This window comes from Artibeus jamaicensis, unplaced genomic scaffold, assembly GCF_021234435.1.
Source record: "Artibeus jamaicensis isolate MK-2021 breed Jamaican fruit bat unplaced genomic scaffold, CSHL_Jam_final contig_687, whole genome shotgun sequence".
NCBI classification, from domain to species: domain Eukaryota; kingdom Metazoa; phylum Chordata; class Mammalia; order Chiroptera; family Phyllostomidae; genus Artibeus; species Artibeus jamaicensis.
The window spans coordinates 1,859,080-1,931,168 of NW_026521925.1; the positions used below are offsets into that span (position 1 = coordinate 1,859,080).

General features: G+C 38.2%; 1 non-coding gene across 1 annotated transcript; it reads left to right on the forward strand.

Moving 5' to 3' along the window:
- The first annotated feature begins 35,394 nt into the window (after nt 1-35,394).
- LOC119048573 (U6 spliceosomal RNA) lies at nt 35,395-35,505 on the forward strand. The gene has a single exon (XR_005082367.2). It is a non-coding gene; the product is annotated as a U6 spliceosomal RNA (small nuclear RNA).
- Nucleotides 35,506-72,089: the final 36,584 nt, after the last annotated feature.

Here is a 72,089-nt window from a genome sequence, read left to right on the forward strand (position 1 = left end):
TGACAAGGTAGAAAAAACACCCAGAAAGAGCAAGAAAAAAAAAAAGAGACTCAGAAAGAATGAAGAGGTGTTAAGGGAACTGCAAGTCAACATGGAACAGAATAATAGCTGCATAATAGGGATACCAGAAGGAGAAGAACAGCAAGGGATAGAAAACCTGTTTGGAAAAAGTAATGATAAAAAAATTCCCTAATTTGATGAGAGAAAAATTCACACAAATCCAGGAAACACAGAGAGTCCCAATCAAGAGGAATCCAAAGAAGCCCATTTCAAGACATATCATCACTAAGATGGCAAAATTCCAAGATAAAGAAAGAATCCTAAAGGCAGCAAGGAAAAATAGGAAGTAACATATAAGGGAGCCCCAATAAAACTAGAAGCTGACGTCTCAATGGAAATGCTCCAAGCCAGAAGAGAATGGCAAGAAATATTCCAAGTAGTGAAAAACAAAGGCCTGCAACCAAGAATACTTTATTCAGCAAGGCTCTCAACTAAAATGGTAGGCCAAATAAGAAGTTTTCCAAACAAAAGAAGCCTCCAAAAACACATTCCTCCAAACCAGCTCTGCAAGAGATACTAAAGGGTCTGCTTTAAAAAAAAAAGTGAAAGAGTGAAACACAGGTATGGAAAAATGGCACTGAATAAGTACCTATCAGTAATAACCTTAAATGTAAATGGATTGAATGCTCCAATCAAATGACATAGAATAGCTGAATGGATAAAAATCCACCCATACAGATCCATGTCAGAAAAAAAGCCTGACAGACTGAAATTGAAAGGCTGGAAAAAAATATTCCAAGCAAATGAACAGGAAAAGAAAGCCAGAGTAGCAATACTCATATCAGACAAAATAGACTTCAGAAAAAGAACTATAAAAAGAGACCCGATAAGGTATTTCATAATACTAAAGGCAAGAATCTATCAAGAAGACATTAACATAAAGAAAATCCTACAGGAGTTCAAGAATATATGGACAGCAACACATTTATAGTCTGGGCTCTTAACACCCCAGTGTCAATGATGAATAGATCTTCAAACCAAAATATCAAAAAAGATATTGTGGAATTGAATACCGTCCTAGATAAAATGAACTTAACTGATTATATATGTATTCATACCAAAGAAGTGAAATACACATTCTTTTCAAATGCACATGGAATATTTTCAAAGACAGACCACATAATAGGACACAAAATAAGCCTCAACAAATACAAGAAAATTAAAATTATACCAAGCATTTTCTCTGACCACAAGGAACTGAAATTAGAAACCAAGCCCAAGGGGAAAAAAATCCCAAACACTCAAAATCATGGAAGCCAGGTGGTGAAAGACAAATACCACATAATCTCATCTTTAACAGGAACCTAAACAACAAAACAAACAAGCAAGAAAATATAAGCAAAGACACTGGAATAAAGAACAGACTAACAGTGTCCAGAGGGGAGGGAATTTTAGGGGAAAGTGGAAGGGTTTACGTGAACAAGTATAAAAGACACATGGACAAAAACTGGGGAGGGGGTGGAAATGAAAGGGGAGAGAGGGCTAGTTTGGTGGACTGGGATGGGACTAAAAGACAGAAAACTGTACTTGAACAACAAGTAAATTTTTAAAAAAATGCCTGGGGTAGCATTACTTATATCTAACAAAATATAACTTAAAAGTAAGGCTAGAGTAAGAGACAAAGAAAGATACTACAAAACAATAAAGAGAAAAATCCAAGAGGATACAACTCTCGTGAAGATTATGTACCCAAGATAGGTACACCTAAATATATGAAACAAATCTTAATGGATAGAAATGGGGAGATTGACTAAAATACTGTCATTGTGGGGATTATATCACCCTATTGAATTCAATGGGTACACCTTCCAGGAAGAAAATCATTCTAAATGACACACAAGATCAAATAGATTTAATTCATATCTTCAGAAAATTTCTGCCTAAAGCAGCAGAATATACATACTTTTAAAGTACATATGGAACATTTTTCTAGCATAGACCACATGTTAGGACAGAAAAAAATCTCAGTAAATTGAAGAAGATTGGAATCATCACAAATATCTCTCTAACCACAGTGTTATAAAACTAGAAATCAATCACAGGAAGAACACTGAAAAACATGCAAAGCTATGGGAAATAAATAACATGATATTAAACAGTGAATGGGTCAACAATGAGATCAAGGAAGAAATCAAAAGACACCTTGAAATGAATGAAAATGGGAATACAATATACAAAATCTTAGCATGAGGAAAGCCATGCTAAGAGGGAAATTCATAATATTAAAGACCTATTTCAAAAAATAAGAAAAGCTCACTTCCACCAAGATGGAGGCATAGGTGGAAGCACTGTCCCTTCTTGCACAACCAAGTTTAAAAATAACAAAGTTTTATCAACAAAAACACAGCCAAACCACAGAAAATTGAACTATATGGAAGTCCGACAACAACGAACCCTTTAGCCAAACCGGTAAGAGGGGCAGAGCCAGCAGCAGAGTGGGGTCGGGCAGGAAAGATCCACCGGACCAACCCGGGCCTGTGACCCAGGCATGCCATCAGTTGTGGGCAGATCCCAGGTGTGGAGTAGTGGGTGGACCCAATGAGGGCTGACCTCAGTCACACATTCGCTCGCAGATAAACCAGTGAAGGAGCAAGCGGTGAGACAGACCGTGCAGGCCCCAGTGGCGGGAAGCAGCAGAGGAGACCACTATGGTCACTCTTTGACCCCACCCCCACATACAGCATTACAATCCAGTGACCTGGGTGGCTCCACCCTGGTGAACACCTGAGGCTCCCCTCCTCATTTGTAACAGGCACGAACAGATCAAAACATGGCTCAAGAACAACTCAGAGCCCCAGAGCTGATAAATCTAAGTGATGAAGAAATAGCCAAACTTTCAGACACACAGTTCAAAATACTGGTGATCAGGATACTCACAGAACTGGTTGATTTTAGTCACAAATTAGAGGAACATATGAAGGTTAAACTAATTGAAATGAACGGAAATGCACAGGAAACCAATAGTAATGGAAAGGAAACTGGGACTCAAAGGAGTGGACCAGAAAGAAGAAAAAAATCTTTTTCATCCAAACAGAAAACGATGAAGAAACAAGAATTTAAAAAAATGAGAGGCTTAGGAACCTTCAGGACATCTTTAAATGTTCTAATCTGAATTATAGGGGTACCAGAAGGGGAAGAGGAACAGCCAGAAGTGGAAAACGTATTTGAACAAATAATAAAGGAAAATTTCTCCAATCTGGCAAAGGAAATAGACTTCTAGGAAATCCAGGAAGCTCAGAGAGTCCCAAAGAAGTTGGACCCAAGAAGGAACACACCAAGGCACATCATAATTATATTAGCCAAGATTAAAATGAAGGAGAGAATCCTAGAAGCAGCAAGAGCTAAGGGGACAGTCACCTACAAAGAAGTTCCCATCAGACTGTCAGCAGATTTCTCCAAAGAGACCTTACAGGCAAGAAGGGGCTAGAAAGAAGTATTCCAAGTCATGGAAGACAAGGATGTTCATCCAAGATTGGTCTATCCAGCAAACCTTTCATTCAGAATGGAAGGACAGATAAAGTGCTTCTCGGATAAGATCAAATTCAAGGAGTTCATCATCACCAAGCCCTTATTATATGAAATGTTAAAGGGACTTATCTAAGAAAAAGAAGGTAAAAAAGATGAACAGTGAAAGGACAGCAAACACATAGTTATTAAGAACCACACCTAAAGCAAAAGCAAAGTAAGAGGACAGCTAGATCAGGAGCAGAACCACAGAAATAAAGATCACATGGAGAGTTAGCAACAGGGGAGTGGGAGAAGGAGAAGGGGGGAGAAGATACAGAAAATAAGTAGCATAGATGGCAGGTAGAAAATAGATAGGGGGGAAGGCAAGAATAGTATGGGAAATATAGAATCTAAAGAACTTGAGACATGTGGTCATAAACTAAAGGGGGGAATGTTGGTGGAGGGGTGTGCAGAGTGGAGGGGAATGAAGGGGGGAAATAGAACAACTGTAATGGTGTAATCAATAAAATATATTTAAAAATAAGAAAAGCTAAACAAAACCTAAACCAATTCTAACTTCACACTTTAAGAAACTTAAAAAATAAAACAAAGTACAAAGTGAGCAGAAGAAAGTGCATAATAAAGATTAGAGAAGAAATAAATGAAATAGAGTCTAAAAAGCAATACAAAAGATTAATGAATTCAAGAGCTTTTTCTTTGAAAAGATAAACAAGATAGACATTTAACCAGACTCATCAAAAAGAAGAGACAGGAGTCAAGTAAATAAAATCAGAAATGAGAAAGTAATAACAACTGACACCAAATAAATAGAAAGGGTCATAAGAAAATATTATGAACAATTATATGCCAACAAACTGCATAACCAATGAAATGGAAAAATTTCTAGAAGCATATAGTCTTACAAAACTAAATCGGGAATAATCAGAGATTCTGAATAAACAGTTTATACAGGGAAAAATGGAAGCAGTAAAAAAAAATGTCCCCCAAAACAAAAGCTTGGGACTAGATCACTTCACAGGGGAATGTTACCTAACATCCTGAGAACTAACACCTCAGCTTCTCAAACTATTTTGTAAAACGAAAGAGGGGGCTCCCAAACTCATCTTATTATGCCAGCAATATCTTACTTCCAATACTAGATATAAACACTATAAAGAAAGAAAATTATAGGCTAAAAACACCGATGAACATTAAGGCTAAAATCCTCAACAAAATATTAACAAACTGAATACAACAATGTGTCAAAAAGATCATACAAAATGAGCAAGTAGTATTTGTTCTGGAAATGCAAGGTTGGTACATTTGCAAATCAATAAATGTGATTCACCGCATAAACAAAATGAAGGACAAAAACAGTGATTTCCTCTTTCATTTCTCTTATTCAACATAGTACTGGAAATCATAACCACAGCAATCAGACAAGAAGAAGAAATAAAAAGCATCCAAACTAAAGAGGAAGCAGTAAAACGGTCTATAATTATGGACGTCATAATTCTCTAGAAAGTCCCAAATATTCCAGCAATAAATACTAGAATTGATAAATGAATTCAGTGAAGTAGCAAAGTAGGATACAAAATTAATATTTAGAAGTCAGTTGTATTATTTTTTAAATTTTAATTGTTCAATTACAACTGTCCCCATTTCCCCATACTCTCCATGCTCTACCCAGCCCCAACTCCCACATTCAATCCTCCCCAACTTTTGTCTTTATTTATGGGTCCTTTATACATGTTCCTTGATGAAGGACAAAAACCACATGGTTATATCAACAGAAGCAGAAAAGGTTCTTGATAAAATTGAACATGAATTTAAGATAAAATATCTCAGCAGAGTGGAAAAAAGGCAACATACATAAACATAATAAGGGCCATATATGACAAAATCATACCAGCATTAACTCAATGGGGAAAACTGCAAGTTTTCCCTGAAAGACTGAGAACAACAGAACGATGTCCTTTTTTCCTATTAGCACCACCTTCACTCTGGTTACTGGCAGTTTGTTCTTTATTTCCATGTCTCTGGTTATATTTTGCATACTTCTCTGTTTTGTTGATTAGGTTCCACATATGGATGAAATGGTGATTGTCTTTCACCACCTGGCTCTTTTCACTGAGCATAATATTTTCCAGTTTCATTCATGCTGCCGCAAAGGATAGGAGTTCTTTCTGCTGTGTAGTATTCCATTGTGTAAATGTACCAGTTTTTTTGTCCACTCATTTACTGATGGGCACCTAGGGTGCTTTCAGCATTTGGCTATTGTAAATGGTACTACTATCAACATTGGGGTGCATAGGTTCTTTTGATTTGGTGTTTTGGGATTCCTAGAATATATTCCCAGCAGTGATATCGCTGGGTCCAAAGGCAGTTCCATTTTTAGTTATTTAAGGAAGTTCCATAATTTATTTCACAGTGGCTGTACTAGTCTGTGTTGTACTAGAGTTCAGTTTTCTCTGGAAACTTGCCAGCACTTGTAGTTGCTTGATTTGTTTATAATTGCCATTTTTACTGGTGTAAAGTGGTATTGCATTGTGGTTTTAATCTGCATCTTTCTTATGGCTCATGATGCTGAGAGTCATTTCATATGTCTCTGGGTCCTCTGTATGTCCTCCTTGGAGAAGTGTCTGTTCATGTCCACCCATTTTTTAAATGGGATTGTTTGTCTTCCTTGTGTGAAGTCATGTGAGTTCTTTATATATTTTGGAGATCAAACCCTTGCCTGAAGTATCATTGGCAGATATTTTTTCTCATATTGTTGGTTGCCTTTTCATTTTGCTGATGTTTTCTTTAGCCATGCAGAAACTTTTTAATTTGATGAAGTCCTATTTGTTTATTCTTTCCTTTGTGTCCCTTGCATAAAAATGACATAAAAATGAAAATATTCCTGTGTGGGATATGTGAAATTTTCTTGCCTGTGATCTCTTCTAGGTTTTTTATGGTATTGAGACCTACATTTAAATCTTTTATCCATCATGAGTTTATTTTTGTGTATGGTATAAGTTGGTGGTGGAGTTTTATTTTTTAATTTTTTTATTTAGTTATTTTTCTTTTCTTAATTAATTTTATTTAGTTATTTTTCAAGTACAGTTTTTTGTCTATTTTTCCCATCCCAGCCTCCCCCGCCCCTTGCTCCACACCTCCCTCTCCTTTCCACCCCCCTTAGTTCTCATCCCTGTGTCCTTCCTATTTGTTCCTCCAAATCCCTTCCCCTTTTCCCCCTTAACTTCCCTTCCTTCTCCCCTCTGGTCTCTGTCCCCATGTTCTCTATTTCAGTGTCTTTGTTTTGTTTATTTTTTTCTGCTTGCTTGTTTGTTTTGTTGTTTAGCTTCCTGTTAAAGGTGAGATCATATGGTATTTGTCTTTCAACACCTAGCTTATTTTATTCAGCATAATGCTTTCCAGTTCCATCCATGTTGTTGCAAAGGGTAGTAGCTCCTTCTTTCTCTCTGCTGCATAGAATTCCATTGCGTATATGTACCACAATTTTTGATCCATTAATTTACTGATGGGCACCTAGGTTGCTTCCAACTCTTGGCTGTTGTAAATTGTGCTGTTATAAATATTGTGGTGCATAGGTTCTTTGAAATTGGTGTTTTAGGATTCTTGGGATATAATCCCAGCAGTGGAATTGCTGGGTCAAAAGGCAGGTCGATTTTTATTTTTCTGAGAAAATTCCATACTGTTTTCCATAATGGTTGTACCAGTCTGCAATCCCAACAACAGTGAACAAAGGATCCCTTTTCCCCACAACCTCTCCAACATTTGTTGTTTGTTACTTTGTTTATGATAGTCATCTGACCGATGTAAAGTGTTATCTAATTGAGGTTTTAATTTGCATCTCTCAGATAGCTAGCGATATTGAGCATCTCTTCATGTGTCTCTGGATGTTCTGTATATCCTCCTTGGAGAAGTGTTTGTTCAAGTCCTTTTCCCATCTTTTAATTGGGTTGGTTGTCTTCTTAGAGTGGAGTTGTGTAAGTTCTTTGTATATTTTGGAGATTAAACCTTTGTCTGAAGTATCATTGGCAAATATGTTTTCCCATAGAATTGGTTGTCTTTTTAATTTAATACTGTTTTCTTTAGCCATGCAGAATCTTCTTATTTTGATGAGATCCCATTTGTTTATTCTTTCCTTTATATTCCTTGCTCTAGGGGACATATCAGTAAAAATGTTGCTGAGTGAAATATCTGATATTTTCTTGCCAGTGTTCTCCTCTAGGACTTTAATGGTGTCACGGATTATATTTAAGTCTATTATCCCCCTTGAATTTATTTTGGTATATGGTGTAAGTGGGTGCTCAAGTTTCATTTTTTGCACGTAGCTGTCCAGTTCTCCCAAAACCATTTGTTGAAGGGGCTATCTTTACTCCATTTTATGTTACTGCCCCCTTTGTCGAATATTAATTGAGTATAGAGAATTGGGTTTTTTTCTGGGCTCTCCATTCTGATCCATTATCTATGTGCCTGTTTTTATGCCAGTACCAGGCTATTTAATTACAGTGGCCTTGTAATACAGTTTGATATCAGGTATTGTGATCCCTCCTACCTTGTTCTTCTTTCTCAAAAGTGCAGCTCCTATTCGGGATCATTTATGATTCCATATAAATTTTTGAGGTGTTTGTTCTATATCTGAAATATACCATTGGTACTTTAATAGGTATTGCATTCAATCTGTCAGTTGTTTTGGGTAGTATGGACATTTTGATGATATTAATTCTTCCAATCCATGAACAAGTTATATGTTTCCATTTGTTTGTGTCTTCTTTCATTTCTTTCTTCACGGCTGTGTAGTTTTCTGCATACAGGTTTTTTTTTTTTTTTACCTTGGTTAGGTTTATTCCCAGATACTTTATTTTTCTTCTTGCTGTATTGAATGGGGTTTTTTTTCTTGATTTCTGCTTCTGCTAATTCATTGTTGGTATACAAAAATACCTTTGATTTCTGGATATTGACCTTGAATCCCACTGTTCTGCCAAATTCATTAACTAGTTGGAGCAGTTTTTGGGTAGAGTCTATAGGATTTTTCATGTACACTATCATGTCATCTGCAAACAGTGACAGTTTTATTTCCTCTTTTCCTACTTGGATACCTTTTATTTCCTTTTCTTGCCTGATCACTGTGGCCAAAACTTTTAATACTATATTGAATAGAAGTGGTGAAAGTGGGCATTCTTGTCTTATTCCTGATCTTAGTGAAAAAGCTTTTAGTTTTTTCCCATTGAGTATGATATTGGCTGTAGGTCTCATATATGGCCTTTATTATATTGAGGAATGCTCCCTCTGTTCCCACTTTGCTGTGTTTTTATCATGAATGGGTGTTGTAACTTATCAAGAGATTTTTCCGCATCTCTTGATATGATCATGTGGTTTTTGTCTTTGCTTTTGTTTATGTGATGTATTACATTTACTGATTTGCGAATATTCAACCATCCTTGCATCCCTGGGCTGAATCCCACTTGGTCATGGTGTATGATCTTTTTGATATATTGTGGGATACGATTTGCCAATATTTTGTTGAGGATTTTAGCGTCTACATTCATCAGCGATATTGGCCTGAAGTTTTCTTTCTTTGTTGTGTCTCTTTCTGGTTTTGGAATTAAGATGATGCTGGTTTCATAAAAAGAATTTGGGAGTTTTCCATCCTTCTGGATTTTTTGGAATAGTCTGTGGAGAATAGGGGTTAGCTCTTCCTTAAATGCTTTGTAGAATTCTCCTGTGAAACCATCCTGTCCAGGGCTTTTGTGTGATGGGAGTTTTCTGATTACTGCTTTAATTTCTTTTGCTGTTATTGGTGTGTTTAGATTTGCTACTTCTTTTGCATTGAGTTTTGGAAGATGGTATTTTTCTAGAAATGTATCTATTTCCTCTAGATTTTCAAATTTCTTGGCATATTGTTCTTCATAGTAATTTCTTACAATCCCTTCTATTTCTGTGGTATCAGTTGTAATCTCTCCTCTTTCATTTCTGATTGTGTTTATTTGTGTCCTCTCTTCTTTTCTTGATGAGCCTACTTAAAGGCTTGTCTATTTTGTTAATCTTCTCAAAGAACCAACTTCTTGATTCATTGATCCTTAGGATTATACTTTTAGTGTCTATGTTTTTTAATTCTGCTCTAATGTTGGTTATTTCCTTTCTTCTGCTTGTTCTGGGATGTCTCTGTTGTTGTTCCTTGAGTTCTTGAAGGCATAGGGTTAGGATGTTTGTTTGAAATGTTTCTATCTTCTTTAGGTAGGCCTATATTGCTATAAACTTCACTCTCAGGACTCCCTTCCCTTTGTCCCATAAGTTTTGTTTTTTTCTGAGATTATTTTTATTTGTTTCCAGAAACATTGTGATTTCTTCCCTAATTTCATTCTTGCCCCATTTGTTGTTTAATAGCCTACCATTCGGTCTCTATGATTTTGGGTGCTTTGGGTTTTCTTCTTTGGCTCGGTTTCCAATTTCAGTCCCTTGTGGTCAGAGAAGATGCTTGGTATAATTTCAATTTTCTTGATTTTTTTTGAGGCTCATTTTGTGTCCTATCATGTGGTCTATCTTTGAAAATATTCCATGTGCATTTAAAAAGAATGTGTATGTAGCTCCTTTGGGATGAAGGGCTCTATATATATCAGTTAACTCCATTTCATCTAGGGTGTTGTTTAATGCCACAATATCTTTGTTGATATTTTGTTTGGAAGATCTGTCCATTTTTGATAGTGGGGTGTTAAAATCTCCTACTGTAATTGTGTTGCCATCTATATCTTTCTTGAAGTCCTCTAAGATTTTCTTGATATATTTGGTTGCCCCTATGTTTGGTGCATATATGTTTACAATGTTAATGTCTTCTTGGTGGATTTTTCCCTTGAGTATAATGAAGTGACCTTATGGGTCTCTCTTTATGGCCCTTTTTTTGAAGTCTATTTTGTCTGATATGAGAATTGGTACCCCAGCTTTGTTTTCTTGTTGGTTTGCTTGGAAACTTTTTTCCAGCCTTTCACTTTTAGTCTGTGATGGTCTTTTGTCCTGAGATGGGTTTCTTTTAGGCAGCATATGTGTGGGTCACGCTGTCTTATCCATTCACCTAGTCTGTGTCTTTTGATTGGAGCATTTAATTCATTTACATTTAAGGTTATTATTGATAGGTACTTATTCATTGCCAATTTTTTTTTACCTGTGTTCCTCTCTGTCTCTCTCTTTTCCTTCCTTTCCTTAAAGCACTCCTTTTAGTATTTCTTGTAGAGCTGGTTTGGTGGAAGCATATTCTTTTAGAGTTCTTTTGTCTTGGAAGCTCTTTATTTGGCCTTCTATTTTGAGTGAGAGCCTTGCTGGCTAATATAACCTTGGTTGTAGCCCTCTGGTTCTCATTACTTGGAATATTTCTTGCCATTCTCTTCTTGCTTGGAGTGTTTCCACTGAGAAGTTAGTAGTTAATCTTATTGGGGCTCGCTTGTATGTTACTTCTTTTTTCTCCCTTGCTGCCTTTAAGATTCTCTCTTTGTCTTGGAATTTTGCCATTTTGATGATGATGTGTCTTTAAGTGGGCCTCCTTGGGCTCCTCTTGATTGGAACTCTCTGTGATTCCTGGATTTGTGTGACTTCTTCTCTGATCAAATTAGGGATATTTTCTCTCATTACTCTTTTGAATACATTTTCTATCTCTTGTTTTTCTTCTTCTCCTTCTCGTATTCCTATTATTCGGATATTTTTATGTTTCACATTGTCTTGCATTTCTCTTAATCCCTCTTCATACTTTCTGAACCTCTTTTCATTTTCTTTCTCTTTCTGTGAGATTTTTTCTACTTTGTCCTCCAACTAGCTAATCCTATCCACCGCCTCGTCATTTCTACTTTTGAAACTCTCTACTGTGTTCTTCAATTCAGAAATTGTATTCTTCATTTCCTCTTGTCCCTTGCTGATTATTTTCTCTTTCCTTTTTCATGTTTTTGTAGTTTTCAGAGAGATCATTGTAGCTCCCCTGTAGTTTCTGGTAGTTCATTGTGAGCTCTTTGAACTTCATAATAACCAGTGCTTTGAATTCACTATCTGATAGTTGATTAGCCTCCATTTCATCTGACATTGTTTCCGAAGTTTCTGCTTTTTCTTTCATTTGGGGATTGTTTCTTTGTCTTCCCATTGTTTGAGATTCTTCTTTTAGTCTCAGCTTTTAAAATTGATCTATTCTGACTAATCTGTGTTTATGGCGTGAACTTCTGTGGTATGATACCTGTGAAGTTTAGTCGTGCATATTCCTTCAGTTGTTTTGATGTTCTCTGTCTCTTCCTACTCTCACGCTGGTTCTAGCTCTGGTCCCCACGCTGGTTGCCTTCCACTGCTCAGTGTCCCAGCTCCTGTAGCCAACTCCTCCATTGCCCAGGCCCGTTGCTATGGCAACGGCACACGGGCAAAGAGTGTCCCGGCTCCAGTACCTGATTCCTCTTGTGTTCAGGCCCATTACAGGGGCCTCCAGTGTCCTAGCTCCTATACCTGACTCCCCGGCATCCAGTCACTATGGCAGAGGCACAGGGGCTGCAAGTGTACCGTCTCCTGTAGCTGACTCTCTGGTGCCCAGTCCTGTCGCTATGGCAGCAGCACAGGGGCCAATAATATCCGCCCCCCCCAGCTGACTTCCTGGCACCCAGGCCCATCTCTATTGCGGTGGCACAGTGGCCTCCAGTGTCCCAGCTTCTGTAGCTGACTCCTCTGGCACCCAGGCTCATAGCTTTCACAGTGGCACAGGGGCTGAGAATGTCTTGACTCCCGTAGCTGACTCCTCTGGCACCCAGGACCGTCACAGGGGCTTGGAGTGTCAGGCTCCTGTACCTGACTCCCCGGCTCCCAGGCCTGTTGCTATGGTGGCAGCACAGGGGCCTTGTGTGTCCTAGTTCCCATAGCTGACTCTGCCGCAGTCTGGTGTTTTAGCATCGATCACAATCTCTGGTCTTTTAATTTCATAAGTGCTGAGTAACCGATGGTTTATTGTGCTGTTTCTCTATAGATCTGCCGGGATTTTCACCCATTAGTACAGGAGCTAGAATCAGCTTCGTCCTACTCCGTCGCCATCTTCCCAGCCTCTCTGAATATTTCTATTTGTGTCAGTTAAGTCCATTTGATCTAGGACATTTTCAGTGTGATAATATCCTTGTTGATTATTTGTTTGGAAGATCTATCCATTTTTTACAGTTGTGTGTTAAAAATCTCTTGTTTGTTGTTGTCTGTAAATTTTTTTATGTCCTTCAAGGTTTTTCTTATATATTTTTGTGCTCCTGTCTTGGGTGCCTATATATTTATTATGTTTTTGTCTTAAAAAAAACTTTAGCACAGTTTATTTAACTTAATTTTTTGAAACTTTTTCTTGAGTATTATGAATTGGCCTTCACTGTATTTTTTTTTTCTTTTGAATTGCTGCTCTGGCTTTTTTTTTGTCTGTTTGTCTTGAATATGTTTTTATAACCCTTCACTTTCAGTATGTGTAGATATTTTGTTCTGAGGTGAGTCTGTTTTAGATAGCATGTATGTGGCTCACGTTTTCTTATCCATTCAGCAACTCTGTGTGTTTTGATTGGAGTGTGTAATCTATTATAATTTAAGGTGGTCATTGATAGGTAATTATTACCTCCTTTAACCTTTGTTCTCCCCACACCCTTATTCTTCCTCTTCTTTTTATTTACTTTCGGTAGGGATGGAAGTGGAAATAGAAGGAGGAACACATTAATGTGTGGTTGTCTCTTGTGCACCTTATACTGGGGACCTGGCCCACAACCCAGGTGTGTGCCCTGACTGGAAATTAAACCAGTGACTGTTTCATTCACAGGCCATGGTCTATCCACTTAGCTACACCAGCCATGTATTCTTTCTCTACTTAAAGCAGTCCCTTTAGCATATCCTGCAGTGTTGGTTTGTTGAAGGTGTATTCTTTCAGCCCTCATTTGTCTGGAAAACTCCTTATTTTGCCTTACATTTTAGTTGATAGTCTTGATGCTTAGAGAAATTTTGGTTGCAGACATTTGCATTTCATTACTTGCAATATTTCTTTCCATTCCATTTTGGCTTGTACTCTTTGTATTGAGAAGTCAGCTGTTAGCCTTATGAGAATTCCCGTTTATGTTGCCTCCTGTTTTTCCCTTGCTGCCTTTAAGATTCTCTCTTTGTCTTTGCATCTTGTCATTTTAATTATGATATGTCTTGAAGTGGGCTCTTTTGGGTTCATCTTGATTGGGATCTTCTGTGCCTCCTGTAGTTGTGTGGTTTTTTGCTCTCCAGGTCAGTAAAGTTTTATCTCATTATTCTTTTTCAAATGCTTCTTCTATACATTGTTTCTTTTCTTCTCCTTCTGGCATTTCTATGATTTAAATGTTTTTGTGTTTAATGTTGTCCTGATGTTACCTTAAGCTATTCTCATATTTTTTAATGTTATTTCATGCTGGTGCTCTTAGTTATTTCTTTCTACCTTGTCTTCCTGCTCACTAATTCAATCTCTGCTTCATTTAGCCTGCTTGTGTTTCCTTCTAGTGTATTTTTATTTCTGATATTGTATTCTTTATTTCTTTCTGGTTCTCATTTTTAGTTTCTACTTCCTTTTAATGTTGTTATTGTTCCCACTCACTTCATTGCAATGATAACTAAGTTTCTTCATCATCCTTGTAACCATCCTTTTGAATTATGTGTCCAATAGTTTGCTTTTTTCTATTTCTTTTAGCCCTTTTACTGGAGATTCCTTTATTCCTATTGATTGTGAGTTCTTTCTTTGTGTCCCTATATTAGGTGGCTTATTTTGTTTGTTTCTGCTATTCTGGATACTCTGTTTTACCAGCTGTCTTTGTGGGATAAACTTCTGTGGTAGGGGTTGTAGTATTCGGTGGTGTGGTCTCTTTGATCTTCTTGTCTGGTTGTTCTAGGGTTTCTATTTCTTCTGTTTGTGTGGGCTCTCTTTATGTACTTGGGATATACTTGTTCATATACTCTTTGTTGGTGGGTTCTCCCCTCCTGTGAGCTCACTGATAGTCACAACTTCTGCCTTGACTTGTATGCTGTTGTATAGGTGCTGGTTAAGAAATTAGTATTATCAGACAACCAAACCTATGCCTATAAAGGAAACCCCCTACCATATCATAAATCTCAACCTCAGTTTAACTAACATTAATAAAGGTGAGGAGAGATTGCAGATATTATAAGATATGTTAAAGTCAATGTGATATGACAAAAGAGGGGGAAATACTATTGAGTGGTAAGAAAGAGGAGAATTGATAAGAGTTGGGATAAAACTGAGGATAAGAAAGGAAGAGAACAAAATTTAAAATAAATTAAACCATGAAAGGGCCCTGGGAACAAATGGGAAAAGAAAAAGGAAGAGTATACTATGAGGTTTGACATAAAATTGTAAATGTACTCAACCAATAGAAGCAAAATTGCAGAAAAACCACAGCAGGGTAAATAAGAGCAACTGAATAAAGTTTAACAAAGTTTAAACAAGAATAAGTACAGTGTAACAAAGTGAAGAGTGAATATGAGATGTCTAGTGTAAAGAAAAGTGATTTTGAGAGAGGATAGGGGAAGCACACTAAAAAGAGTAAGGAGCAAAGCCCACTTTGGGAGAGGGGGAAAGAAAAAAAAAAAGAGAGATAGTAATGAAACAAAATTCCTCACTGAACTGATCAGGCACAAGGGGAAGGCAAAATAGAGTGAGACAGAGGGAAGATATTCTATAAGATTTAAAGCACAAAAACAAAGAGTGTACAAATAAAAGTTTCTTTGGAGAAGTACTGTAATAGCCATGGTATTTCACCCAACTGGCCACTGTTAATAAAAGGTGGAAGAGAAATAAGGCTCTTACAAAAGGGAAAGATGTGAGGTGACATCTGAAAGAAGAGTGCCTATACAGGGTTAGAGGAGGAATAGTGAGAGTAAGGGATAGAAACTTGTCATAGTATAAGAGAAAATAAAGTTTACACAAACTGTAATAAAGCTCAGGAAGACAGTGAAATGAATTAAGAACAGAGAATTGTGCTATGTGGGATTTTGAATAACAGTAGTATAGTTAGAAATATATAATCTGAATAAAAATAATAAAAATTAAAAGACAGAGAGTAGTGATTTATTTGGAATATGAGTGAAGTGAAAGAAGAAAAATTAAAATGCAACATGGAAGGGAGAATAAAGACCAAAACAATATGGGATCAACCTAAGTGTTCATCAGTAAATGAGTGGATCAAATAAGTATGGTAAATTTACACAATAGAATACTACCCAGCAGAAAGCTAGATGGAACTCCTACCCTTTTCAAAAGCATGGGTGGATCTGGAAAGCATTGTGGTATGTGAAATAAGCCAGACCGTGAAAGACAAATACCATATAATCTCAACTATAAGTGGAACTTAATCAACAAAACAAACAAGCAAGCAAAATACAGCCAGAGACACTGAAATAAAGAACAAGCTGACAATAACCAATGAGAGGTGGGAAAGGGATAATGGGGGAAAATATAGTAAGGTCCATCAAGGAACATGTATAAAGGACATATGGACAAAGCTAAATGAGGGAAAGATTGAGGGTAGTATGTGTGGGTGGGTGGAATGGGGGGAGTGGTATAGGGGATATGGAGACAACTGTACTTGAACAACAATTAGAAAAAAGAAAGATCCAAATCCAAAGTTTCTATGAAGGTTGTATAATAGGTTATTTTTTTATTCTCATTTATCTGTTAACCTTCTCTCATTTACTTTTTTATTCTATAAAAATTGCTGAAATATCTTATTCAAAAATTGCCTTCATACTGTTTTTAGTTATCTACCTTAATATTAGTTTTATCCTGTTTAATTGGAATTCTGATTTTCCTCTTTGAGGAACTTTACTTTTTAGGTAGTGGGGATAATTGGAAGAGTGTGGTTACAAGTCTGGAGACCTGTCCAGAAATGGGAAACAGTGGGGGCCTTTATCAAGGGAAGCCCTTGCATGGAGAGAAGAAAAAGAACTGGAGATTTCAGTGAGCAGCTCTTTCTGCTATGTCTGGGAGATGAGAGAGAAGTAGGAATATGACAACTGCCAAATTCTAGATATGGCTGACTGGGTTTGTGGCAAAATATATAGATAAATGAGTTTGGAGCAAAATATAAGGAGATAAATCTTTGAAATTTTAAATTTGTAGCACTACTGAGACATCTGGTTATAATATCTGTGTAGAACTGGTGCTCAGGAAGAGTGTACAGAAAAAAATATGGATTCATAAATCATTAGCATATAACTTTTGATGATAATGATTTTAGTTAGGCATCACCAAGACCACCTTCAAGTTTAATGATTCACTAGAGAGACTTTGAATTAATGCAATTACGGATTGTTATAGTGAAAGGAGACAAAAATCTGCATAGGTAAAAGCTGGGAGGGCAGAGTTCAGTCACAAGTTTTTTATTTTCCCCTTCAGGGCATTTGTGCAGATGGCACTCACTTATCCTGACAATGTGTGAAAACATGTATGGAGGATTGCCAGCTAGGGGGTCTCACCAATGCTATGGTATCCATGGGTTTATTTCTTTGGTTTTGTCAGAGTCATGAGGTTTCCACATGACTGACCTTAGCTACTCAGTCTTCAGCCTCTGCAGAAGTCAAATTGCTACTGTGTGGTTTGAGACCTCTACCGTGCATCACTTTGTTAGCATAAACTATCTGGCATGGTTCAAGGCCACAGAAAAATAGACACTCTTCTCAGGTAGGGTATTCCAAGAGCTTAGAAGTGATCTAGGCAGCAAGTGATGTCTAGCTCTGTCTTTGGAATATGCAGGATTTGTAAAGCCCAGTCCTGTTGAATCAAGCCTTTCCTGCACACATGGGATTGAATGAAATAAATGAAACAGGTAAGTGGGATGAAACGATAATAAGGCCATGGGCAGTGCACCCAACCTCTTAGGCTCAGAGGTTCTTAGGCTCTTAGGCTCTCTTTAAATCAGGAAAAGTGTCTCTCATAAGGGGACCTTGGAGGAATATGAAAGAGGTAGAAGCAGTATTGTTCCAGAAGCCAAGGGAGCAGGAAATATCAAGGAAATCTTAATAAATATAATGGGAAATTCAGGAAAGAGAATGACTGAAAAACAGATCAGTTGAATTTAGCAGTGTGAAGGATTATGTAATTTTAAATAAAATGTTTTCATTACAGTGGTTATAGCCTGGCTGTGGTAGGCTAGAAATTTTAGGAAATGGGAACAAGGAATGCAGGCAATTGTTTTAAACTGCTTGATTGTGAAGGGAAAGAGAATGATAAGGTGACTGCTGAAATGGAATAGGCAGTTAAGACATGTATTTATTTAACCATGGAAAACATGGGAAGACTAAAATATGTTATAATAGGTTATGGGGAAAAACAGAAGAAAATAACAGTGAGTATGGAAGAAAAAGTGAGAGAGATGGAGGTGACTTGAAAATATAGGAGAGAAAAGACAAGGCATGTGGAGAGGAGATGCCTGGGGTGTTAAGGACAGTGGTAAAGGAGAGAAACTTTAGGGAAAAGGAGAGAGAACTGACTGTGAACATAGCTGAGGCACTTTAAAGGAGTTATTAAGTGAATCATTACATCATAAAGAAAGTGGAATCCAGAGCTTAAAGGATATAGAGTAGGATAAGAATGCGAGGAGTATAGGGATAGCAGATTATGATAAAGGGTCTTTTGAGCATTTAGTTAAGCTACCCCATGGTGTTGCTGCTTTGACTGTTAGAGACCCTGGCCAGCAGAGTCTGCCTGTTGTGGTTGATGATGAGAATAAATGCACAGACGACAACAATCTTGTGTGGAAAAAGGGAACAGACATGACTACTCTCTCAAGGGGAGAGTACCTATGGTGCCTCGGCCACTCCCTCAAGAGGGGAGCACCTGATCCTTGCCTAAACAGGCTTTTATTGTTTTCATTGGGTCTTACATCAAAGAAATATTTATTATCTATCATATAGAACATTATTTTCTACAATCTAGGTACAATCAAGGAAATAAAAATAACATGCAGAGGAGGATGGCAATGAGCTGATTAGCTCTGTCCTTGGGAGAGCTCACACAGGCTTTGGAAGTTATCTTGAGGATAAAAAATATACATCTGTTGCTTTAGACCAGGGTGGGGGAGTTTTAGCAAAAGCAAGCCATAACAGTCTGTAAGTATTTTTTAGGCCTGATTCCCACGGGAAAACTCAGTTTGAAGATCTGGCTCCTGCCCACCACTTCGCTTCTGTAGGTTTTTCATACAGAGCTGAGTCACATTTGCCAGGCCAAGACAAACTGGTCCCCTACACTCGACATCCGTTTTGTTTGGCCAAGTGGACGGCTAGAATTTTAAACTGATACTAGCCCTCTCCTGTGATCAAATGCTCAAACAGCAGCCTTCAGACTTACAAACAAATGTAAGTTCCTGATATGACATCCCCAACAGCCTTTGTGAGCAATAGTCTCCACCACTTCCTAGGTTTATATGCCTTACCTGCCTTTTAGATAAGACCCCTTACCAAAGCTGCTCTTTTAATTTGAATCAACCACTCCAGCTCTAGCCTAGGAACCCCAAAGCACTCTACATATGGGCTCCAATAAATGCATGTGTTTCAGATTCTGCTGCTCTCTGCTTGTATCCTGTGTTGACCTCTCTGTGCAGACCCTCAATGCATGCCACATAATTCTTCCAGGAACTTTCAATAATAAATATCTTGATTTAAATATCCCTATGTTCTATTCTTAAACCATGCTCATCTGACACTCTATGGTCCAATTGACAAATGTTAATTTTAAAAAGTTTAAAAAAACAATTTTATTGTTGTTCAAGTACAGTTTTCTGCCCTTTTCCCTAACCCCAGCCATCTCCACCTCCACCCCCTGATTCCACTACTTCTTGGTTTTGTCCATGTGTCCTTTATTGTTCCTGAAAATCCTTCCCTCCCCAACCCCTATTATCCCTTTTCATCTCTCCTGTGGTTACTGTCCACTTGTTTTAATTTCAATGTCTCTGGTTATATTTTGCTTGCTTGTTTGTTTTGTTGATTAGGATCCACTTAAAGTTGAAATTATATGATATTTGTCCTTCACTTCCTGGCTTATTTCACTTAGCATAGTGTTCTCCAGTTATATCCATGCTGTCACAAATGGTAGGACTTCCTTCTTTCTGCTGCTTAGTATTCCATTGTGTAATGTACAATAGTTTTTAAAGTATGTTTTATTGATTATGCTATTACAGTTGTCCCATTTCACCCACTTTATACCCATCTATCCAATTCATCCCCTCCCACCTGCATTCCCCCTCTTTATTTCATGCCCATGAATCATATATATATAAGTTCTCTGGCTTCTACATTTCCTATACTATTTATTCTTAACCTCCCCCTGTCTATCTTCTACCTACCATTTATACTACTTTTTCTCTGTACTTTTTCCCCTTCTATCTCCACCCACTCTCCCACTTATAACCCTCCATGTGATCCTCATTTCTGTGAGTCTGTTCCTGTTCTAGTTGTTTGCTTAGTTGTTTTTTTTGTTTAAGGTTCAGTTGTTAATAACTGTGTGTTTGTTGTCATTTTACTGTTCATAGTTTTTTAAATCTTAATTGTTTTATTCTTTTTTAAAATTGTTGTTCAAGTATAGTTTTCTGCCTTTTCCCCACAACCTAGCCCAATCCCCCAGCCTTCCCCATCTCCCTCCCATTTTCATCCCCCCCCCGTTATTGTCCATGTGTCCTTTATATTTGTTCCTGTTAACCTTTCACTCTTTTCCCCCAAAATTCCCTCCCCTCTGGTCACTGTCAACCTGTTCTCAATTTCAGTGTCTTTGGTTATATTTTGCTTGTTTGTTCTATTCATAGTTTTGATATTTTTCTTAGATAAGTCCCTTTAACATTTTATATAATAAGGGCTTGGTGATTTTGATAAGCTCCTTTAACTTGGCCTTATCTGGGAAGCACTCTATCTGCCCTTCCATTCTAAATGATAGCTTTCCTGGAAAGAGTAATCTTGGATGTAGGTCTTTGCCTTTCATGAGTTTGAACACTTCTTTCTAGCCCCTTCTTGCCTGTAAGTTCTCTTTTGAGAAATCAGCTGACAGCCTTATGGGCACTCCTTTGTAGGTAACTGTCTCCTTTTCTCTTGTTGCTTTTAAGATTCTCTCCTCATCTTTAATCTTTGGTAACTAAATGATGATATGCCTTGGTGTGTTCCTCCTCGGGTCCAACTTGTTTGGGACTCTCTGAGCTTCTTGGAATTTCTGGAAGTTTATTTCCTTTGCCAGTTAAGGAAGTTCTCCTTCATTATATTTTCAGATAAGTTTTCAATTTCTTGCTCTTTCTTTTTTCCTTCTGGCACCCCTATGAGTCAGATGTTGGAACATTTAAAGTTTTCCTGGAGGTCATTTATTTGAAATCTTGTTCCTTCTTTCTGTTCTGGTTGAATATTTCTTTCTTCCTTCTGGTCCATTGATTTGAGTCCCAGTTTCCTTCCTATCACTGTTGGTTCCCTGCACATTTTCATTTATTTCAATTACCATAGCCTTCATTTTTTTCCCTTTGATTTGCTACCATATTCAACCAATTCTGTGAACATCCAGATTACCTGGGTTTTGAACTGTGTATGTGATATTTTGGCTCTTTGTTGTTTAGATGTATTTTTTTCTTGAGCTTTAATCTGTTCTGTCATTTGGGCCATTTTTTTTTTGTCTTGGTGAGCCTGTTAAATAGTAACAGTGGGGATGCACGAAATGCAACCATACATTGATGTTTCTCTCCCTCTCTCCTTCCCTTCCCCTTTAAAGATAAATAAATAAAATCTTAAAAAAAATAAATAGTAACAGTGGAGGATTAGGTTTTACCAGGACAGGGAAACCCATGACTGTGTTCTAATACTATATGTGGGGAAGGGGCATGAGAGGTAACAATGCTGCTTGCTCTACTCTGTAGTTTCCAGTCACTTCCCCTGTAACCCACAAGCAAATGAGGCCATTCTGCTGCTGATTTCTGGGTGGGTGGGCTTGTGCATGTTCTAGTACCCTCTTGGTCTCTCCAGTGAATTCTCCTGTGAGGCTGGGAGTTTCTCCCACTGCTGCCTCAACCCCCAGTGGTGTTTTTAATCAGAGGTTTGAGGCTGTATTTTCCTGTGCTTGAACTCTGGGTTGCATGTTCTGTCTTGCTACCCAGTTTTTCCTCCTGGTTTATCTGCTGTGAATGTGGTACCACGAAGTCCATGATCTGCCACATCATCAGGTTTGACAGCTGCTGCTTTGACCATGAGCCATCGCCTTGCCCACCCTGATCCTTCAGCTACTGCCTTGCCATGAGTCATCTCCACCCAGCTGCCTGTCTCCACCCCTTCTACATATCTGGATGATTGTTTCTTCTTTAACTCCTTCGTTGTTGGACATCCATACAGTTAAATTTTTTGTTGTTTTTGAATTTGTTGTCCTCCTTCTTTTGGTTGTGCAAGCAGGCACAGTGTGTCTCCGTATACCTCTATCTTGGCTGCAAGTCCCTAAAATAGTTTTTTGATCCATTCATTTACTGATGGGCACTGAGGTTCCATCCAGCACTTGGCTATTGTAAATTGTGCTGCTATGAACACAAAGTGCATAAGTTCCTTTGGATCAGTGTTTCAGGGTTCTTAGGATATAATCCTATCACTGGAATTGCTGGGTCAAAATGCAATTCCATTTTTAGTTTTCTGAGGAAATTCCATACTGTTTTCCACAGTGGTTGCACCAGTCTGCAATCCCACCAACTGTATAGTAGGGTTCCCTTTTCTCCACAACCTCTCAAAAAACTTGTTGTTTTTTGCTTTGTTTATGATGGCCATTCTCACTGGTGTGAAGTGGTATCTCGTTCTGGTTTTAATTTGCATCTCTCTGATGGCTAGTGATATGTAACATCTTTTCCTATGTCTCTGGACCCTCTGTATGTCCTCCTTAGAGAAGTGTCTGTTCAAGTCCTTTGCCCATTTTTTACATTAGGTTGCTTGTCTTCCTAGACTAGAACTGTGTGAGTTCTTTACATATTTTGGAGCTCAAATTCCTGTCTGGGGTATTATTGGCAAATATGTTGTCCCATATCGTTGGTTTTCTTCTTATTTTAATGCTGTTTTCTTTAACCATGAGGAAGCTTTTTATTTTGATGATATGGCATTTAATTATTCTTTCCTTTATGTCCCTTACTCTAGGGGATATATCCATGAAAATATTGCTGTGTGAACTTTTCCTCCCTATGTTCTTTTGAGGGGCTTTTATTGTGTCACTACTTATATTTAAGTATAATAAGAATATATTAATATACTTGTATTTAAGTGTTTATCAATCTTGAATTGATCTTTGTATGTCATGTAAATTGGTGATCAAGTTTCATTTTTTAAAAAAATTTTATTTAATTATTCTTCAAGTACAGTTTTCTGTCTATTTCTCCCATCCCAGCCTCCCCTGCCCCATGCTCCCCACCTCCCTCCCATTTCCACCCCCCTTAGTTCTTGTCCTTGTGCCCTTCGTACCTGTTCCTCCAAATCCCTCCCCTTTTTTCCCCCTTAAATTCCCTGCCCTCCCCTCTGGTCACTGTCCCCCTATTCTGTTTTTCAATGTCTTTGTTTTTATTCTGCTTGCTTGTTTGTTTTGTTATTTAGCTTCCTGTTAAAGGTGAGATCATATGGTATTTGTCTTTCAACATCTGGCCTATTTCACTCAGCACAATGCTTTCCAGTTCCATCCATGTTTTTGCAAAGGGTAGTAGCTCCTTCTTTCTCTCTGCTTCATAGAATTCCATTGTGTATATGTACCACAATTTTTTGATCCATTCATTTACTGATGGGCACCTAGGTTGCTTCCAACTCTTGGCTATTGTAAATTGTACTGCTATGAACATTGTGGTGGATAGGTTCTTTGAATTGATGTTTTAGGATTCTTAGGATATAATCCTAGCAGTGGAATTGCTGGGTCAAGAGGCAGGTCGATTTTTATTTTTCTGAGAAAATTCCATACTGTTTTCTTTTTTAAAAAAAATTTTTATTGGTTATGCTGTTACAGTTGTTCTATTCCCCCCTTCATTCCCCTCCACCCTACCCTCCATCCCCACCATTACCCCCCTTTAGTTTATGTCCATATGTCTCAAGTTCTTTAGATTCTATATTTCCCATGCTATTCTTGCCGCCCCATCTATTTTCTATCTACTGTCTATGCTACTTATTTTCTGTACCTTCTCCCTCCTTCTCCTCCTCCCACTCCCCTGTTGCTAACCCTCCTTGAGATCTTCATTTCTATGTTTCCACTCCTGATCTAGCTGTCCTTTTAGTTTGCTTTTGTTTTAGGTGTGGTTGTTAATAACTGTGAGTTTGCTGTCCTTTCACTGTTCATGTTTCTTTAACTTCTTTTTCTTCAATAAGTTCTTTTAACATTTCATATAATAAGGGCTTGGTGATGATATACTCCTTGAATTTTATCTTATCTGAAAAGCACTTTATCTGTCCTTCCATTCTAAATGAAAGTTTTGCTGGATAGAGCAATCTTGGTTGTAGGTCTTTGGATTTCATGACTTGGAATACCTCTTTCCAGCCCCTTCTTGCCTGTAAGGTCTCTTTTGAGAAATCAGCTGACAGTCTGATGGGGACTCTTTTGTAGGGACTGTCCCCTTAGCTCTTGCTGCTTCTAGGATTCTCTCCATTTTAATTTTGGCTAATGTAATGATGATGTGCCTTTGTGTGTTCCTCCTTGGGTCCAACTTCTTTGGGACTCTGAGTTTCCTGGATTTCCTGGAAGTCTATTTCCTTTGCCAGATTGGGGAAATTCTCCTTTATTATTTGTTCAAATAAGTTTTCCACTGGTGGCTGTTCCTTTCCCCCTTCTGGTACCCCTATAATTTGGATGTTGGAGTGTTTAAAGATGTCCTGGAGGTTCCTAAGACTCTCCTCATTTCTTTGAATTCTTGCTTCTTGACTCTTTTTGTTTGGCCATTATTTTCTTTCTTCTGGTCCACTCCATTGATTTGAGTCCCAGTTTCCTTTTCATTGCTATTGGTTTCCTGTGCAATTCCATTCATTTCAGTTAGTTTCGCCTTCATATGTTTGTCTAATTTGTGGCTATAATCAACCAGTTTTGTGAGGATCCTGATCACCAGTGTTTTAAATTGTGCGTCTGAGAGTTTTGCTATTTCTTCATCACTTAGATTTGTAGGCTCTGGGGCTTTGAGATCTTCTTGAGCATTTTTGGTCTGTTCCCGCTCTTTAAGTGTGAGGAGCGGCGCCTTGGACTCCCAGGTCACTGGGTTGTGACACTGTATGTGGAGGTGGGGTCAGAGCAGGGAAATGGTGGCGCCCTCCCTGTCGCTTGCCTCAGGGACCGGCTGGGTCCCAGTCCAATCGCCCTCTCCCTAGCTTGTCTATCTAGGCACCAATGTGTGACCACAGTCAACCCGCAGCCCTGCTCCCTCGCTGTTTCCCCGCGGTTGATCGTTTGGTCGCTCGCTGGATAGTTCACTGGGTCCAACCCTGTGCCTGGATTCTGCGCCTGAGTCCGTCTGACCGAGTTTTCCTGTGCAACCCCACTCAACCAGCTGCTGGTTTTACCCCTTACCAGTCAGGGTGAAGAATTTGTTGTTAACAGACTTCGGAAAAGTTCAATTTTCTGTGTTCTGGCTGTGTTTTCTGTTGCTAATATTTAGTTGTCTCTAAACTTGGTTGCGTGAGAAGGCACGGCTTATCCACCTATGCCTCCATCTTGGCGGAAGTCTACTGTTTTCCATAATGGTTGCACCAGTCTGCAATCCTACCAACAGTGAACTAAGGTTCCCTTTTCCCCACAACCTCTCCAACATTTGTTTTTTGTTGCTTTGTTTATGATAGCCATCCTGACCAGTGTAAAGTGGTATCTCATTGTGGTTTTAATTTGCATCTCTCTGAGGGCTAGTGATATTGAACATGTTTTCATGTGTCTCTGGATGTTCTGTATGTCTTCCTTGGGGAAGTGTCTGTTCAAGTCCTTTTCCCATTTTTTAATTGGGTTGGTTGTCTTCTCAGATATTTCATGCAGCATCATATTTACTGATATGTCCCCTAGAGGAAGTAATATAAAGGAAAGAATAAACAAATGGGATCTCATCAAAATAAAAAGCTTCTGTGTGACTAAAGAAAACAGTATTAAATTAGCAAGACAACCAACTGTATGGGAGAATATATTTGCCAATGATACCACAGACAAATGTTTAATCTCCAAAATATACAAAGTTTCATTTTTTACATGTAGCTGTCCAGATCTCCCAACACTATTTATTGAAGATGCTATTTTTACCTCATTTTATGCTGCTGCCCCCTTTGTGAAATATTAATTGACTATAGAGACTTGGGTTTATTTCTGGGCTGTCTGTTCTGTTCCATTAGTATATTTGTGTGTTCTCATGTCTGTACCAGGCTGTTTTGATTATAGTGGCCTTATAATACAGTTTCATATCCGGTATGGTGATCCTTCCTTCTTGATTGTTCTTTCTCAAAATTTCTGCAGCTATTCAGTGTTGTTTATGGTTCTGTATAAATTTCAGAAATGTTTGTTCTGTATCTGTGAAATATGTAATTGGTACTTTAATAAGGATTGCATTGAATCTATATATTGCTTTGGGTAGTATGGATATTGATGATATTAATTCTTCCAATCCATGAACATGGTATATGCTTCCATTTGTTTGTGTCTTCCTTAATTTCTTCAGTTTTGTGTAATTTTAAGAGTAGAGGTCTTTTACCTTCTTGGATATGTTTATTTCTAGGTACTTTATTTTTCTCGTAAGTATATCAAATGGGATATTTTTTGTGATATCTGTTTCTGACCTTTCATTGTTGGTGTATAAAAATGCTTTTGATTTCTGAATATTGACTTTCTTTCTGGCTCTTTTGCCAAATTCATTTATTAAGTTGAGCATTGTTATTTTGGAGTCTATAGGATTTCATATATACACTGTCATGTCATCTGCAAACAACAATTTTGTTTCCTCTTTTCCAGTTTAGATTCATTTTATTTCCTTTTCTTGTCTGATTGCTATGGCTAGGACTTCCAATACTATATACAATAGAAATGGAGAAAGTGGACAATCTATTTTGTTCCTGATCTTAGTGGAAAGTTTTTAGTTTTTGCCCAATGTGTATGATGTTGGCTGTACATCTCTCATATATGGCTTTTATTAGTTTGAGGAATGCTCCTTCTAACCCCATTTTACTGAGAATTTTAATCATAAATAGTTGCTATACCTTATCAAATGCTTTTCCCACATCTATTGATATAATCATGTGCTTTTTGTTTTGCTTTTGTTTATGTGATGTATTATGTTTATTGATTTGTGAATATTGTACCATCCTTCCATATTTGCGATGAATCCCACCTGATCATGGTATATGATCTTTTTAATGCATTGCTGAATGCAGTTTGGCAATATTTTGTTGAACATTTTAGTGTCTAAGTTCATTAGGAATATTGGCCTGAAGTTTTCTTTCTTTGTTGTGTCTTTATCTGGTTTTGGGAATAGCATGATTCTGGCTTCATAAGAAAAGTATGGGAGTCTTCCATCTTCTTTGATTTTTTTGAAAATATCTGTGAATTGTAGGGGTTAGCAATTCTTTAAATGATTTGTAGAATTCTCCTGTGAAACTGTCTGGTTCAGGGATTTCCTTTGTTGGAAATTTTTTGACTACTGCTTCAATTTTGTCAGCTGTTAGTGGTCTATTCAGGATTTCTTCTTGATTCAGTTTTAGAAGATTGCATTTGTCTAGAAACTTCTCCATTACACCTAGGTTTTCAAATTTCTTGGCATATTGTTGTTTGTAGTAATTCCTTACAATCCTTTGTATTTCTGTGGAATCACCTGCTGGATTTATTTATTTTTTAAAAAATATTTTATTTATTTTATCTTTAGAGGGAAAGGGAAGGAGAGAGGGAGAGAAACATCAATGTATGGTTGCCTTTCATGCATCCCCTGCTGGGAACTGGCCTGCAGGGAACCAGCCTGCAACCCAGGAATGTGCCCTGACTTGGAATTGAACCGCGATTGTCTGGTTCGCAGGCCCGCGCTTAATCCACTGAGCTACAGCAGCCAGGGCTCATCTGCTGGATTTATTGATTCTTAGAATTGTGCTTTTAGTCTCTATGTTGTTTGATTCAGCTCTGATCTTGTTTATTTCCTTTCTTCTACTTGCTCTGGGCTAATTTGTTGTTGTTCCCCCAGTTTTTGTAGGTGTAGGGTTAGGTTATTTGTTTGAAATGTTTCTATCTTTTTTAGGTAGGCCTGTATCACTATGAACTTCCCTCTCAGGACTGTCTTTGTTGTGTCCCATAAGTTTTGGATTTTTGTGAGTTCATTTTTTTTTGTTTCTAGAAACTTTTTGATTTCTTCACTAATTTCATTCTTGACCCATTCATTGTTTAAAGCGTGCTATTTAATATCCATGAGTTTGAGTGTTCTGTTTTTCTTCCTTGGGGTTTGTTTTCTAGTTTCAATCCTTTGTGGTCACAGAAAATGCTTGATAGGAATTCAATTTTCTTGAATTTGTTGAAGGTTTTTATGTGTCCTATCATGTGGTCTATCTCTGAAAATGTTCTGTGTACATTTGAAAAGAATGTGTATTTTGCTTCTTTGGGATGAATGGTTCTATATACATTTGTTTTAAGTGTATTTGATTCAGGGTATTGTTCCATGCCATAATATAATTGTTGATATTTTGTTTGGAAGATCTATCCATTTTTGACAGCGAGGTGTTAAAATCCCCTACTCTAATTGTGTTGCTGTCAATATCTTTGTTGAAGTCCTCCAAGATTTTTTTTTTATGTATTGGGTGTATCTGTGTTCTTTACACATATGGTTATAATGTTTATGTCTTCTTGATGGATTCCTCCCTCAAGTATTGTGAAGTGTTTTTATGAATTTTTTTGCAGCCTTTGTTTTGAAGTCTATTTTGTCTGATATAAGTATTGCCATCCCGGCTTTTTTATTCTGTCCACTTCCTTCGAATATTTGTTTCTAGCCCTTCACTTTCAGTCTGTGTAGTTCTTTTGTTCTAGGTGGGTCTCTTGTAGGCAGGGTATGTGTGGGTCATGATTTCTTATTCATTCAGCTATTCTGTGTCTTTTGACTGGGGTATTTAATCCATTTACCCTTAAAGTTATTATCAATAGGTACTTATTTATTGCCATTTTTATACCTGTGTTCCTCTTTCTTTATTTTTTCCTTTCTTAAAGCAGACCCTTTACTATCTCTTGTACAGTTGGTTTCCAGGATGCGTATTCTTTGGGGCTTCTTTTGTCTGGGAAACTCCTTATTTGGCCTTCCATTTTAATTGAGAGCCTTGATGGAGAGAATAGTCTTGGTTGGAGGCCTTTGTTTCTCATTACTTTGAATATTCCTTGCCATTCTCTTGTGGCTTAGAGCATTTTAATTGAATAGTCAGTTGCTAGTGTTATTGGGGCCCCTTGTATGTTACTTCCTCTTTCTCCCATGCTACCTTTAAGATTCTCTCTTTTTCTTAGAATTTTTCCATTTTAATTATGATGTGTCTTGAGGTGGGCCTCTTTGGGTTACTCTTGATTGGGATTCTCTGTGTTCCCTGGATTTATGTGACTTTTTCTCTCATCAAATTAGGGAAGATTTTCATTATTTCTTTTTAAAACATGTTTTCTATCCATTACTCTTCTCCTCCTTCTGGAATTCCTATTATATGGCTATTATTACATTTCATGTTGTCCTGCAGGTCTCATAATACCTCCATTCTTTTTGAGTCTCTTTTCCTTTTCTGGTTGTTTTTTTCTACCTTGTTCTTGAGCTCACTGCTTCGATTTTCTGCTTCATCTAGCTTGCTTGTAATTCCTTGTAGTGTGTTTCTTTTTTTAAAAGATTTTATTTATTTACTTTTAGAGAGAAGGGAAGGGAAGGAGAGAAACATCATTTTAAGGTTGCCTCTCCTTACTGGGGACCCTCCTTACTGGGGACCCCCCTTACTGGGGACTGGGCCTGCAACCCAGGCATGTGCCCTCACTGGAAATCGAACCAGTGACCCTGTGGTTTGCAGGACAGTGCTCAATCCACTGAGCCACACCAGCCAGGGCAGGATATTTATCTTTATCTGACCAGTGTGGTGAACTCTCAAATCAGTATAATGATCTTTCACATAATTTCTTGACTCTTGAAGTTGAGAGGCCCCTCCCGTGTGTTTCTTATTCTGAGATTGTATTGTACATTTCTCCCTGGTTTTTGTTGTTAGGTTCTATGTATTTTTCATACTGATGTAGTTCTCACTTAGTTTCTTGTAATGCCTTCCTTGAGCATCTTTATAACTATTCTTTTGAAATGTATATCTGATATTTTGATTACCTCCCTTTCATTTAGCTCTTTTAGTTGGGAGTCTTCCATTCCTTTTGATTTCAAGTTCTTTTTTGGTCTCTCCACTTTAGGTCAGGCATCTTGTTTATTTCTGCACTTGCTGATGTTTCACCTTGCTAGCTGTCTTTGTAGGGTGAACTTCTATGGTAGGAATTCTATGGGGTTCAGTGGTCTGATTTCTTTGATCTTCTTGTCTGGATGCTCTAGGTTTGCCCTTTCTTCTGTTTGTGTGGCCTCTCTTGTTGTACTTGAGTTTTTACCTTTCGGTGGTTTCTTTGTTGGTGGTTTCTTTCCTCCAGATGGTATACTGATGTTTGCATCTCCCACTTATTTTGTATATGATCAGTGGCAGGGGGTATGCAAAATATATTAAGACAGTGAGAGAATATTTTATGGGATTTAAAGTACCAGCAAGTAGAGAAGAGATAGGAGATTATTTGGATAAGTACAGTGTTAACTATGACATTTCACCCAGCTAGCCACTTTTTATAAAAGGTGAAAGAGAGATAAGACTCTCATTAGAGGGGAGGATGACTGTGGGCTGAATCTGGAAAACAGAGTGTTTGTGCAAGGTTAGATGATGAGATACAGTGAGATTAAAGGATAAAAAGTAGATGTAGTGTGTGAGAGAATAGAGTTAACCACAACAATAAAGCTAAGGAATATGCCGAACTGGGGTAAGATTCGTTAAGGCTGTTGTGTAGTATTTACAATTGTATGGAACAACAATTATTTCCAATAGTACTACAACTACAAAAATATGACAAGATATATGTGATTTGGATAACCAGAATAGAAAGTACACAATCAAGATTAGTGTGTTTTTGGACAATGACTGAAACGAAAGAAGAAAAATTAAGATACAATAAATAGAGTTTAAGGAATACCAGTGAAACAATTCAATTAAACAAAAAAAATGAAGAAAACTAAACAGAAAGAAGAGAAATAAAAACAATATCAATAAAATAAAGGAAGTAAAAACAACCAAAAAATAATGATACAGATAAACAGTAAAATGCCATTTATATGGGATACAAAGTGACATTTGTCTCAGCTTCTCAATTTTTGGGTTTATTTCTGTCCTCCCCATTTGGATCTGTCTCTGAACCTTTCATAACTCCATGTTTTATTGTCTCACTTGGGTGAAGAAAAAAAAAGACAGAAAAAAATAAGGCTCCTCCTGACTTTAAAGCCTTTGAGTGAGTTCTGCTGGTCTTGCTTGATGCCTCAGGAAGAGGTGGTCAGAGCTTCACTTTTCTTCCTTCCTAAGGTGTGGGGGAAACTTTGCATGCAAGTCTGCCCATCTGCCATGGATAAAAATAAAACTACCAAGACATTATCTTATTGGGGAAGAGAGGTGGTCAATCTTTCAAAGAAGAAGTACCAAGAGCTCCTTCCTCAACCCCTTTTATTAAGTTTGTAACACACAGGAATACAGGTAAAGCTCATCAATCAATGACAGGCCACAAGGACCAAACAATAGATAACATTTCAAAGAAATCTGAGGGCTTAATCTGAGTCAGTGTCTGTCAGGTAAGGGGGTTGCAAAAACTTTGGGAGACATACTCATTTCCTGCTTGGACCCTTATCATATGAATGAAAGCACTCTTAGCAAAGCAGGCTTCACAAGACTTTACAAATTCTTTCTTATGCCTGATCACACCAGAACCTGCTCTATTCAGCAGAGGGATGCACCACCCTCCCCGTCATAGGTTTTTAGGCTTAAGTGGATTAGAGCCAGAAAGCGCTTCTCTCAGATGGAAATGGGGACTCAGGCTATGTCAGAATAGCTGGTGGGTGAAGGCCAATCACCTCCTCTTTGCTGCAGTGCCCCCTGTCCTTCCTTGAGGACCCCCTAAGTGATTATGTCTGGCTTGGGTTGCCCCCCCTCTGAGGGGTCTTACCCATCATTGATTAACCAACCAAGCATTGAGGGCCAGAGATGGATGAAGCAGAAGCAGCACTGCTGCCAGGGAGATAAGCTTTGTCTCCTCAGTGGCTCACAGTCCGAGGCGGCTCATTCAGCCTTATCCATGGGTGATTTACAGCTCCTGAAACCAGGCAGTGTGGTTCCCAACACTATGGTTTCCCATGGTTGAGGACCAGGTATGGGCCACAATATTCACAGTTGCCCATCCTCCAGCCCAGGTCCTCTGTGAGCTGCCAGCCCCTCATTGTCCATGTGACTGTGCCTAATTCAGCAGTTGTGCTGAGGCCTATGCAGTGTGCCTCCTCCTTGCTCTTTTGGAGCTCACTGTGGCCAGAGCTCACTGCTGGGCAAAGAGTGCCAGTCAGCCTCATAGCACGTGGTGCTATTCAGCCTCTGGGCAAACAGCATGAGTCAAGCTTGAGGACATGGCTCAACTCAGTCACCTGACTCAAACTGGCAACCCAGTTTCTGGTCGAGCAGCATGAGTCAAGCTTGGGCATTTCATTCCAATCAGCCTTGGGGAGAGGGGTACCATGAGAAGCCAGAATTAGCCTCAGGACCAGCTGGGAGAATCAGCTGGCAAGCTGCCAGAGCCAAGCCCATTTCAGCTCATATCACTCTCCAGGCCAGCCAGCCCCTGTGCAAGCATTCTTTACAAAGCAGCTGCCCGCTATTCTTAACTAGTGCATGGCTTTTTACACAGCCCAACTTTCTAACCAGTCTGTAGACTATTTGGATCAGGGTCCAACCCAGCCCAATTCTACCTTCTCCAGGTGTCACCTGGCACTCCAATTTCTCTGGTAATGACCTAGCCAGTATCCACAGTCCGAGCGGGTGTACGCTGCCTCTGTGCATCTCCCACTTAGTCTCTATTCCCCCCTGCGACTTTTAGCACCCAGATCCCTCATGGTGCAGGGCTGCCCTCCTTACTCTGGTAGGGGAGAGAGGAGGTGATCTAACTCTCCTCCCCATATCCTGTGGCAGGCACTGGGCTGGGGGCCACAGCAGCCTAGATCCCTGTACAGATCCCAGGGACCTTAGTGTTCCAATGCAATCTTTTCACTGTTTTTCAATGTCCTCTACAGTTATTGGCCTCCAAACTTCATGTGAGCTGGGGTTCTGTTTGCAGTTCACTCTATTCCTTAGAAGATCAGATAGGTGTTCCAGCTGGGCACAACAACTGTGGGCTTGGCTCCCACCTACCTAGCCACCATCTTTTCCCTTACTTTAACAAAGTTTTAATAGAAGAAGAGCATACAGTTTTGGAGGTTCTGTGTAAGGCTCTACAAAAGTCTAAGGACAGTCCATATCTAGTAGATGAAGTTCAGTGGTGTTAGAGGTTAGAAGTTTTGAAGATTAGGGACTGCAATTTGTCAACCAATCTCTCATTTGAATGAATACAGGTCTGACTGTCTGAAGCTTTGAAAGCCGACTCAAGAGGCATGTGTTAATGTAAAGGAAAGAGATTTTATTCAAGTACCAACAACCTGGAAGATGAGGGAGTCTTGTCTCAAAGTCCATTTAACATCTCAGGGCAGGCAGTGGTTTTTATAAGGAGGAAGAGGCTGTGGACAAGCAGGCAGTGTGCTTGTTGGTTTTGTTATGGATCTCCAATGTCAGCATACTAGAACTGGTCAGTGCTAGCCAAATTCTTGCAGCTGTGCGATCTGTATCACTGAAAGTCATGGCCAAGGCCATATCTTTTACAAGCAGTAATTGGAACTGCTGGAACTTCCACTATGCTTACAAAGAAACTCTCAGAATGTGAGTTCTTTTTATCAATTTGTTATTATATTTTATTATAATTCTATTTTTGTGGTAAATCAGTGTAGTATAAAGTCTTTATTCCCTTTTACAATTCCCCACTGTCAATTTTTACTCCATATCTATGGAGTTATTGGTGTTCTCTGAATCTTGTGGGGGAATGGAAAACCTGAACTGTTGTAAAGCAACATCTCATGAGTTAAAAGTAGGTATATTTCTCAGAGGTGCCTGTTCAGTAGGTGCAACTTTTCTGGCATGGTAAAAGCAAGCTATAAAGAGATTCAAAGCAATAATAAAGACAAGCATTATAAAGAAAAGAATGGTTAAGAGTCATTGAAAATAAGAGCAATCTAACAATAGCTAAAAGGGAGGGGGGAGGAGACAGAGGGGAGAAAAGTTTTTAGGAACTACTATAAAGGATACATGGACAAAACCAATGGTCAGGTGGTAGAAGCAAGAGATGGAGGTGGGTTTGGAGGGGCTAGGGAGGAGGGGTGAGAGAAAACACAGATAACTGTAGTTGAATAACAACAGTAAAATAATTTTAAAAAAGAATAGTTATACCTAAATTAAAAATCCCTCTTCACATGGATCTGAATCTTTGTGGTATCCATGAAAATAGGCTCACAAACCAATCTTCAGTTCTCTCAAAGAGAGGAATGTGATGGTTCAATGTCTGAAGCTAGGTAGTGTGTTGCCTGATTTTGGTGATGCTTATTTCTAACTGAGGTGTCAATGTAAGTACAACAAGAGCAGTTAATGGTCATAAAAACTTTTCCTGGTTCTGCTAGTCTAAGGCAATTTAATTATCTCAGACAACTTTAGCCAGAGAGTCCAGAGATTTCTAAATATTAGCAAATGAGATGACAGTTTTATTGGCTATGGTGATTAAAGCCTTGGAGAGATTTGAAAGTACATGCTAATGTACACCTATTCACAACCAGGGTAATAGAGTAAATCTAAAGTAATTACTGTCTCTGGAATTTCTCCAGTGAGATCTCAGGCCATTTGGCTAAACATTAATTTCCTACCCTGGAATCTCACCTGCCCAAAATATTTTACTTACTTGCTTGTAGATCTTAGCAGAAAACAGTTCCCCTCTGTGTTTGCCTGAATATATTATAAACATCTGGAGCTGGAATGCATGTTCCAATAGGACCTGCAGGTAAATCTTTTGCCTTCTAGGAAAATAAAAGGTTACTTGGGTAAGCAATTAATAAAGCAAGTCTCATTCTAGCAGAAGGAGAGAATATTCAGGAGAATAGAGGAAGCTGTGTGATAACTTAAGATCTCTGAGTTGGCATTCAAAATGCCAGAGGATAGCTTACTGCTGTATTATCTTCTTACCCCTATGGCTGAAACTGTTGTGAAGTTTTTCTTCTTTCTTTTTTTAAACTTTATTTCAGTCAATTTGGTGTTCAATATAGAGTATGTAGCTTCCATGTCTATTAAAAAGTTAATAGATGAAGATAGAATGAGGGAAGATGGTAGCAAGATAAATGGGAGAAGAGTCCACTCCCCCCTGTGTATGGGTAAAATATCTAGCCCATCTTCTGAGGAACAGAGTGAACATACAACAGTATCTCAGCATATATGAGGATTGGAAACCAAAATTGTAAAGGACATTGAAAAAATCAGACTATAACACAATTATAGCAGGGGATTTTAACACCCCACTATTAATGGATAGATCTGCCAAACAAAATATGAACAAAAATATTGTGGCACTGAACAATGCCCTAAATCAAATGCGCTTAATTTATATATATGTAGAGCCTTCATACCAAAGAAGCAAAAATACATATTTTTTTCACATGCACACAGAACATTTTCAGAGATAGACCAAATGATAAGAAATAACAAGCTTCAACAGTGCTCACTTAAGTAGGTAGCACATATACTAAAACTGGAATGATACAGAGAAGATTAGCATGGCCCCTGTGCAAGGATGACACACAAATTTGTGAAGCACTCCATATTTTGTTTGTTTGATCATCTGTTGCTTTGTTTTCTTTTATCCACAAGAGACACAAACAACTGGGAACTGTGAAAGGACCAGAGTGGGACCCAAAGAGGGGGCATCTCAACAGTAGAGACAGAGAGACAAATTTCACTTTCCTATAGCAGAGAAGCAACGAGTTGTTGCATATTTTCTCATTATTCTCACTTCTTTTATATTTTAATAGTATCTCTGTATTCCTCCTCTGTCTGTACAGGCTACTTAGTCTTGAGTGGTTATATTGTATTTTTAGACAGGCTCCCCCTGTTCTTTCCTCCACAGTGCTTTGCTAATCCTCTATACTCCACACCACTTGTTTTCCTTTAGCACACTACCTAAAGCTGTATACCCCCTACTCAGACAGATCACACAGAGTTTGTCATATGATTGCTAATTTAATATTAGGGTAAATAATGGCTATTCTATACAACTGTAAATACTTCACAACCAATCTCCCGGATATTAGCCCACTTTAAAGTTCCCTGAATTTTTTTTATTGTAGTGATTAACTCTATTTGCTCACACACTACACCTATTTACTGTTCCTTACGCTCACCTTATCTCAAAGTCTGAACATCTGCAAACTCACTGCTTTCTAGTTCCAACTAACAAGCCTTCACTCCCCGACAAGAGGCTTACCTTTTATCCATCCTCTTGTAAAAGTGGCAAGTTGGGTTGAAGAATATGGTTAACACTAGATATAGCCAAAGATCGACTATATCCTCTATACCGGCTGCGGCAGTCAGTATCATAAAATACTCTTCTGCTGTCAAAAACCATTTTGCCACCCCCTCCAACTGATTACACATACACGATAAAAGGAGGAGGTAGAAATGGAGAACATCAAGATACCTGAAGGAGTCTGCACCACTGAAATTCACAGGTATTATACAACAAAAGTTCACAACATAAACCCAGGGAGTCAGAACAGATCAATTTTAGAAGCTGAGGCTAACAAGAAGTCTCACAAACAATGGGAAGACAAAGAAACAATCGCCAAATGAGAGAAAAAGTAGAAGCTTCAGAAAGAATGTTAGATGAAACAGAGGATCATCAACTCTCAGATAGTGAATAAAAAGCACTAGTTATCATGAAATTCAAAGAGCTCACAAAGAGCTACCAGAAACTACAGGGGAGCTGCAATGCTCTCACTGCAGACTCTATCAACATGAAAAAGAAAATGAAAACTATCAGCAAGGGAGAAGAGAAAATGAAGAATACAATTTCCAAATTGAAGAACAGAGTAGACAGTTTCAAAAGTAGAAATGATGAGGAGGTGGATAGGATTAGTGACTTGGGGGACAAAGTAGAAAACATCTCACAGAAAGAGGAAGAAAATGAAAAGAAGCTCAGAGAGAATGAAGAGGGATTAAGCGAAATGCAAGACAATATGAAGCATAATAATATCTGAATAATAGGAATACCAGAAGGACAAGAAGAAGAAGAAGGGATAAAAAACATATATGAAAGAGTAATGAGAGAAAATTTCCCTAATTTAAACAGAGAAAAAGTGACACAAATCCAGTAATCACAGAGAGTCCTGATCAAGAGGAACACAAGGAGGCTCATTTCAAGACATATCATCATCAAAATGGCAAAATTCCAAGACAAAGAGAGAATCTTAAAGGCAGCAAGGGAGAAAAAAGAAGTAACATACAAGGGAGCCCCAATAAGGTTAGCTACTGACTTCTCAATGGAAACATTTCAAGCAAGAAGAGAATGGCAAGAAATATTTCAAATAATGAGAACCAGAGGCCTACAACCAAGGCTACTTTACCCAGCAAGGCTCTCAATCAAGATAGATGGCCAAATAAAGAGCTTCCAAGACAAAAGAACGCTGAAAGAATATACCTCCAACAAACTGGCTCTACAAGAAATATTAAAAGGACTGCTTTAAGGAAAGGAAGGAAAAGAGATGAACAGAGAGGAACACAGGCACAAAAATGGCAATGAATAAGTACCTATCAATGATAACCTTAAACATAAATGGATTAAATGCTCCAATCAAAAGGCACAGAATATCTGCATGGATAAGAAAGCAAGACCCACACATATGCTACTTACAAGAGACCCACCTCAGGACAAAAGACCATCACAGACTAAAAGTGAAAGACTGGAAACAAGTTTTCCAAGCAAACAGACAAGAAAACAAAGCTGGGGTAGCAATTCTCATATCAGACAAAATAGACTTCAAAAAAGGGCCATAAAGAGAGACCCAGAAGGTTACTTCATTATACTCAAGGGAAAAATCCACCAAGAAGACATTAACATTGTAAACATATATGCACCAAATATAGGGGCAACCAAATATATCAAGAAAATCTTAGAGGACTTCAAGAAAGATATAGATGGCAACACAATTATAGTGGGGGAATTTAACACCCCACTATCAAAAATGGACAGATCTTCCAAACAAATTATCAACAAAGATATTGTGGCATTAAACAACACCCTAGATGAAATGGACTTAACTGATATATATATAGAGCCCTTCATCCCAAAGAAGCTAAATACACATTCTTTCCAAATGCACATGGAATATTTTCAAAGATAGACCACATGATAGGACACAAACAAGCCTCAAAAAATTCAAGAAAATTGAAATCATACCAAGCATCTTCTCTGACCACAAGGGACTAAAATTGGAAACCAACCCCAAAGAAAAAAACCCAAAGCACCCAAAATCATAGAGACCGAATGGTAGGCTATTAAACAACGAATGGGTGAAGAATGAAATTAGGGAAGAAATCAAAAAGTTTTTGGAAACAAATGAAAATGATCTCACAACAACCCAAAACTTATGGGAAACAGGGAAGGCAGTCCTGAGAGGGAAGTTTATAGCAATACAGGCCTACCTAAAGAAGATAGAAACATTTCAAACAAACAACCTAACCTTATGCCTGCAAGAACTTGAGGAACAACAACAAAGACAGCCCAGAGCAAGAAGAAAGAAGGAAATAACCAAGATTAGAGCAGAATTAAATGATATGGAAACTAAAAGCACAATTCTAAGGATCAATGAATCCAGGAGTTGGTTCTTTGAGAAGATAAACAAAATAGACAAGCCTTTAAGTAGGCTCATCAAGAAAAGAAGAGAGAGAACACAAATAAACACAATCAGAAATGAAAGAGGAGAGATTACAACTGATACCACAGAAGTAGAAGGGATTCTAAGAAATTACTATGAAGAACTGTATGTCAAAAAATTTGAAAACCTAAGGGAAATGGACATATTTTTAGAAAAATACAATCTTCCAAAAGTCAGTGAAAAAGAAGCAGAAAATCTAAATACACCAATAACAGCAAAAGAAATTGAAGCAGTAATCAAAAAACTCCCATCACACAAAAGCCCTGGACCAGATGGTTTCACAGGAGAAATCTACAAAGCATTTAAGGAAGAGCTAACCCCTATTCTCCACAGACTATTCCAAAAAATCGAGAAGGATGGAAAACTCCCAAATTCTTTTTATGAAGCCAACATCATCTTAATTCCAAACCAGATAGAGATACAACAAAGAAAGAAAACTTCAGGCCAATATCGCTGATGGACATAGATGCTAAAATCCTGAATAAAATATTGGCAAATCACATCCAACAATATATCAAAAAGATCATACACCATGACCAAGTGGGATTCATCCCAGGTATGCAATGATAGTCCAATATTCACAAATCAGTAAATGTAATACATCACATAAACAAAAGCAAAGACAAAAATCACATGATCATATCAATAGATGTGGAAAAAGCTTTCGATAAGGTACCACACCCATTTATGATAAAAACATTCAGCAAAGTGGGAATACAGGGAGCATTTCTCAATATCATAAAGGCCATATATGAGAGACCTACAGCCAACATCATACTCAATGGGAAAAACTAAAAGCTTTTCCACTAAGCTCAGGAACAAGACAAGGATGTCCACTTTCACCACTTATGTTCAATATAGTATTGGAAGTTTTAGCCAGAGTGATCAGGCAAGAAAAGGAAATAAAAGGCATCCAAATAGGAAAGGAGGAAGCAAAACTGTCACTGTTTGCAGATGACATGATAGTGTACATGGAAAATCCTATAGACTCTACCCCAAAACTGCTCAAACTAATTAATGAGTTTGACAAAACAGCTGGTGACAAAGTCAATATCCAGAAATCAAAGGCATTTTTTTTTATACCAACAATGAATCAGCAGAAGCAGAAATCAAGGAAAAAATCCCATTCAATATAGCAAAAAGAAAAATGAAATATCTGGGAATAAACCTAACTAAGGAGGTAAAAAACCTGTATGCAGAAAACTACACAGCCCTGAAGAACGAAATCAAGGAAGACACAAACAAATGGAAACATATACCTTGTTCATAGATTGGAAGAATTAACATCACCAAAATGTCCATATACCCAAGGCAATATACACATTCAATGCAATATCTATTAAAGTACCAATGGCATATTTCACAGACATAGAACAAACACTTCAAAAATTTATATGGAACCATTAACAACCCAGAATAGCAGGTGCACTTTTGAGAAAGAAGAACAAAGTAGGAGGGATCACAATACCTGATATCAAACTGTATTACAAGGCCACTGTAATCAAAACAGCCTGGTACTGGCATAAAAACAGGCACATAGACCAATGGAACAGAACAGAGAGCCCAGAAATCAACCCAACTCTCTATAGTCAATTAATATTTGACAAAGGGGGCAGTAACATAAAAATGTAGTAAAGATAATCTCTTCAACAAATGGTGCTGGGAGAACTGGACAGCAATGTTCAAAATAATGAAACTCGCACACCAACTTACACCATATACCAAAATAAATTCAAGATGGATAAAAGACTTAAATGTAAGTCATAACACCATTAAAGTCCTAGAGGAGAACATTGGCAAGAAAATCTCAGATATTTCACGCAGCAACTTCTTTACTGATATGTCCCCTAGAGTAAGGAATGTCAAGGAAAGAATAAACAAATGGGATCTCATCAAAATAAAAATCTTCTGCATGGCTAAAGAAAACAGTATTAAATTAGCAAGATAACCAACTGTATGGGAAAACATATTTGCCAATGATACCTCAGACAAAGGTTTAATCTCTAAAATATACAAAGAACTTACACGACTCCACTCTAAGAAGACACCCAACCCAATTAAAAAGTGGACAAAGGACTTGAACAGACATTTCTCCAAGGAGGACATACAGAACATTCAGAGACATATGAAGAGATTTTTGATATCGTTAGCTATCAGAGAGATGCAAATTAAAACCACAATGAGATACCACTTTACACTGGTCAGGATGGCTATCATAAACAAAGCAACAAACAACAAAAGTTGGAGAGGGTGTGCGGAAAAGGGGTCTTTAGTTCACTGTTGGTGGGAGTGCAGACTGGTACAACCATTTTGGAAAACAGTATGGAATTTTCTCAGAAAAATAAAAATTGACCTGCCTTTTGACCCAGCAATTCTATTGCTGGAATTATATCCTAAGAATCCTAAAACATCAATATCAAAGAATCCTATGCACCACAATGTTCATAGCAGCACAATTTACAGTAGCCAAGAGTTGGAAGCAACCTAGGTGCCCATCAGTAAATGAATGGATCCAAAAATTGTGGTACATATACGCAATGGAATTCTATGAAGCAGAGAGAAAGAAGGAGCTGCTACCCTTTGCAACAACATGAATGGAACTGGAAAGCATTATGCTTAGTGAAATAGGCCAGGTGCTGAAAGACAAATACCATATGATCTCACCTTTAACAGGAAGCTAAACAATAAAACAAACAAGCAAGCAGAAAAAAAAACAAAGACACTGAAATAGAGAACAAGGGGACAGTGACCAGAGGGGAGATGGAAGGGAAGTTAAGGGAAAAAAAGGGGAGGGATTTGGAGGAACAAATAGGAAGGACATAGGGATGCGGACTAAGGGGGGTTGAAATGGGAGGGAGGTGGGGAGCAAGGGGCGGGGGAGGCTGCAATGGGAGAAATAGACAAAAAAACTGTACTTGAAAAATAACTAAAGAAAAATTTTAAAACAGGATAATTAACCATATTCATTTAGGTTAATGTTATGTCATTAAATAAATTGCATTTTTCTAAAAAAAAAAAAGAATGAGATTAGGGAAGAAATAAAAAAGCTTCTGGAAACAAAGTAAAATGAACTCTGAACAATCCAAAACTAATGGGACAGAGTAAAGGCAGTCCTGAGAGGGAAGTTCATAGTGATACAAACCTACCTAAAAAAGATTGAAACATTTCAAATAACCTAAACTTATGTCTACAAGAACTGGATGTACAACAAAAAAGACAGCCCACAGTAACTAGAAGGAAGGAAATAACCAAGATTAAAGTTTAATCAAACAAAATAGAGACTATAAGCACAATTCTAAGACCAGTAAACCCAGGAGCTGGTGCTTAAATAATAAATACAGTGAATAGGCCTTTAAGCTGATACATGAAGAAAAAAAAGAGAGAGATGACCCAAATAAATACAATCAGAAATGAAAGAGGACAGATTACAATGGGTACCACAGAAATACAGAGCATTGTAGGAAATTATTATGGAAACAATATGCCAAGAAATTTGAAAGCTTAGGCAAGATGGACACATTTCTAGAAATATATAGTCTTCCAAAACTGAATGAAGAAGAAGCAGAAAGCCTGAATAGACCAATAACAGGTAATAAAATAAAGCAGTAACCAAAAAACTTCCAACACGCCAAAGCTCTGTCCTGGATGGTTTCACAGGAGCTTTCTCTAAAGCATTTAATGAAGAACTAACTACTACCCTTCACAGATTATTAAAAACATTCAAGTGGGAAGACTCCCAAACTCTTTTAATGAAGTCAGCATCATCCTAATCCCCAAATCAGATAAAGAATAACAACAACAACAACAACAACAACAAAAACACTTCAGGCTAATATCACAGATGAACATAGATGCTAAAATCTTCAAAAAAAATTAGCTAACTGCATTCAGCAATATATTAAAAATATCATACACCATCACCAAGTTGGATTCATCTCAGGGATGCAAGGATGGTACAATATTTGCAAATCAATAATTGTAATACATTACATAAAAACAAAGACAAAAATCACATGATGATATCAATAGATGTGCAAAAAGTATTTGATAAAATATAGCACTTATTTATGATAAAAACACAGCACTTATTTATGATAAAAACACTCTCACTGCAAGGTGGGAATAGTGGGAGCATTCTTCAATATAATAAAGGTCATTTATGAGTTACCAACAGCCAACATCAAACTCAGTGGGCAAAAACTTAAAGCTTTCCTACTAAGATCAGGAACAAGACAAGAATGTCTGATTTCTCCATTCCTATTCCACATAGCATTGGATGTCCCAGGCCAGCAGCAGACAAGAAAAAGAAATAAAAGGCATCCGAATGGGAATGGAGGAAACAAAACTGTCATAGTTCACAGGTGATATGATAGTGTGCAGAGAAATCCTATAAACTCCACCACACCAAAAAAAAAAAAAACTGCTTGAGATAGTAAGTGAATTTAGGAAAAAATAGGGTACAAAGTCAATATGCAGAAACCAGAGATTTTTATGCACCAACAATGAAATATCAGAAATAGATATCTCAAAAATATACCATTTCATATACCTACAAAAAATAATAATGTACCTAGGAATAAACCTAATCAAGGAGGTAAAAGAATTGAACTCAGAAAAGTACACAACACTGAATAAAGATATTAAAGGAGACACAAATAAATGGAAGCTTATACCATGTTCATGGGTTGGAAGTATTAATATCATCACAATGTCCATACTACCCAAAATAATGTATAGATTCAATGCAATCTTTGTTATAGTACTGATGATATATTTCACAAATATAGAACAAACATTTGAAAATTTTATATGGAACAATAAACCACTCTGAAGAGCTGCAGCAATTTTGAGAAAGAAGTATGAGGGATCACAATACTAGATATCAAACTGTATTACAAGCCACTGTAATCAAATCAGCTTGGTACCAGCATAAGAAGAGACACATAGATCAATGGAATAGAATAGAGAACCCCCAAATAAACCCAAGTCTCTATGGTCAATTAATGTTTGACAAAGAAGGCAGAAGCATAAAGTGGAGTAACAACAGCCTGTTCAACAAATGGCATTGGGAAATCTGGACAGCTATAGACAAAAAAAATGAAACTTGACCACCAACTTACACCATATACAAAAATAAATTCAAGGTGGATAAAAGACTTAAATATACGTCATGACATCATAAAAGTATTAGAGAAAAATATAGGCAGAAAAATCTCAGGTATTCCACACAGCAATATTTTCACAGATATGTCCCATAGAGCAAGGGACATAAAGGAAAGAATAAAGAAATGGGATCTCACCAAAATAAAAAGCTTCTGCATGGCCAAAGAAAACAGCATTAAAATGAAAAGAGAAACAACTGTATGGGAAAACATGTTTTCCAATGATACCTCAGACAAGGGTTTAATCTCCAAAATATGTAAAGAACTCACATGACCCCTCTCCGGGAAGACAAACAACCCAATAAAAACATGGGTGACAGACGTGAACAGACACTTCTCCAAGGAGGACATACAGAGGGCCCAGAGACACATGAAAAGATGCTCAGTAGCATTAGCCATAGGAAAGATGCAAAATAAAACCACAGTGAAATATCACTTCACACCCATCAGAATTACCATCATAAACAAAGCAACAAAAAACGAGTGTTGGAGAGGACATGTAGAAAAAGAAACCCTACTGCACTGTTGGTAGGATTGCAGACTTGTGCAGACACTGTAGAAAACAGTGGTATTTTCTCAGAAAACTAAAAATGGAACAGCCTTTTGACCAAGCAATTCCACTACTGGGATTATACCCTAAGAACTCTGAAACATCAATCCAGAAGAACATATGCACTCCAATGTTCACAGCTGCACAATTTACAGTTGCGAAGAACTGAAAACAACCTAAGTGCCCCTCAGTAAATGAATGGATCAAAAACCTACGGTACATTTTCATAAGGGAACACTACACAGCAGAAAAAAGGAGCTCCTACCCTTTACAACAATATGAACTGGAGAGCATTATGCTAATTGAAATAAGCCAGGTGGTAAAAGACAAATACCATATGATCTCACCTTTAAGTGGAACCTAAGCAACATAAACAAGGAAGAAAAATAGAACCAGAGACATTGAAATTAATAACACTTTGAAAGTAACCAGATGGGAGGTGGGAGGGTATAATGGAGCAAAAATGGGGAAGGGTTTTCAGGAACAACTATAAAGGACACATGGACAAAACCATGGGTGGGTGGAATTAGGGGAGGGAGGTGATGATGCCTGGGTTAGGGAGACAGTGGTGGGGTTATATGCAGACAACTGTATTTGAACAACAAGAAAATAATTGAAACACAATTTCTTCTCCTAAAATCATCCTTATTTTATCAAAGAGCCAAGACTTACTCATATACAGTATTAAGTCCAGTTTTGATTCAGCTTGATCATTTGCTTAAACATAACAGGAACAGTATTTAATTATATAGACTTTCTTAAGTGTGGTCTGCTGGTATCTTATAAGGAATTTACATGTTCAGCTTTAATTAGCCCCACTGGGCAGAGAAACCAAACTACCCAGTTGTCATCAGGTTTTGCCTGCTATATCTATAACTTTGAGTGAGTTTCTCAAGTTCTCAAGGTCTCCAAAATGTCCTGAGGTTCTTACTAACGTTTTTCCATGAAAGCAACCTTTTCTTTTTATTTGGAAAGACTGCCACAAGCCTTATGAAGAGGCAGGATAAAAGCCTATTTCTTTAGGGGGCTTTAATTGGTTCAAAGTCAATTTTTATTTGTTAAATCTTTTGCTGATATCCAGAGTATAGGCCTATCCCTCTAAGGTAAGACATTGCAGTCAAAGTCTTGGTTAATAAAATCACAATTGGAAACTGGATTTATGTGTCCTGTTATGAAGAAATTAGACTCTTTTAAATTTTTAATATATTTTATTGATTATGCCATTATAGTTGTCCCATTTGTTCCCCTTCATTCCCCTCCACCCTACACATACCTTCCCACCCATTCCCCCTCTTTAGTTCATGTCCGTGTATCATAAGTTCTTTAGTTTCTATATTCCCCACACTACTCTTGACCTCCCCCTGTCTATTTTCTCCTCACTGTCTATGCTACTTGTTCTCTGTACCTTCTTCCACACTCTCCTCCTTCCACTTCCCTGTGGCTAACCCTCCATGTGATCTCCATTTCTGTGCCTCCACTCCTGATCTAGCTATCTGCTTAGTTTGCTTTTGTTCTGGTGTGGTTATTAATAACTGTGAGTTTGCTGTCCATTCACTGTTCATATTTTTTACCTTCTTTTTCTTAGATAAGTTCCTTTAACATTTTATATAATAAGAGATTGGTGATGATGAACTCCTTTAGTGTGACCTTATCTGAGAAGTGCTTTATCTGTACTTACATTCTAAATGAAAGTTTTGATGGATAGAGCAATCTGGGATATAGGTCCTTGCATTTTATGACCTGAAATACTTATTTCTGGCCCCTTCTTGCCTGTAAGGTCTCTTTTGAGAAATCAGCTGACAGTCTGATGGCAATTCGTTTGTAGGTGACTGTCCCCTTATCTCTTGCTGCTTCTAGAATTCTCTCCTTCATTTTAATCTTGCTAACATAATTATGATGTGCCTTTGTGTTCCTCCTTGGGTCCACCTTTTTTGAGACTCTCTGAGCTTCCTGAACTTCCTGGAAGTCTACTTGCTTTGCCAGATTGGGAAAGTTCACCTTTATTATTTGTTAAAATAAGTTTTCCACTTGTTGCTCTTCTTCTTTCCCTTCTGGTATCCCTACAATTTGGATGTTGAAACATTTAAAGATGTCCTGGAGGTTCCTAAGCCTTTCCTCATTTTTTTTGAATTCTTATTTCTTCATTCTTTTCTGTTAGGTTGTTTCTTTCTTCCTTCTGGTCCACTCTATTGATTTTAGTCCCAGTTTTCTTTCCATCACTATTGGTTCCCTCTGTGCATTTTCCTTTATTTCACTTAAGGTAGCCTTTATTTTTTTCTAATTTGTTTTTTTAATTTTATTTAGTTATTTTTCAAGTACAGTTTTTTGTCTATTTTTTCCCATCCCAGCCTCCCCCGCCCCTTGCTCCCCACCTCCCTCCCATTTCCTCCCCCCTTAGTTCTCGTCCCTGTGTCCTTCCTATTTGTTCCTCCAAATCCCTCTCCCCTTTTCCCCTCAACTTCCCTTCCTTCTCCTCTCTGGTCACTATCCCTTGTTCTCTATTTCAGTGTCTTTTTTTTCTGCTTGTTTGTTTGTTTTGTTGTTTAGCTTCCTGTTAAAGGTGAGATCATATGGTATTAGTCTTTCAACCCCTGGCTTATTTCACTCAGCATAATGCTTTCCAGTTCCATCCATGTTGTTGCAAAGGGTAGTAGCTCCTTCTTTCTCTCTGCTGCATAGAATTCCATTGTGTATATGTACCACAATTTTTGGATCCATTCATTTACTGATGGGCACCTAGGTTGCTTCCAACTCTTGGCTACTGTAAATTGTGCTGCTATGAACATTGTGGTGCATAGGATTCTTTGATATTGATGTTTTAGGATTCTTAGGATATAATCCCAGCAGTGGAATTGCTGGGTCAAAAGGCAGGTCAATTTTTATTTTTCTGAGAAAATTCCATACTGTTTTCCATAATGGTTGTACCAGTCTGCACTCCCACCAACAGTGAACTAAGGACCCCTTTTCCCCACAACCCCTCCAACTTTTGTTGTTTGTTGCTTTGTTTATGATAGCCATCCTGACTGGTGTAAAGTGGTATCTCATTGTGGTTTTAATTTGCATCTCTCTGATAGCTAATGATATTGAGCATCTCTTCATGTGTCTCTGAATGTTCTGTATGTCCTCCTTGGAGAGGAGGACAAGTGTTTGCTCAAGTCCTTTTCCCATTTTCTAATTGGGTTGGGTGTCTTCTTAGAGTGGAGTCGTGTAAGTTCTTTGTATATTTTAGAGATTAAACCTTTGTCTGAGGTATCATTGGCAAATATGTTTTCCCATACAGTTGGTTATCTTGCTAATTTAATACTGTTTTCTTTAGCCATGCAGAAGATTTTTATTTTGATGAGATCCCATTTGTTTATTCTTTCCTTGACATTCCTTACTCTAGGGGACATATCAGTAAAGAAGTTGCTGCGTGAAATATCTGAGATTTTCTTGCCAATGTTCTCCTCTAGGACTTTAATGGTGTTATGACTTACATTTAAGTCTTTTATCCACCTTGAATTTATTTTGGTGTATGGTGTAAGTCTGTGCTCAAGTTTCATTTTTTTGCATGTAGCTGTCCAGTTCTCCCAACACCATTTGTTGAAGAGGCTATCTTTACTCCATTTTATGTTACTGCCCCCTTTGTCGAATATTAATTGACTGTAGAGAGTTGGGTTGATTTCTGGGCTCTCTGTTCTGTTCCATTGGTCTATGTGCCTGTTTTTATGCCAGTACCAGGCTGTTTTGATTACAGTGGCCTTGTAATACAGTTTGATATCAGGTATTGTAATCCCCCCTACTTTGTTCTTCTTTCTCAAAAGAGCAGCTGCTATTCGGGCTCATTTATGGTTCCATATTCATTTTTGAAGTGTTTGTTCTATGTCTGTGAAATATGCCATTGGTACTTTAATAGGTATTGCATTGAATGTGTATATTGCTTTGGGTAGTATGGACATTTTGATGATGTTAATTCTTCCAATCCATGAACAAGGTATATGTTTCCATTTGTTTGTGTCTTCCTTGATTTCGTTCTTCAGGGCTGTGTAGTTTTCTGCATACAGGTTTTTTACCTCCTTAGTTAGGTTTATACCCAGATATTTCATTTTTCTTTTTGCTATATCGAATGGGATTTTTTCCTTGATTTCTGCTTCTGCTGATTCATTGTTGGTATAAAAAAAATGCCTTTGATTTCTGGATATTGACTTTGTTACCAGCTGTTTTGCCGAACTCATTAATTAGTTTGAGCAGTTTTGGGGTAGGGTCTATAGGATTTTCCATGTACACTATCATGTCATCTGCAAACAGTGACAGTTTTGCTTCCTCCTTTCCTATTTGGATGTCATTCATTTCCTTTTCTTGCCTGATCGCTGTGGCTAAAACTTCCAATACTATATTTAATAGAAGTGGTGGAAGTGGACGTAATTGTCTTGTTCCTGATCTTAGTGGAAAAGCTTTTAGTTTTTTCCCATTGAGTATGTTATTGGCTGTAGGTCTCTCATATATGGCCTTTATGATATTGAAAAATGCTCCCTGTATTCCCACTTTGCTGAGTGTTTTTATCATAAATGGGTGTGGTACCTTATCAAAAGCTTTTTCCGCATCTATTGATATGATCATGTGATTTTTGTCTTTGCTTTTGTTTACGTGATGTATTACATTTACTGATTTGTGAATATTGAACCATCCTTGTATCCCTGGGATGAATCCTACTTGATCATGGTGTATGATCTTTTTGATATATTTATTGTTGGATGCGATTTGCCAATATTTTGTTGAGGATTTTAGCATCTATGTTCATCAGCGATATTGGCCTGAAGTTTTCTTTCTTTGTTGTGTCTCTATCTGGTTTTGGAATTAAGATGATGCTGGTTTCATAAAAAGAATTTGGGAGTTTTCCATCCTTCTGGATTTTTTGAAATAGTCTGTGGAGAATAGGGGTTAGCTCTTCCTTAAATGCTTTATAGAATTCTCTTGTGAAACCATCTGGTCCGGGGCTTTTGTGTGGTGGGAGTTTTTTGATTACTGCTTCAATTTCTTTTGCTGTTATTGGTGTATTTAGATTTTCTGCTTCTTTTTCACTGAGTTTTGGAAGATTGCATTTTTCTAGAAATGTGTCCATTTCCCCTAGGTTTTCAAATTTCTTGGCATACAGTTCTTCATAGTAATTTCTTACGATCTCTTCTATTTCTGTGGTATCAGTTGTAATCTCTCCTCTTTCATTTCTGATTGTGTTTATTTGTGTTCTCTCTCTTCTTTTCTTGATGAGCCTACTTAAAGGCTTGTCTATTTTGTTTATCTTCTCAAAGAACCAACTCCTGGATTCATTGATCCTTAGAATTGTGCTTTTAGTTTCTATGTCATTTAATTCTGCTCTAATCTTGGTTATTTCCTTCCTTCTGCTTGCTCTGGGCTGTCTTTGTTGTTGTTCCTCGAGTTCTTGCAGGCGTAGGGTTAGGTTGTTTGTTTGAAATGTTTCTATCTTCTTTAGGTAGGCCTGTATTGCTATAAACTTCCCTCTCAGGACTGCCTTCGCTGTGTCCCATAAGTTTTGGGTTGTTGTGAGATCATTTTCATTTGTTTCCAAAAACTTTTTGATTTCTTCCCTAATTTCATTCTTGACCCATTCGTTGTTTAATAGTATAGCATTCAGTCTCCATGTTTTTGGGTGCTTTGGGTTTTTTTCTTTGGGGTCGGATTCTAATTTCAGTCCCTTTGTGGTCAGAGAAGATGCTTGGTATGATTCAATTTTCTTGAATTTTTTGAGGCTTGTTTGTGTCCTATCATGTGGTCTATCTTTGGAAATGTTCCATGTGCATTTGAAAAGAATGTGTATTTAGCTTCTTTGGGATGAAGAGCTCTATATATATCAGTTAAGTCCATTTCATCTAGGGTGTTGTTTAATGCCACAATATCTTTGTTGATAATTTGTTTGGAAGATCTGTCCATTTTTGAGAGTGGGGTGTTCAAATCCCCAACTATGATTGTGTTGCTGTCAATATCTTTCTTGAAGTCCTCTAAAATTTTCTTGATATATTTGGGTGCCCCTATGTTTGGTGCATATATGTTTACAATGTTAATGTCTTCTTGGTGGATTCTTCCCTTGAGTATAATGAAATGACCTTCTGGGTCTCTCTTTATAGACTTTTTTTTGAAGTCTATTTTGTCTGATATGAGAATTGCTATCCCAGCTTTTTTTTCTTGTCCGTTTGCTTGGGAAACTTGTTTCCAGCCTTTCACTTTTAGTCTGTGATGGTCTTTTGTCCTGAGGTGGGTCTCTTGTAGGCAGCATATGTGTGGGTCATGCTTTCTTATCCATTGAGCTATTCTGTGTCTTTTGATTGGAGAATGTAATCCTTTTATGTTTAAGGTTATTATTGATAGGTACTTATTCATTGCCATTTTTGTACCTGTGTTCCTCTCTGTCTCCCTCTTATCCTTCCTTCCCTTAAAGCAGTCCTTTTAGTATTTCTTGTAGAGCTGGTTTGGTGGAGGCATATTCTTTTAGACTTCTTTTGTCTTGGAAGCTCTTTATTTGGCCATCTATCTTGATTGAGAGCCTTTCTGGGTAAAGTAGCCTTGGTTTTAGGCCTCCAGTTCTCATACTTGGAATATTTCTTGTCATTCTCTTCTTGCTTGAAATGTTTCCATTGAGAAGTCAGTAGCTAACCTTATTGGGGCTCCCTTGTATGTTACTTCTTTTTTCTCCCTTGCTGCCTTTAAGATTCTCTCTTTGTCTTGGAATTTTGCCATTTTGATGATGATGTGTCTTGAAGTGGGCCTCCTTGGGTTCCTCTTGGTTGGGACTCTCTGTGATTCCTGGATTTGTGAGACTTTTTCTCTTATCAAATTAGGAAAATTTTCTCTCATTACTCGTTCAACTACGTTTTCTATCCCTTGTTCTTCTTCTCCTTCTGGTATTCCTATTATTCGGATATTATTATGTTTCATATTGTCTTGCATTTCTCTTAATCCCTCTTCATTCTTTCTGAGCCTCTTCCCATTTTCTTGCTCTTTCTGTGAGATGCTTTCTACCTTGTCCTCCAACTTACTAATCCTATCCTCTGCTTCATCTATCCTACTTTGGAAACTTTTTACTGTGTACTTCAATTCAGAAATTGTATTCTTCATTTCCTCTTGTCTCTTGCTGACAGTTTCCATTTCCTTTTTGATGTTGCTGTAGTTTGCAGAGAGATCATTATAGTTCCCCTGTAGTTTTTGGTAGTTCACTGTGAGCTCTTTGAACTTCGTAATAACCAGTGCTTTGAATTCACTGTCTGATAGTTGATCAGCCTCTGTTTCATCTAACATTCTTTCTGAAGTTTCTGCTTTTTCTTTCATTTGGGGATTGTTTCTTTGTCTTCCCATTGTTTGAGACTCTTCTTGTTAGTCTCTGCTTCCAAAATTGATCTGTTCTGAAACACTGGTTTTATGGTGTAAACTTCTGTGGTATGATCCTTGTGAAGTTCAGTGGTGCAGACTCCTTGAAGTTTCTTGATGTTCTTCATCTCCACCTACACTCACGCTGGTCCTCGCGCTGGTCCCTGCGTTGGTCCTCTACCACTGCTGAATGTCCCGGCTCTAGTAGCCGCCTCCTCAAGCACCCAGGCCCGTTACTACGGCAGTGGCACAGAGGCTGGGAATTTCCCGGCTCCCGTATCTGGCTCTCTCTGCCGCCCAGGGCCGTCACAGGGGCTTGGAGTGTCCCGGTTTCCGTACCTGACTCCCCGGCATCTAGTCCTGTCTCTATGGCAGTGGCACAGAGGCTTAGAAAGTCCCAACTCCCGTACCTGATTCCCCAGTGTCCAGTCCCGTCGCTATGTTAGCAGAACAGGGGCTGAGACAGTCCCAGTTCCCGTAGAGGGCTCCTCTGCCATCCAGGGCTGTCTCAGGGGTTTGGAGTGTCCAGGCTTCCGTACCTGACTCCCCGGCGTCCAGTCCCATTGCTATGGCAGGGGCACAGGATTTGAGGGCTTCCTGGCTCCCGTAGCTGGCTCCTCTGCTGTGTCACAGGTGTTTGGAGAGTCCCGGCTTTCGTACCTGACTCCCTGGTGTCCAGTCCCGTTGCTATGGCAGTGCGAGAACGTCCAGGCTCCCGTAGCTGGTTCCTCAGGGTCCAGGCCTGTCTCTATGGTGGCGTTACAGGGGTCTTTGGTGTCCCAGCTCCTGCAACTGACCCTTCTGTTGCCCAGGCTGGTAGCTATGGCATTGGCACAAGGGTGTCCCCGTTCCGTTTCCTGACTCCTCTGTCTCCCAGGACTGTCACAGGGGCTTGGAGTGTGTGGCTTCCTTACCTGACTCCCCGGCTCCCAGGCCTGTTGCTCTGGCAGCAGCACAGGGGCCGCGTGAGACCCAGCTCCAGTAGCTGACTCTGCCGCCGTCTGGTGTTTCCGTGTCGGTCGCAATCTCTGGTATTTTAATTTCATAAATGCTGGGTAACCGATGGTTTATTGTGCTGTTTCTCTATAGATCTGCCAGGATTTTCACCCATGAGTACAGGAGCTAGTATCAGCTCCATCTTACTCCGTCGCCATCTTCCCAGCATCCCTTTTTTCTAATTTGTGACTAAAATCAACCAATTGTGTGAGCATCCTGATCACCATTGTTTTGAACTGTGCATCTCATAGGTTGGCTATCTCTTGGTTGCTTAAAAGTATTGGCTCTGGAGCTTTGATTTGTTTTTCTGTTTGAGCCATAATTTTGGGGGTCTGGTTGCACCTGTTACGTATGAGGGACAGAGCCTTAGGTGTTCACCAGGGCAAGGCAACCCAGTCGCTGGGTTGTGACACTGTATGTGGGGGTGGGATCAGAGAGAAACAATGGCACTTACTTTGCTGTCTCTCAGATTTCAGTGCCTTCTGCCTCTTCCCACAAGCAAATTGGGCTTTTCTGGTGCTGGTTCCCAGGTGGGTGGGTTTGCGTATATTCTAGGACCCTGTGGGTCTCTCCAGTGAACTCACCTATGAGGCTGGAAGTCTCTCTCGGCACCTCAATCCCTGGAAGTTTATTCAGTCTGTGCTTTTAGGCTTTATTTTCTGGTGCTGGGGCCCTGAGTTGTGCGGTCTGTCTTGCTGCCTGTTTTTTGCCTGGTTTATCTGCATGCGAATGTATAACCGCGGTCAGACAACCACCTTGCGCACCTCAGTTGGTCTGCTTGTTTCCTTCCCATGCCCTGGGGTCTCCTAGCACTGTGTTGCCTGTGTGCCTGGGCCTACCAATCACCGCTTTTTCCTTCCACAAGCCATCTCTACTAGCTGCAAACTCGGCCCCTTTTAACAGTCTGGATCAATGGTTTGTTGTAGGATTTCCATACAGTTTAATTTTCTGTCTATTCTGGTTGTGTTTTTGTTTCTAAATCTTTGTTGTGTTTAAATTTGGTTGTGTGAGGAGGCACAGTGTTTCCACCTATACCTCCATCTGGGCTGGAAGTCCCCAAGAAATTAGATTCTTATTGAATTTATGCAAACAAATATATTGCCATGAAAATAATACTAATTCAATATAAGAGAAGATGGGGGCTAGGTAAGAGGGAGCAAATTCCACTCCCCCCTACAAATGGGAGAAAAACCTGGCAGATCTATGGAGGAACAGAGCAGGCAGCCAATGGTACCACAGCATATATATAAAAATTGTAGCGGAAATTGAAAAACCAAATGATAAGGAGAGTGCTTCAGAACAATAAGGGCCCAGGGATCCATGCAAGGACCAAGGAGGCTACAGCCCCAGGCCAGGGGCCACTGGGCAGGGTTCTTGGGAGAGATCTGTGTCATTGCTCCCTCTCCAGCCAAGCAGGGTTTGAGCAGCAGTGGGAGAGACCCGGTTGCTTGAAGTCTCAGAGAGAGGTGTAAGGACTGAGTGGCAAACACAGGGGGGCTGTGAGCACCCACAAATAACCCCGGGAAGAGTGTTCATCAGAGCCTGTGTGATTGAGGCAGCCTGGCTAGGTGCATGCGCTCACAACCTGGGGAGAGAGAGCTTTGTGGAACACCTGGGGATCACACCTGTGGACCTGGAGAGAGCACACATGCCTCAGGAGACTCAGAGCTTGCACCCAGTAAACCGGGAGTGAGCGTGTGTGCCTCTGGAGACCCGGAGCTTGCATCTGTAAATGCCCCTCAGCCTGTTGCAGCCAGTAAGAACACAAAAACTGATTTGGCCAGTTTGAAACCAGCAAGAGGGTTTTTTGTTGTTGCTGTTTTGTTTTTGTTTGTTTGTTTGATTGATTTTTTTAAAGTAATTTTTTAATTATTTTTGATCTCTCAAGTTCTTTTGCTTTTCTTTTCATCTTTCTTATTTTATTCCATTTTTCTTCTTTCCAATTTTATCTCTTCTACCTTCCTTAGTCTGCTTTTTTGTTGAAATACCCACAAATGAGAACAAAAAGCCCAGAACTGTGAAAAGGCCAGAGTTAAACCCAAAAAGGGGGCATCCCAACAGCTGATACAGAGAGACAAATTTCACTTTGCTATTACAGAGAACCTGCAAGATATTGCATATTTGTATTATTATTTTATCATTATTCTTACATCTTTTATTTGAATAATATTTTAGTATTCCTCTTCTTTCTGTTTAGTATTCTTTGCTTGGCTGGTTATATCATATCATTTGACAGGTAGTCCCTGTTCTCTCTTTCATAGTGTATTGCTAATTTACTGTTGCTCACTTCACTCGTGTTCCATTAGCACACTGCTGAAGGTCTGATACTCCCTATTCTTGGTATCTAGATCTCATAGATTCTGTCATATGATTGTTGCTCTACTATTATTGTAAATAATAGCTGTTCCATACTATTGTAAATACTACACAACACCCCTCCCAGATCTCAGCCCACTTCATGGTTTCTTGAACTTTATTACTGTAGTGGTTAACTATATTCTCTCACACACTACACCTATTTACTATTATTTATTCTCACCTTACCTTGGAATCTAACCTCCCACAACCTCACTGCTTTCTAAATCCAACTCACAATCCATCTCTCCTTAACAAGAGTCTTATCTTCTTTCCATCCTTTCTAAAAAGTGACTAGTTGGGTGGAATATAATGGATTATACATAGCACTATACATAGCCAAAGGATATCCTATCTCTTCCTTACTGGCTGCTACAGTAAATATCATAGAATATGATACTTGCTATCTCTCTCTTGCTAACTTAAACCATTTTGCCTCAGCCCTCCAACTGATCACAAAAAAATATTAGGTGGAAACAGTGACCACCATGATATCTGAAGGAGACTGAACTGCTGAATCTCACAGGCATTCTACCACAGAATTTCACACCATAAACTCAGGGAGTTATAACATAAATATAAGAAGGTGAGGCTAACAAGAACGGCTTCAAAAACAATGGGAAGACAAAGAAACAATCCCTAAGTGAAAGAAAATGAGGAAACCTCAGAAAGAATGCTAAATGAAATAGAGGGAACTCAACTATCAGATATTGAGTTCAAAGCAATGGTCATCAAGAAGCTATATGACCTCACAGTGAATTACTAGAAACTACAGAGAAACTAAAATGAACTCACTGGAAACTAATGAACATGAAAAAGGAAATAGAAACTATCAACAAGGGCCAAGAAGAAATGAATAATACAATATCTAAACTGAAGAACACAGTAGAAGGAATCAAAAGCAGGATAGATGAAGAAGATTGGATCAGCAAGCTGGAGGACAAAGTGAAAAGAACATGAGAAAGCAAGCAAAGAAAAAGGCTCAGAAAGAATGAAGAGGAATTAACAGAAATACGAGGCAATATGAAATGTAATAATATCCAAATAATAGGGATACCAGAAGGAGAAGAAGAAGAAGAACAAGGGATAGAAAACCTATTTGAAAAAGTAATGATGGAAAACTTCCCTAATTTGAAGAGAGAAAAAGTCACACAAATCCAGGAATCACAGAGAGTCCCAACCAAGAGGAACCCAAGGAGGCCCACTTCAAGACACATCATCATCAAAATGGCAAAATTCCAAGACAAAGAGAGAATCTTAAAGGCAGCAAGGGAGAAAAAAAGAAATAACATACAAGGGAGCCCCAATAAGGTTAGCTACTGACTTCTCAATGGAAACACTCCAAGCAAGAAGAGAATGGCAAGAAATATTCCAAGTAATGAGAACCAGAGGCCTACAGCTAAGGCTACTTTACCTAGCAAGGCTCTCAATCAAGATAGATGGCCAAATAAAGAGCTTTCCAGACAAAAGAAGTCTAAAAGAATAAACCTCCATCAAACTATCAATGCAAGACATGCTAAAGGGACTGCTTTAAAGAAAGAAAGAGAGAGAGAGAGAGAGAGAGAGAGAGAGAGAGAGAGAAACACAGGTACAAAAATGACAATGAATAAGTACCTATCAGTAGTAAACTTAAACATAAATGGATTAAATGCCACAATTAAAAGACATAGAATAGCCGAATGGATAAAAAAAGCACGACCCACAAATAAGCTGACTACAGGAGACCCAACTCATGACAAAAGCCTTACACAGACTGAAACTGAAAGATTGAAAAGAAATATTCTAAGCAAACAGACAGAAAAAAAAGCAAGGGTAGTAATACTCATATTAGACAAAATAGACTTCAAAAAAAAAAAAGGTCATAAAGAGACCCAAAAGGTCACTTCACAATACTCAAGGGAAGAATCCAACAAGAAGACATTAAGATTGTAAATATATATGCACCGAGTGTTGGAATACCCAAATACATAAAAAATTCTTGAAGGACTTCAAGAAAAATATTGACAGCAACACAATTATAGTAGGAGATTTTAACACCCCACTGTCAGAAACTGACAGATCTACCAAACAAAATATCAACAAAGATATGGTGGCATTAAACAACACCCTAGATGAAATGGACTTAACTGATATATATATATATATATAGAGTCCTTCATCGCAAAGAAGCTAAATACACATTTTTTTCAAATGCACATGGAACATTTTCAAAAATAGACCACATGATAGGACACAAAATGAGCCTCAACAAATTCAAGAAAATTGAAATTATACTAAGCATCTTCTCTGACAAGGGACTGAAATTGGAAACCAACCCCAAAGGAAAAAACCCAAAGCAACCAAAATCATGGAGACTGAATGGTATGGTATTAAACAATGAATGGGTAAAAAAATGAAATTAGGGAAGAAATAAAAAATTTCTGGAAACAAATGAAAATGAACTCACAAAAATTCAAAATTTATGGGACACTGTGAAGGCAGTCCTGAGAGGGAATTTCATAGTAATACAGGCCTACCTAAAAAAGATAGAGACATTTCAAACAAACAGCCTAACCCTACACCTAGAAGAACTTGAGTAACCACAACAAAGATATCTTAGAGATGTTAGAAGGAAGGAAATTACCAAGATCAGAGAAGAATTAAATGACATAGAGATGAAAAGCATGATTCTTAGGATAAATGAATCCAGGAATTGGTTGTTAAAAAGATGAACAAAATCAACAATCCTTTAAGCAGGCTCATCAAGAAAAAAAAGGAAAAAGACCCAGATAAACAGAACCAGAAATGAAAGACGAGAGATTACAACTGATACCACAGAAATACAAATAATTGTAAGAAATTACTATGAGGAACTGTATGCCAAGAAATTTGAAAACCTAGGTGAAAATGACAAATTTCTAGAAACATATAGTTTTCCAAAACTCAATGAAAAAGAAGCAGAAGGCCTGAACAGACAATAACAGCAGAAGAAATTGAATCAGTAATAAAAAAAAATTCCTGATACACAAAAGCCCTGGACCAGAAGACTTTACAGGAGAACTCTACAAAGCATTTAAGGAAGAGCTAACCCCTATTCTTCAAAGACTATTCCAAAAATAGCCAAGAGAATGAAGGACTCTCAAACTCTTTTTTTGAATCCAGTATCATCCTAAATCCAAAACCAGATAAAGATACAAGAAAGAAAGAAAACTTCAGGCCAATATCACTGATAAACATAGACACTAAAATCCTCAACAAAATATTGGCATACTGCATTCAACAATACATTAAAATCTCATAGGCCATGACCAAGTGGGATTCATCCCAGCGATGCAAGGATGGTTTAACATTTGCAAATCAGTAAATCTAATGCACCACCTAAACAAAAGCAAAGACAAAAAAACACATGACCATATCAATAGATGCAGAAAAGGCATTTGATAAGGTAAAGCACCCATTTATGATAATAACACTCAGCAAAGTGGGAATAGAGGGAGCATTTTTCAACATAATAAAGGTCATTTATGAGAGACCAACAACCAACATCATACTCACTGTGCAAAAACTAAAGGCTTTTTCATTAAGATCAGGAACAATGCATGGTTGTCCACTTTCACCACTTCTATGCAATATAGTATTGGAAGTCCTGGCCACAGCAATCAGACAAGGAAAGGAAATAAAAGGCATCAAAAACAGCAAGGAGGAAACAACACTGTCATTGTTTGTAAATGATATCATAATGTACCTAGAAAACCCTATAGACTCTACTCAAAAACTCCTTGACCTAATAAATGAATTTGGCAAAACAGGGGGATACAATTCAATATCCAGAAATCAAAGGCATTTTTGTATACCAACAATGAAACAGCAGAAATCAAGAAAAGAATCCCATTCAATACAGCAAATAGAAAAAATAAAATATCTGGGAATAAACCTAACCAAAGAGGTAAAAGACCTGTATGCCAAAAACTACACAACACTAAAGGAAGAAATCAAGGAAGACACAAACAAATGGAAACATATACTGTGTTCATGGATTGGAATAATCAACATCATCAAAATGGCCATACTACCCAAAGAAATTTACAGATTCAATGCAATAACTATTAAAGTACCAATAGCATATTTCACAGACATAGAACAAACACTTTAAAAATTTATATGGAACCATAAAGGACCCTGAATAGCTGCTGCAATTTTGAGAAAGAAGAGAAAACTGTAATACAGTTTGGTACCTGATACCAAACTGTATTACAAGGCCACTGTAATCAAAACAGCCTGGTACTGGCATAAAAACAGGCATATGTACCAATGGAACAGAACAGAGAACCCAGAAATAAACCCAAGTCTCTACGGTCAATTAATATTCAACAAAGAGGGCAGCAACATAAAACTGAATAAAGATAGCCTCTTCAACAAATGGTGTTGGGGGAACTGGACAACTACCTGAAAAAAATAAAATTGTAGCACAAACTTACACTATACACAAAAATAAACTCGAGGTGGATAAAAGACTGAAATATAAGTCATAACACCATTAAAATCCTAGAGGAGAACACAGGAAGGAAAATCTCAGATATTTCACACAGCAACATTTTTACTGAAAAGTCCCCTAGAGGAAGGGACATAAAAGAAAGAATAAACAAATGGGATCTCATCAAAATAAAAAGCTTCTGCATGGCTAAAAGTAAAAGGTATTAAAATAAAAAGAGAACCAACCATAAGAAAAAAACATATTTGGCAATGACACCTCAGACAAGGGTTTAATCTCCAAAATATGTAAAGAACTTTCATGACTCCACTCTAAGACAAGCAACTTGATTAAAAAAATGGGTAAAGGTCTTGAACAGACAATTCTCCAAGGAGAACATACAGAAGTTACAGAGACACGTGAAAAGATGTTCAGTATCACTAGCTATCAGAGAGATGCAAATTAAAACCACAGTGAGATACCACTTTACACTGTTCAGGATGATAATCATAAACAAAGCAACAAACAACAAGTGTTGGAGAGGTTGTGGAGAAAATGGAACCCTAGTTCACTGTTGGTGGGGTTGCGACTGCTACAACCACTATGGAAAACAGTATGGAATTTTCTCAGAAAATTAAAAATGGATCTGCCTTTTGGCCCAGTAATTCCACTGCTGGAATTATACCCTAAGAACCCTGAAATACATATCTAAAAGAACCTATACACCTCAATATTTGTAGCAGCAGAATTTACAATGGCCAAATGTTGGAAGCAACCTAGGTGGCCATCAGTAAATGAATGGATCAAAAGACTATGGTACATTTACACAATGGAATTCTACACAGCAGACAGAAAGAAGGAGCTCCTACTGTTTGCAACAGCATGGATGGAACTGGAAAGCATAATGTTAAGTGAAATAAGCCAAGCAGTGAAAGACAATTACCACATGATCTCACCTTTAACAGGAACCTAAACAACAAAACAATCACAGAAGGAAAATACAACCAAAGACACTGAAATTAAGAACAGGCTGACAGTGTTCAGAGGGGAGAGGAGAGGGAATTTCAGGGGAAAATTGGAAGGGTTTAAAGGAACAAGTATAAAAGACATATGGACAAAAACTAGGTGGGTGGAAATTGGAGGGAGAGGGGGCTGGTTGGGTGGGCTGGGATGGGAGTGAAAGACAGAAAACTGTAGTTGAGCAACAATTAAAAAAATAAAATAATAAAAATACTAATTCACTAAGAGTTTCCATATTCCAGAGGGCCAGTTAGGTAGAAAAACAGAAATGGCTCAATATTGCATGTCAAAGTTAAATTTACAAAGTTGAGTTAAGAAAAAAAGTTTACTTACATCTGAAAAAGAAAAAAAAATTAGTGATATTTTTAGTATAAATTAGCAACATTTTAAACAAATATTTATGGAAAGTACAATCATCTTCAATTCATTTTCTGTCCCATAATTTTTTTATTTGCTGATTGTTTTCTAGGAGCTACAAATCAGTTATTCCATGGACTTCTATTAATCTTTATCTAGTTCAAAATTACAATCTGAAAAAAAAGATTTTATTTATTCATTTATATTTATTGTTTTTGGATTTTTATTGTTTTTTAAGAACAGTTGTTTTATCCCCCCTCCTCTCCCCTCATCCCAGCCACCCCAACCCCCTTTTTGAACCTACCCCCTTTTAGTTTTGTCTATGTGTCTTTTCATTAATATGTAAATAAGAATAAGTCAGAGTTCTTTCCATGGATCTTTCTGAAGATGTAATATATTTATAAATACATCAGGATAAAACAATGACTGTTTCTAAATGACAAAAGTAAAATAAAATTACATTGTTATAGACCTGATTATGATTCAATTGACAAAATAATTTGCTTTCTGTAACAACATTTAAATAAAACAACTTAAAATTACAAATAAAAGTATGTCAGAACTTTGTAGACTCTTGGAGATATTTATATAATCCCTAGAACATCCACTTTAGTAAAAAAATATGTGTATACAAATAGAACATATTTATTTATTTGACAAAGTTATCATGTACTTTAAGCATATCAAATAGGCCTAATAAGTTCAAATTTCTTCTTCCTAAGGAGAAAGAGCAAATCCCTGCAGCATTCCAGGGACCCACTGAAATACTTCAAAGACAATTTGAAGCCAAGAAAAAGTCTCTTAAAATTTAAACCATGGAAAGGTTGTCAAACATATTTGACCAAAAGCATGTATATCATTATGAAACCATATTATTTATTTACCCAAAGTTACAGAAAGGTATAAAACATAAACACAGGATAGCAAAAGTTTATTTCTTAGGAAAATGAATATGACTTTAATTAATCAACTACCTTAATAACACAATATAACATATACCTTTAAAAATATAATATTTGCTTTCTAGAAAAATACAGGAAAAGCTTTTTTTATTTTAAAAGACTGAAAAAAAAACTAATGCTGTATTAGCTTACTTTTGATATTTGGATTTACTTGTCTAATTAAAGTCATTATTCAGCTTAATTCTGTAATTTCCTCTGAAGAACTCTTACAAACCTTCTTCAACTTGCACATACTCTGTAAAATGTATAGTCTTTCTGCAATTTATACCATCTTTTTAGTTTGTTTTTTCTTAACTCATTCATAAATAACCAAATTTATTAAATTATCTTCTCTTTTAAATAAGTTTTTAAATATTTGTACCTTCTATTAGCAAACCATTGAGTATCTTTCTAACATAACTAGAATTCTTAATTTTTAGAAACCTTGATTTTTAGTGACAACTAAAAGTAAGTAATTGGCATTCTTTAGATTGATACTTTTTTTTCCTGTAAGAATTTTATTACGCTTTTTAAAATTTTTTAAATTTATTTTTATTTTTTATTGATTATGCTGTTACAGTTGTTCTATTCCCCCTTTCATTCCCCTCCACCCTACCCCCCATCCCCACCATTACCCCCCCTTTAGTTTATGACCATGTGTCTCAAGTTCTTTAGATTCTATATTTCCCATACTATTCTTGCCCTCCCCCCTATCTATTTTCTATCTATTGTCTATGCTACTTATTTTCTGTACCTTCTCCCCCCTTCTCCTCCTCCCACTCCCCTGTTGCTAACCCTCCTTGAGATCTTCATTTCTATGTTTCCACTTCTGATCTAGCTGTCCTTTTAGTTTGCTTTTGTTTTAGGTGTGGTTGTTAATAACTGTGAGTTTGTTGTCCTTTCACTGTTCATGTTTCTTTAACTTCTTTTTCTTAGATAAGTCCCTTTAACATTTCATATAATAAGGGCTTGGTGATGATGAACTCCTTGAATTTGATCTTACCTCAGAAGCACCTTATTTGTCCTTCCATTCTAAATGAAAGTTGTGCTGGATAGAGCAATCTTGGTTGTAGGTCTTTGGATTTCATGACTTGGAATACCTCTTTCCAGCCCCTTCTTGCCTGTAAGGTCTTTTTTGAGAAATCAGCTGACAGTCTGATGGGGACTCCTTTGTAGGTGACTGTCCCTTAGCTCTTGCTGCTTCTAGGATTCTCTCCTTCATTTTAATTTTGGCTAATGTAATTATGATGTGCCTTGGTGTGTTCCTTCTTGGGTCCAACTTCTTTGGAACTCTCTGAACTTCCTGGATTTCCTGGAAGTCTATTTCCTTTGCCAGATTGGGGAAGTTCTCCTTTATTATTTGTTCAAATAAGTTTTCCACTGGTGGCTGTGCCTTTCCCCCTTCTGGTACCCCTATAATTTGGATGTTGGAGCATTTAAAGATGTGCGGGAGGTTCCTAAGACTCTCCTCATTTATTTGAATTCTTGCTTCTTGACTCTTTTTTGTTTGGCCATTATTTGCTTTCTTCTGGCCCACTCCATTGATTTGAGTCCCAGTTTCCTTTTCATTGCTATTGGTGTCCTGTGCAATTCCATTCATTTCAATTAGTTTTGCCTTCATATATTGGTCTAATTTGTGGCTATAATCAACCAGTTCTGTGAGGGTCCTGATGACCAGTATTTTTAACTGTGCGTCTGAGAGTTTTGCTATTTCTTCATTGCTTAGATCTATGGGCTCTGAGGCTTTGAGATCTTGTTGGGCCATTTTTGGTCTGTTCGAGCCCTTTAAGTGTGAGGAGCGGCGCCTTGGACTCCCAGGTTGCTGGGTTGTGATGCAGTATGTGGGGGCGTGGTTAGAGCGGGGAAATGGTGACCCCCTCTGTTGTTTCTCACAGCTGGGTGAGGAGCAGTGCCTTAGGTGGTTCACCTGGGCCAGGCCACTCAGAGTCGCTGGGTTATGACGTTGTATGTGGAGGTGGGGTCAGAGCAGGGAAATGGCAGCGCCCTCCACTGCCGCTGGCCGCGAGGACCCGCCGGGCCCTGGTCCAACAGCCTAACAGCCCACTCCCTCGCCTGTCCACCCGCGCAGAAATGCGCGACCACAGTCAACATGCAGCACCGCTCCCCCGCTGTCTCCCCTGCGGTCGCTCACTAGGTCCAATCCTGCGCCTGGATTCCGCGCATCTGGATTCCATGTGCCTGAGTCCGTCTGACGGAGTCCTCCTGTGCAACCCCGCTTCACCAGCTGCTGGTTTTGCCCCTTACCGGTCAGGCTGAAGAATTTGTCATTAATGGACTTCTGAAAAGTTCAATTTTCCATGTTCTGCCTGTTTTCTGTTGCTAATATTTAGTTGTCTCTAAACTTGGTTGTGTGAGAAGGCACGGCACATCCACCTATGCCTCCATCTTGGCGGAAGTCCTAGATTGATACTTTTATTATTTTATTTTCTAATTTTAGAAACAGGTTCTTTCATTGGCATACATATTCAAGACATACTTCAAATAAAATACAAGATGTATTCATTAACAACTTTAAACCCATTTTTAGCTTCTCCTAAATAAGAAGCCAAAGTAGGCAAACTAAGATAAATTAATAATTTGATATCCTGTTACTTAAAAATATATAGATATTTAATAATTTTCATCATTTAATTGAGCAAAACTTCAAAGTTCCAAATGACCGAGGACTTTGGAAAATTCTCTCTCTCTATATATATATTTTAATTTCATCTATTAATTAGTTTTTTAAAAAACTTCATATGATTTTAAAGTCCATTATACCTAAGTCATTTTTTGGTAAATTCTTTAACATAAATAAATGACATGAACTTATTCCTGCAAACCCAAGCAAAACAAACATGTACATTATGTTAATAACTTTAGGATAATGGGGGAAATAAGGGGGTGAGCCATCAAGGAACATGCATAAATGATCCATAGACAAATCAGAGGGGGGTAGAATTGAGGATGGGAGGTGGAGGTGAGTGGGACAGGGGCATTCAGTGGGGGAAAATGTAGACAACTGTACTTGAACAAGAATAAAAAATATTAATTAAGAATAGACCAGCTTTAATATAAAGTAATTTCCATATAATCCTGAAAAAACATTTGAGATATTTAAAAAAATTTTATCATACATATACAATATTATTAATAATTGTAAAGAAAGGAGATTTTCTTTTTTTTAAAGATTTTATTTATTTATTTTTAGAGAGGAAGGGAAGGAAAGAAGGAGAGAAATATCAATGTATGGTTGCCTCTCATGCGTCCCCTGCCAGGAACTGGCCTGCAACCCAGGCATGTGCCCTGGCTGGGAATCGAACCTCAATCGTGTGGTTCACAGTCCCATGCTCAATCCACTGAGCTACATCAGCCAGGGCAAAAAGGAGATTTTCTTATTTCTTTATTTGTCTTTGGCAACTTTAAGGATGCTGGAAAAGAGGTAGGGGAGATATCAGGCTTGCTTGGATTTACCTGCTTAAGTTATTTTTAGAAATGACTGTACCTCAATGATTTTTTTTTATTGACATAGGGCATTTACCCCTGCTCCTGAAGCCTGATCAGGATTTGCCATTACTAGTCCTATTGTTCCCAGGACAACAACAGCTCCTGGACTTCTAGGAGGCAGATTTAGAGTATTTAAAAGACTTTTCTTCTCATTTTTTCTCTCTGAGTTTTAAAGTCTGGAAAGGTTGTAAGATCTTTTTCTCTTCTTTGAACCATCAATTTAAACCCTTTCTGAGTAGAATCCTTATTATGTAACAACATGAAAGCTTGCACATAAGATATTCCATTTACCAGACCTTTGCCAAAAGCAATTCTAATTAGTCATTGACTTATAGCTGTAAATTGACCAGTAAGCTACAATGGACTCTCTGATGGGATTGAGACCAAGATGCTCATATTAAAACAGAAACAAAAAACAACACCTAAAGCAAAGACAAACCTCAAACAAATAAGTAATCTCAAACTAAATCCCTTAAGAGGAGGAACAGGGACATTAGTGTGAATTACTTTCAGAAGATCTAAATAACATGAAGCCCATATGACAAAAACAGATGATTCCCTGTGTAAACAAAACAACAAAGGGGAAGTGAAGTCCTTAAAAGGTAAAATATAAAGCAAAGAACAACTGTAGTAAAAGTTTAATTTCAGATAGACAAGAGCTCACAGAGAGTTCCCAAACAGAACAGACAGATGAGAAATCTAAAACAGAACAATATTGAAAACCCAGAAATCCATAAACCAAAATATTAAAAGCACACCCCAAATTGCACACCAAAAAAACTAAAAGTTTCTTAGTCACTGAGCCTGCATACTACTGTGCAGCACCTCTTGATTCCTTTGAAATCCCAGATAATTCAAAGAACTTAAATGGTGGGGCTAGGGGCTCCTGGTAATCCACACCAGAGCTTTTACCCAGTTCAGGCTCATCCACCCACCAATAACCTATTTCCTTTCCCCCACTGGGTACAGCAGATGAGCAGCCCCCAGAAGAGAGCAAAGGCTAGTCCTGAGTAAAATAACTCATCAGCTGTTAGGGACTCCCAAATTATTTCATGGAGTCAGTCACAGGCAGCCTGGGAAACCCCTTCAAATTTCAGGGATTTACCTGGATGCTCCCACTTGCTCCTGACTGGCTTGCCAAAAACTCTAACCAAACACAGGTCTGGATGGCCACTGATTCAAAAGCCAATACTCAAGAGGCACATGCTAATGTAAAGGAAAATGGCTTTCTTTAGGTGCTAACAACTTGAAAGATGGGGGACTCTCTTCTCAAAGCCCATCTTAACATCTCAAGAGGAAGATGATGGTGACATAGGTGGGAACTGAACCCACTTGATCATGTACCCAACAGGGATACCTAACTGATCTTTGGAGGAGCAGAGTGAACAAGTAACAGAATTGCGGCTTATATGAAGTTTGGAAGCCAAAAGCTGCAGAGAACATTGAAAAATGGATGGTAAGGAGATTTTGCAGTCCAACAGGAGGGTGTCTGGGCCCTGTACCAGGAACTGTGGCAGCTTTGAAGGAGAGCCAGGTCAGAGACTGTGACTAGATGCTCCTTTCCTGCCTAGAGATGTGACTTTACAACCCATGCCACAAAAGACCTGGATGCTTAAAGTCGCTGCTGGGATAAAGTAACAATAAGAGACACACAGCTAGTGCCATACCCTAGCTGGGACTGTTGTCACTGGCTGGGACAGTACCAGAGAAATTGGGGAGTCAGGAGACACCTGGAAATGGGAGAAGAGATGGGCTGCATCTGGATGTGACCCAGATAGTCTCTGGACTGGTCAGAGTTGATGTGTGTAGATAGCTGGGCCCTTTTTAGGAACAGCCTACCACAAACAAGGGGAATTTGCTTAAAAAAATAAAAGAGGGAGGAGTGGGGCATGATTAGCTCCCATTCAGGGCACCTTAGGGATTGATCAAAGGTGGGCAACAGAGGCTCAGATAGGTAGCAGTACCCAGAGAAAAAAAATCAATAGGTGATGTGGACCCCAGCTTCGGTCCGTGACATTTTGGATGAGATACGAGACAAATTCACATGGACTACTGAGTCATGTGGAGGGAAAGGGACAGCATGGCTTCTCTCTCAAGAGGAGAAAAGCCTCGGCCTTTGCCTTGACAAGCCTTTATTGCCTTTCTGGGCACATTACATGATGGTCCTCATTTACGATGCACAGGTTCACTTTAGGTAGTTACTGTTTACAGAAAACAAAGGAGATGATGTTGCTAATCACACCACAGAAGAAGGATATTTGCAAATGCAAAGGGAAAAGTGGTTGAACTGGTTACATTCCATACTGGAGAGGTTTAGCACAGACTTTAGAAAGTTACAGTAAGCACTGGCTGTCTCAATTCAGGGTGAGGGAGTTTTAGCAAAAAACAAACCTCAAAGCAGTCTAGGTACATTGCAGGCCTGATTCCCCAGAGGAGTACCTATCTGTAGGTGTGGGTCCTGTGCTTCTCCGAGTGGGAGTTGGACCTACACCAGGCAGAATGGTCTCCTATAGATAGGGGAACTAAATATCCCTGAAGGGACTTTGCACATGCAGACCTAGGCCAACAAAATGGGGGAAGGAGAGGTGCAATTTGCAAACAATCTGCACTTCATGGACTAATCAAAAGCTTGCATAATGAGCCCTGGCTGGTGTAGCTCAGTGGATTGAGCACGTGCTGTGAATCAAAGGGTCACTGGTTCGATTCCTAGTCTAGGGCACATGCCTGGGTTATGGGCCAGGTCCCCAGTGGGGGCCACATGAGAGGCAACCACATTTCTCTCTCTCTCTCTTTCTCCCTCCCTTCCTCTCTCTCTCTAAAACAATAATAAAAAAAAGTTGCACAATGAGGTGGACTATAGGTACCAGTATTGTACATACGCACTATGGAATGTGTGTGGACTGCACAATGCTCTGAAGGAGTGTAATGGACACTGGACACCTGTGAAAATTATATCCCAGACTGATTCTCCATGAACAACAGGGAAGGAAAAAAAAACCACCAAAGAAAGCACAGAAAAAAAAAAACAGGGAGGGAAGGAATGCGGCAGGCAGAAAACTTGGAAAGAAAAGAGCTGTGATCCCTTCCACCGAGAAACGTACAGAAACATACTTTCTTTGAAGGAACCGCAGTTGTGTGGATGCTGTGGATGCAGGTAGACTTTTTACACTGGGACTAGTTACTCCAGCACTTTTCCCTGCATGTTCTGAGTCAGTTGGGCTCATCAGTCGTTTCAGAAGAACTTGCCTTAGGCACTTAAACTTTCATGGTGCTAAGAAAAAAAAAACAAAATGGAAGAACAGATCAAATCTTCAGAAAAAATATAACTAAGCAATGAAAAGATAGCCTATCAGATGCACAGTTCAAAACACTGGTACTCAGGATGCTCACAGAATTGGTAGAATTTGGTCACAAATTATATGAAAAAAATGAGGGCTATGATGAGCAAAATAAAAGAAAATGTACAGGGACCCAACAGTGATAGGAAGAAAACTAGGACTCAGATCAACAGTGTAAATCACAAGGAAGAAGGAAACATCCAACCAGAAAAGGATGAAGAAATAAGAATTCAATAAAATTAGGAGAGTCTTAGGAACCTCCAGGACATCTTTATACATTCCGACATCTGGAGAAGAGGAAGAGCAAGAAATCAAAAACTTATTTGAGCAAATAATAAAGGAGAACTTTTCCAATCTGGCAAAGGAAATAGACTTCCAGCAAGCTCAGAGAGTCCCAAAGAAGGTGGACCCAAGGAGGAACACACCAAGGCACAACATAATTACATTACCCAAGATGAAAGATAAGGAGAGAATCTTAAAAGAAGCAAGACAAAAGGAGACAGTTACCTACAAAGGAGTTCCCATTAGACTTTCAGCTGACTTCTCAAAAGAGACCTGACAGGCAAGAAGGGGCTAGAAAGAAGCATACCAAGTCATGAAAAGCAAGAACCTGCATCTAAGATTACTCTATCCAGCAAAGCTTTCATTTAGAATGGAAGGACAGATAAAGTGCTTCTCGGATAAGGTCAAGTTCAAGGAGTTCATCATTACCAAGCCCTTATTATATGAAATGTTAAAGGGACTTATCTAAGAAAAAGAAAATGAAAAATATGAACAGCAAAATGACAACATACTCATGGTTATTAACAACCACTTCTAAAACAAAAACAAAAACAAACTAAAGAAACAACTAGAACAGGAACAGAATCACAGAAATGGAGATCACATGGAGGGTTATCAGCAGAATAGTGGGAGGGTGAGAGAGGGGGAAAAGGTACAGAGAATAAGTAGCATAAATGGTAGGTAGAAAATATACAGGGGGAGTTTAAGAATAGTATAGAAAATGTAGAAGCCAGAGAACTTATATGTATGACCCATGGGCAAGAACTAAAGGAGGTGAATGCAGGTGGGAGGGGTTGTGCAGGGCAGAGGGGAAGAAAGGGGGGGGGAATGGGACAACTGTAAAAGCATAATCAATAAAATATATTATTAAAAAGAAAAATAAAAATGAAAAAAAAAACAGAGCCAAGCCTACTGCTGCCTGCAGTATCCAGGAATAACAGCAAAAATGGCTTGGAAGGTTTAAAGTCAGCAGAAGGCTATTTTTTTAAGTGTAAGACAATAGGACCTGGAGCTGTGACAAAGTCAAAGACAGATTCAGGGAAAAGTAAAAAAAAAAAAAATGAGCACCAGAAGCTGAGACAAATCCCACTTTTCTAGCCTTTCAGAATTTGCATTTTAAAAACTTGTGTTATTTCCATTTTTTATTTTTTAAATTTCTCTTCTTTCCATTTAGTGTTTTTAGTTTGGTTTGCTTTTTTTTAATTTCATTGTTTGCTTGGTTTTATTTATTCTCCCTTGGTCTTTTACTTTTTATTCTTTTTATTCAGATTATATATTTCTTATATTATTGTTATTCAAAGTCCCACAAAGCAGCCCTCCCTGGTCTTAATCCATTTTGCCATCTTCCTGAGCTTTATTACTGTTGTGGTTAACTTTATTCTCTCACACACTATGCCGAGTTTCTATCCCTTATTCTCATTATATTTCACCACCTAACCTCACATAAGCAATCTGGTTTCTAAAGTCAGCTCACATTCTTTTCCCCTTCTAATAAGAGTCTTATCTCTTCTTCAACTTTTGTAAAAAGTGGCTAGTTGGATAAAATATCATGGTTATTGCTTTACTTCTTCAGATGAGTTTAGGTGCCTTTATGGTGGCAGGGACATAGACTTTACTTCTTCCAAGGAACTCCAATCTGTTCTTCACTTGTTAGTACTTTAAATCTCATAAAATACTCTCCTGCTGTCTTACTCTATTTCGTGTTCATCCTGACTCCAATCGCATATTGGACAAGGTGAGAGCTGTAAATACCTGTACACCCATTGGAGGGGAGAACCTACCAACAAAGAAGCCACCAAAAGGTAAAGCCCAAGTAAAAAAGAGCCCACAGAAATGGAATAAAGAACAAACCTAGAGTATCTAGAAAAGGAGATCAAAGAGACCTCCCATAAAATTCCTACCACTGAAACTCACCCTGTGAAATGGCTGATAAAGGAGAGCACCTGAAATTGCAGAAACAAACACAAAGAGTCACCTAAAATGAATAAAGAAAGAAATAACCCATAATCAAAAGAAATGGAAGACTCTCCAGTAAAAGAGCTAAATGGAATGGAGACAAGCAAATTATCAGACATAGAATTAAAAAGAATGGTGATAGTGATGCTCAGGGAACTCACTGACAATTGCAAGGAACTCAGTGGAAACTATAACAGGATGAAAAAAAGAACCCCAAAACTATAAACAAGAACCTGGAAGAAATGAAGAACATTGTTTGTTTGTTTGTTTGTTTGTTTTGAAAAAACACCTTAGAAGGAATTACAAGAAAGCTGGATAAAGCAGAGGACCAAAATAGTGGGTGTAAGACATGGTAAAAAGAAACACCCAGGAAGAGCAACTGTACAAAAAAGATGAAAAGTATGAAGACAGTTTAAGGGAATTTCAAGACTACAAGAAATGCAATAACATTGAAATCATAGGAATACCAGAAGGAGAAGAAAAGGAGCAAGTGATAGAAGCCCTGTTCGTCAAAATAATGACATAAAATGTCCAGAACTTGAAGAGAGGAAAAGCCAAGAAAGTTCAGGAAGCATAGAGGGTCCAATCAAGATGAAACTAAAGAGGCCTACACCAAGGCACATCATAATCAAATTACCAAGTTTTAAAGACAAAGAGAGAATCTTAGAAGTGGCAAGGGAAAACCAAGAAGTAAAATAGGAGGGAAATCTGATAAGGCAAGCAGCTGTTTTCTCAACAGAAACACTAAAAGGCAAAAGAGAATGGCAAAATGTCCCAAAGGACTACAACTAAGACTGCTCTACCCTGCAAGGCTCTCAATTAAAATGGAAGGTCAAATAAGGATATTCCCAGACAAAAGTAGACTGAAAGAATACACCTCTGCAAGATATGCTAAAGGGACTGCTTTAAGAAGAAGAAGAAAAAGACCAAGAGGAATACAGTACAAAGTGGGGGAAATGAATAAGTGTCCTTCAATAATAACCTTAAGTATTAGTGGATTAAATGCTGCGATCAAAAGATATAGGGTAGCTGCAATTAAAAAATGGGGGCAAGACTTCCGCCAAGATGGAGGCATAGGTGGATAAGCCGTGCCTTCTCACACAACCAAGTTTAGAGACAACTAAATATTAGCAACAGAAAATATAACCAGAACACAGAAAAATTGAACTTTTCGGAAGTCTGTTAACAACAAATTCTTCAGCCTGAC